Below are 72,089 nucleotides of genomic sequence, written 5' to 3'. Positions count from 1 at the left end.
GCCTCAATGTGACCAAAATTGCCTTATTTCAGACATTTTCTCCTATTCAGAAGCTTCTATTTCTACCAATTTCAGGCATTAAAGTGACTCTAAACACACTTGTTTTTGTTCCAAAAGTGATAATTTACATGGAATAGTCATTTGCAGTCAAAAAATTAAACATTAAAAAATTTCCATTTCTGACCATCTGGAGAAATTTCGACAGGTCACGGATCATCGTTTTTCATCAGAAAATTGATTTTTTGTACTGTAGAAAAATTGATTCAAAATGTCATTTGGATTGTGTCTCATGTTGAATAACTACTTTTTAAAGCCTCAATGTGACCAAAATTACCATTATTACAGACTTTTTCTCCTATTCAGAAGCTTCTATTTCGACAATTTCAGGCTTTAAAGTGACTCTAAACACACTTGTTTTTGTTCCAAAAGTGATACTTTACATGGAATAGTCATTTGCAGTCAAAAAACTTAAACATAAAAAAATTTCCATTTCCGACCATCTGGAGAAATTTCGACAGGTCCCGGGTCATCGTTTTTCATCAGAAAATTGATTTTTTGGACTGTAGAAAAATTGATTCAAAATGTCATTTGGAATGTGCCTCATGTTGAAGAACTACTTTTTAAACCCCAATGTGACCAAAATTGCCATTATTACAGACTTTTTCTCCTATTCAGAAGCTTCTATTTCGACCAATTTAAGGCATTAAAGTGACTCTAAACACACTTGTTTTTGTTCCAAAAGTGATAATTTACGTGGAATAGTCATTTGCAGTCAAAAACTTAAACATAAAAAAATTTCCATTTCTGACCATCTGGAGAAATTTCGACAGGTCCCGGGTCATCGTTTTTCATCAGAAAATTGATTTTTTGAACTGTAGAAAAATTGATTCAAAATGTCATTTGGAATGTGCCTCATGTTGAAGAACTACTTTTTAAAGCCCCAATGTGACCAAAATTGCCATTATTACAGACTTTTTCTCCTATTCAGAAGCTTCTATTTCGACCAATTTAAGGCATTAAAGTGACTCTAAACACACTTGTTTTTGTTCCAAAAGTGATAATTTACATGGAATAGTCATTTGCAGTCAAAAACTTAAACATAAAAAAATTTCCATTTCTGACCATCTGGAGAAATTTCGACAGGTCCCGGGTCATCGTTTTTCATCAGAAAATTGATTTTTTGGACTGTAGAAAAATTGATTCAAAATGTCATTTGGATTGTGCCTCATGTTGAATAACTACTTTTTAAAGCCTCAATGTGACCAAAATTGCCTTATTACAGACATTTTCTCCTATTCAGAAGCTTCTATTTCGGCCTATTTTAGGCATTAAAGTGACTCTAAACACACTTGTTTTTGTTCCAAAAGTGATAATCTACATGGAATAGTCATTTGCAGTCAAAAAAATGAAACATTAAAAAGTTTCCATTTCGGACCGTCTGGAGAAATTTCGACAGGTCACGGGTCATCGTTTTTCATCAGAAAATTGTTTTTTTGGACTGTAGAAAAATTGATTCAAAATGTCATTTGGAATGTGCCTCATGTTGAAGAACTACTTTTTAAAGCCTCAATGTGACCAAAATTGCCATTATTACAGACTTTTTCTCCTATTCAGAAGCTTCTATTTCGACCAATTTAAGGCATTACAGTGACTCTAAACACACTTGTTTTTGTTCCAAAAGTGATAATTTACATGGAATAGTCATTTACAGTCAAAAAACTAAACATAAAAAAATTTCCATTTCTGACCATCTGGAGGATTTTCGACAGGTCCCGGGTCATCGTTTTTCATCAGAAAATTGATTTTTTGGACTGTAGAAAAATTAATTCAAAATGTCATTTGGATTGTGCCTCATGTTGAATAACTACTTTTTAAAGCCTCAATGGGACCAAAATTGCCTTATTACAGACTTTTTCTCCTATTCAGAAGCTTCTATTTCGACCAATTTAAGGCATTACAGTGACTTTAAACACACTTGTTTTTGTTCCAAAAGTGATAATTTACATGGAACAGTCATTTCAGTCAAAAAATTAAACATAAAAAAATTTCCATTTCTGACCATCTGGAGAAATTTCGACAGGTCACGGGTCATCGTTTTCATCAGAAAATTGATTTTATGGACTGTAGAAAAATTGATTCAAAATGTCATTTGGAATGTGCCTCATGTTGAAGAACTACTTTTTAAAGCCCCAATGTGACCAAAATTGCCATTATTACAGACTTTTTCTCCTATTCAGAAGCTTCTATTTCGACCAATTTCAGGCATTAAAGTGACTCTAAACACACTTGTTTTTGTTCCAAAAGTGATACTTTACATGGAATAGTCATTTGCAGTCAAAAAATTAAACATTAAAAAATTTCCATTTCTGACCATCTGGAGTAATTTCGACAGGTCACGGGTCATCGTTTTTCATCAGAAAATTGATTTTTGGGACTGTAGAAAAATTGATTCAAAATGTCATTTGGAATGTGCCTCATGTTGAAGAACTACTTTTTAAAGCCCCAAAGTGACCAAAATTGCCATTATTACAGACTTTTTCTCCTATTCAGAAGCTTCTATTTCGACCAATTTAAGGCATTAAAGTGACTCTAAACACACTTGTTTTTGTTCCAAAAGTGATACTTTACATGGAATAGTCATTTGCAGTCAAAAAATTAAACATAAAAATTTTTCCATTTCTGACCATCTGGAGAAATTTCGACAGGTCCCGGGTCATCGTTTTTCATCAGAAAATTGATTTTTTGGACTGTAGAAAAATTGATTCAAAATGTCATTTGGATTGTGCCTCATGTTGAATAACTACTTTTTAAAGCCTCAATGTGACCAAAATTGCCTTATTTCAGACATTTTCTCCTATTCAGAAGCTTCGATTTCTACCAATTTCAGGCATTAAAGTGACTCTAAACACACTTGTTTTTGTTCCAAAAGTGATAATTTACATGGAATAGTCATGTGCAGTCAAAAAATTAAACATTAAAAAATGTCCATTTCTGACCATCTGGAGAAATTTCGACAGGTCACGGGTCATCGTTTTTCATCAGAAAATTGATTTTTTGGACTGTAGAAAAATTGATTCAAAATGTCATTTGGATTGTGTCTCATGTTGAATAACTACTTTTTAAAGCCTCAATGTGACCAAAATTACCATTATTACAGACTTTTTCTCCTATTCAGAAGCTTCTATTTCGACAATTTCAGGCTTTAAAGTGACTCTAAACACACTTGTTTTTGTTCCAAAAGTGATAATTTGCATGGAATAGTCATTTGCAGTAAAAAAATTAAACATTAAAAAATGTCCATTTCTGACCATCTGGAGAAATTTCGACAGGTCCCGGGTCATCGTTTTTCATCAGAAAATTGATTTTTTGGACTGTAGAAAAATTGATTCAAAATGTCATTTGGAATGTGCCTCATGTTGTAGCACTACTTTTTAAAGCCCCAACGTGACCAAAATTGCCATTATTACAGACTTTTTCTCCTATTCAGAAACTTCTATTTCGACCAATTTAAGGCATTAAAGTGACTCTAAACACACTTGTTTTTGTTCCAAAAGTGATACTTTACATGGAATAGTCATTTGCAGTCAAAAAACTTAAACATAAAAAAATTTCCATTTCTGACCATCTGGAGAAATTTCGACAGGTCCCGGGTCATCGTTTTTCATCAGAAAATTGATTTTTTGGACTGTAGAAAAATTGATTCAAAATGTCATTTGGAATGTGCCTCATGTTGAAGAACTACTTTTTAAACCCCAATGTGACCAAAATTGCCATTATTACAGACTTTTTCTCCTATTCAGAAGCTTCTATTTCGACCAATTTAAGGCATTAAAGTGACTCTAAACACACTTGTTTTTGTTCCAAAAGTGATAATTTACATGGAATAGTCATTTGCAGTCAAAAACTTAAACATAAAAAAATTTCCATTTCTGACCATCTGGAGAAATTTCGACAGGTCCCGGGTCATCGTTTTTCATCAGAAAATTGATTTTTTGGACTGTAGAAAAATTGATTCAAAATGTCATTTGGAATGTGCCTCATGTTGAAGAACTACTTTTTAAAGCCCCAATGTGACCAAAATTGCCATTATTACAGACTTTTTCTCCTATTCAGAAGCTTCTATTTCGACCAATTTAAGGCATTAAAGTGACTCTAAACACACTTGTTTTTGTTCCAAAAGTGATAATTTACATGGAATAGTCATTTGCAGTCAAAAACTTAAACATAAAAAAATTTCCATTTCTGACCATCTGGAGAAATTTCGACAGGTCCCGGGTCATCGTTTTTCATCAGAAAATTGATTTTTTGGACTGTAGAAAAATTGATTCAAAATGTCATTTGGATTGTGCCTCATGTTGAATAACTACTTTTTAAAGCCTCAATGTGACCAAAATTGCCTTATTACAGACATTTTCTCCTATTCAGAAGCTTCTATTTCGGCCTATTTTAGGCATTAAAGTGACTCTAAACACACTTGTTTTTGTTCCAAAAGTGATAATCTACATGGAATAGTCATTTGCAGTCAAAAAAATGAAACATTAAAAAGTTTCCATTTCGGACCGTCTGGAGAAATTTCGACAGGTCACGGGTCATCGTTTTTCATCAGAAAATTGTTTTTTTGGACTGTAGAAAAATTGATTCAAAATGTCATTTGGAATGTGCCTCATGTTGAAGAACTACTTTTTAAAGCCTCAATGTGACCAAAATTGCCTTATTTCAGACATTTTCTCCTATTCAGAAGCTTCTATTTCTACCAATTTCAGGCATTAAAGTGACTCTAAACACACTTGTTTTTGTTCCAAAAGTGATAATTTACATGGAATAGTCATTTGCAGTCAAAAAATTAAACATTAAAAAATTTCCATTTCTGACCATCTGGAGAAATTTCGACAGGTCACGGATCATCGTTTTTCATCAGAAAATTGATTTTTTGTACTGTAGAAAAATTGATTCAAAATGTCATTTGGATTGTGTCTCATGTTGAATAACTACTTTTTAAAGCCTCAATGTGACCAAAATTACCATTATTACAGACTTTTTCTCCTATTCAGAAGCTTCTATTTCGACAATTTCAGGCTTTAAAGTGACTCTAAACACACTTGTTTTTGTTCCAAAAGTGATACTTTACATGGAATAGTCATTTGCAGTCAAAAAACTTAAACATAAAAAAATTTCCATTTCTGACCATCTGGAGAAATTTCGACAGGTCCCGGGTCATCGTTTTTCATCAGAAAATTGATTTTTTGGACTGTAGAAAAATTGATTCAAAATGTCATTTGGAATGTGCCTCATGTTGAAGAACTACTTTTTAAACCCCAATGTGACCAAAATTGCCATTATTACAGACTTTTTCTCCTATTCAGAAGCTTCTATTTCGACCAATTTCAGGCATTAAAGTGACTCTAAACACACTTGTTTTTATTCCAAAAGTGATACTTTACATGGAATAGTCATTTGCAGTCAAAAAATTAAACATTAAAAAATTTCCATTTCTGACCATCTGGAGTAATTTCGACAGGTCACGGGTCATCGTTTTTCATCAGAAAATTGATTTTTGGGACTGTAGAAAAATTGATTCAAAATGTCATTTGGAATGTGCCTCATGTTGAAGAACTACTTTTTAAAGCCCCAATGTGACCAAAATTGCCATTATTACAGACTTTTTCTCCTATTCAGAAGCTTCTATTTCGACCAATTTAAGGCATTAAAGTGACTCTAAACACACTTGTTTTTGTTCCAAAAGTGATACTTTACATGGAATAGTCATTTGCAGTCAAAAAATTAAACATAAAAAAATTTCCATTTCTGACCATCTGGAGAAATTTCGACAGGTCCCGGGTCATCGTTTTTCATCAGAAAATTGATTTTTTGGACTGTAGAAAAATTGATTCAAAATGTCATTTGGATTGTGCCTCATGTTGAATAACTACTTTTTAAAGCCTCAATGTGACCAAAATTGCCTTATTTCAGACATTTTCTCCTATTCAGAAGCTTCTATTTCTACCAATTTCAGGCATTAAAGTGACTCTAAACACACTTGTTTTTGTTCCAAAAGTGATAATTTACATGGAATAGTCATTTGCAGTCAAAAAATTAAACATTAAAAAATTTCCATTTCTGACCATCTGGAGAAATTTCGACAGGTCACGGATCATCGTTTTTCATCAGAAAATTGATTTTTTGTACTGTAGAAAAATTGATTCAAAATGTCATTTGGATTGTGTCTCATGTTGAATAACTACTTTTTAAAGCCTCAATGTGACCAAAATTACCATTATTACAGACTTTTTCTCCTATTCAGAAGCTTCTATTTCGACAATTTCAGGCTTTAAAGTGACTCTAAACACACTTGTTTTTGTTCCAAAAGTGATACTTTACATGGAATAGTCATTTGCAGTCAAAAAACTTAAACATAAAAAAATTTCCATTTCTGACCATCTGGAGAAATTTCGACAGGTCCCGGGTCATCGTTTTTCATCAGAAAATTGATTTTTTGGACTGTAGAAAAATTGATTCAAAATGTCATTTGGAATGTGCCTCATGTTGAAGAACTACTTTTTAAACCCCAATGTGACCAAAATTGCCATTATTACAGACTTTTTCTCCTATTCAGAAGCTTCTATTTCGACCAATTTAAGGCATTAAAGTGACTCTAAACACACTTGTTTTTGTTCCAAAAGTGATAATTTACGTGGAATAGTCATTTGCAGTCAAAAACTTAAACATAAAAAAATTTCCATTTCTGACCATCTGGAGAAATTTCGACAGGTCCCGGGTCATCGTTTTTCATCAGAAAATTGATTTTTTGAACTGTAGAAAAATTGATTCAAAATGTCATTTGGAATGTGCCTCATGTTGAAGAACTACTTTTTAAAGCCCCAATGTGACCAAAATTGCCATTATTACAGACTTTTTCTCCTATTCAGAAGCTTCTATTTCGACCAATTTAAGGCATTAAAGTGACTCTAAACACACTTGTTTTTGTTCCAAAAGTGATAATTTACATGGAATAGTCATTTGCAGTCAAAAACTTAAACATAAAAAAATTTCCATTTCTGACCATCTGGAGAAATTTCGACAGGTCCCGGGTCATCGTTTTTCATCAGAAAATTGATTTTTTGGACTGTAGAAAAATTGATTCAAAATGTCATTTGGATTGTGCCTCATGTTGAATAACTACTTTTTAAAGCCTCAATGTGACCAAAATTGCCTTATTACAGACATTTTCTCCTATTCAGAAGCTTCTATTTCGGCCTATTTTAGGCATTAAAGTGACTCTAAACACACTTGTTTTTGTTCCAAAAGTGATAATCTACATGGAATAGTCATTTGCAGTCAAAAAAATGAAACATTAAAAAGTTTCCATTTCGGACCGTCTGGAGAAATTTCGACAGGTCACGGGTCATCGTTTTTCATCAGAAAATTGTTTTTTTGGACTGTAGAAAAATTGATTCAAAATGTCATTTGGAATGTGCCTCATGTTGAAGAACTACTTTTTAAAGCCTCAATGTGACCAAAATTGCCATTATTACAGACTTTTTCTCCTATTCAGAAGCTTCTATTTCGACCAATTTAAGGCATTACAGTGACTCTAAACACACTTGTTTTTGTTCCAAAAGTGATAATTTACATGGAATAGTCATTTACAGTCAAAAAACTAAACATAAAAAAATTTCCATTTCTGACCATCTGGAGGATTTTCGACAGGTCCCGGGTCATCGTTTTTCATCAGAAAATTGATTTTTTGGACTGTAGAAAAATTAATTCAAAATGTCATTTGGATTGTGCCTCATGTTGAATAACTACTTTTTAAAGCCTCAATGGGACCAAAATTGCCTTATTACAGACTTTTTCTCCTATTCAGAAGCTTCTATTTCGACCAATTTAAGGCATTACAGTGACTTTAAACACACTTGTTTTTGTTCCAAAAGTGATAATTTACATGGAACAGTCATTTCAGTCAAAAAATTAAACATAAAAAAATTTCCATTTCTGACCATCTGGAGAAATTTCGACAGGTCACGGGTCATCGTTTTCATCAGAAAATTGATTTTATGGACTGTAGAAAAATTGATTCAAAATGTCATTTGGAATGTGCCTCATGTTGAAGAACTACTTTTTAAAGCCCCAATGTGACCAAAATTGCCATTATTACAGACTTTTTCTCCTATTCAGAAGCTTCTATTTCGACCAATTTCAGGCATTAAAGTGACTCTAAACACACTTGTTTTTGTTCCAAAAGTGATACTTTACATGGAATAGTCATTTGCAGTCAAAAAATTAAACATTAAAAAATTTCCATTTCTGACCATCTGGAGTAATTTCGACAGGTCACGGGTCATCGTTTTTCATCAGAAAATTGATTTTTGGGACTGTAGAAAAATTGATTCAAAATGTCATTTGGAATGTGCCTCATGTTGAAGAACTACTTTTTAAAGCCCCAAAGTGACCAAAATTGCCATTATTACAGACTTTTTCTCCTATTCAGAAGCTTCTATTTCGACCAATTTAAGGCATTAAAGTGACTCTAAACACACTTGTTTTTGTTCCAAAAGTGATACTTTACATGGAATAGTCATTTGCAGTCAAAAAATTAAACATAAAAATTTTTCCATTTCTGACCATCTGGAGAAATTTCGACAGGTCCCGGGTCATCGTTTTTCATCAGAAAATTGATTTTTTGGACTGTAGAAAAATTGATTCAAAATGTCATTTGGATTGTGCCTCATGTTGAATAACTACTTTTTAAAGCCTCAATGTGACCAAAATTGCCTTATTTCAGACATTTTCTCCTATTCAGAAGCTTCGATTTCTACCAATTTCAGGCATTAAAGTGACTCTAAACACACTTGTTTTTGTTCCAAAAGTGATAATTTACATGGAATAGTCATGTGCAGTCAAAAAATTAAACATTAAAAAATGTCCATTTCTGACCATCTGGAGAAATTTCGACAGGTCACGGGTCATCGTTTTTCATCAGAAAATTGATTTTTTGGACTGTAGAAAAATTGATTCAAAATGTCATTTGGATTGTGTCTCATGTTGAATAACTACTTTTTAAAGCCTCAATGTGACCAAAATTACCATTATTACAGACTTTTTCTCCTATTCAGAAGCTTCTATTTCGACAATTTCAGGCTTTAAAGTGACTCTAAACACACTTGTTTTTGTTCCAAAAGTGATAATTTGCATGGAATAGTCATTTGCAGTAAAAAAATTAAACATTAAAAAATGTCCATTTCTGACCATCTGGAGAAATTTCGACAGGTCCCGGGTCATCGTTTTTCATCAGAAAATTGATTTTTTGGACTGTAGAAAAATTGATTCAAAATGTCATTTGGAATGTGCCTCATGTTGTAGCACTACTTTTTAAAGCCCCAACGTGACCAAAATTGCCATTATTACAGACTTTTTCTCCTATTCAGAAACTTCTATTTCGACCAATTTAAGGCATTAAAGTGACTCTAAACACACTTGTTTTTGTTCCAAAAGTGATACTTTACATGGAATAGTCATTTGCAGTCAAAAAACTTAAACATAAAAAAATTTCCATTTCTGACCATCTGGAGAAATTTCGACAGGTCCCGGGTCATCGTTTTTCATCAGAAAATTGATTTTTTGGACTGTAGAAAAATTGATTCAAAATGTCATTTGGAATGTGCCTCATGTTGAAGAACTACTTTTTAAACCCCAATGTGACCAAAATTGCCATTATTACAGACTTTTTCTCCTATTCAGAAGCTTCTATTTCGACCAATTTAAGGCATTAAAGTGACTCTAAACACACTTGTTTTTGTTCCAAAAGTGATAATTTACATGGAATAGTCATTTGCAGTCAAAAACTTAAACATAAAAAAATTTCCATTTCTGACCATCTGGAGAAATTTCGACAGGTCCCGGGTCATCGTTTTTCATCAGAAAATTGATTTTTTGGACTGTAGAAAAATTGATTCAAAATGTCATTTGGAATGTGCCTCATGTTGAAGAACTACTTTTTAAAGCCCCAATGTGACCAAAATTGCCATTATTACAGACTTTTTCTCCTATTCAGAAGCTTCTATTTCGACCAATTTAAGGCATTAAAGTGACTCTAAACACACTTGTTTTTGTTCCAAAAGTGATAATTTACATGGAATAGTCATTTGCAGTCAAAAACTTAAACATAAAAAAATTTCCATTTCTGACCATCTGGAGAAATTTCGACAGGTCCCGGGTCATCGTTTTTCATCAGAAAATTGATTTTTTGGACTGTAGAAAAATTGATTCAAAATGTCATTTGGATTGTGCCTCATGTTGAATAACTACTTTTTAAAGCCTCAATGTGACCAAAATTGCCTTATTACAGACATTTTCTCCTATTCAGAAGCTTCTATTTCGGCCTATTTTAGGCATTAAAGTGACTCTAAACACACTTGTTTTTGTTCCAAAAGTGATAATCTACATGGAATAGTCATTTGCAGTCAAAAAAATGAAACATTAAAAAGTTTCCATTTCGGACCGTCTGGAGAAATTTCGACAGGTCACGGGTCATCGTTTTTCATCAGAAAATTGTTTTTTTGGACTGTAGAAAAATTGATTCAAAATGTCATTTGGAATGTGCCTCATGTTGAAGAACTACTTTTTAAAGCCTCAATGTGACCAAAATTGCCTTATTTCAGACATTTTCTCCTATTCAGAAGCTTCTATTTCTACCAATTTCAGGCATTAAAGTGACTCTAAACACACTTGTTTTTGTTCCAAAAGTGATAATTTACATGGAATAGTCATTTGCAGTCAAAAAATTAAACATTAAAAAATTTCCATTTCTGACCATCTGGAGAAATTTCGACAGGTCACGGATCATCGTTTTTCATCAGAAAATTGATTTTTTGTACTGTAGAAAAATTGATTCAAAATGTCATTTGGATTGTGTCTCATGTTGAATAACTACTTTTTAAAGCCTCAATGTGACCAAAATTACCATTATTACAGACTTTTTCTCCTATTCAGAAGCTTCTATTTCGACAATTTCAGGCTTTAAAGTGACTCTAAACACACTTGTTTTTGTTCCAAAAGTGATACTTTACATGGAATAGTCATTTGCAGTCAAAAAACTTAAACATAAAAAAATTTCCATTTCTGACCATCTGGAGAAATTTCGACAGGTCCCGGGTCATCGTTTTTCATCAGAAAATTGATTTTTTGGACTGTAGAAAAATTGATTCAAAATGTCATTTGGAATGTGCCTCATGTTGAAGAACTACTTTTTAAACCCCAATGTGACCAAAATTGCCATTATTACAGACTTTTTCTCCTATTCAGAAGCTTCTATTTCGACCAATTTAAGGCATTAAAGTGACTCTAAACACACTTGTTTTTGTTCCAAAAGTGATAATTTACATGGAATAGTCATTTGCAGTCAAAAACTTAAACATAAAAAAATTTCCATTTCTGACCATCTGGAGAAATTTCGACAGGTCCCGGGTCATCGTTTTTCATCAGAAAATTGATTTTTTGGACTGTAGAAAAATTGATTCAAAATGTCATTTGGAATGTGCCTCATGTTGAAGAACTACTTTTTAAAGCCCCAATGTGACCAAAATTGCCATTATTACAGACTTTTTCTCCTATTCAGAAGCTTCTATTTCGACCAATTTAAGGCATTAAAGTGACTCTAAACACACTTGTTTTTGTTCCAAAAGTGATAATTTACATGGAATAGTCATTTGCAGTCAAAAACTTAAACATAAAAAAATTTCCATTTCTGACCATCTGGAGAAATTTCGACAGGTCCCGGGTCATCGTTTTTCATCAGAAAATTGATTTTTTGGACTGTAGAAAAATTGATTCAAAATGTCATTTGGATTGTGCCTCATGTTGAATAACTACTTTTTAAAGCCTCAATGTGACCAAAATTGCCTTATTACAGACATTTTCTCCTATTCAGAAGCTTCTATTTCGGCCTATTTTAGGCATTAAAGTGACTCTAAACACACTTGTTTTTGTTCCAAAAGTGATAATCTACATGGAATAGTCATTTGCAGTCAAAAAAATGAAACATTAAAAAGTTTCCATTTCGGACCGTCTGGAGAAATTTCGACAGGTCACGGGTCATCGTTTTTCATCAGAAAATTGTTTTTTTGGACTGTAGAAAAATTGATTCAAAATGTCATTTGGAATGTGCCTCATGTTGAAGAACTACTTTTTAAAGCCTCAATGTGACCAAAATTGCCATTATTACAGACTTTTTCTCCTATTCAGAAGCTTCTATTTCGACCAATTTAAGGCATTACAGTGACTCTAAACACACTTGTTTTTGTTCCAAAAGTGATAATTTACATGGAATAGTCATTTACAGTCAAAAAACTAAACATAAAAAAATTTCCATTTCTGACCATCTGGAGGATTTTCGACAGGTCCCGGGTCATCGTTTTTCATCAGAAAATTGATTTTTTGGACTGTAGAAAAATTAATTCAAAATGTCATTTGGATTGTGCCTCATGTTGAATAACTACTTTTTAAAGCCTCAATGGGACCAAAATTGCCTTATTACAGACTTTTTCTCCTATTCAGAAGCTTCTATTTCGACCAATTTAAGGCATTACAGTGACTTTAAACACACTTGTTTTTGTTCCAAAAGTGATAATTTACATGGAACAGTCATTTGCAGTCAAAAAATTAAACATAAAAAAATTTCCATTTCTGACCATCTGGAGAAATTTCGACAGGTCACGGGTCATCGTTTTTCATCAGAAAATTGATTTTATGGACTGTAGAAAAATTGATTCAAAATGTCATTTGGAATGTGCCTCATGTTGAAGAACTACTTTTTAAAGCCCCAATGTGACCAAAATTGCCATTATTACAGACTTTTTCTCCTATTCAGAAGCTTCTATTTCGACCAATTTCAGGCATTAAAGTGACTCTAAACACACTTGTTTTTGTTCCAAAAGTGATACTTTACATGGAATAGTCATTTGCAGTCAAAAAATTAAACATTAAAAAATTTCCATTTCTGACCATCTGGAGTAATTTCGACAGGTCACGGGTCATCGTTTTTCATCAGAAAATTGATTTTTGGGACTGTAGAAAAATTGATTCAAAATGTCATTTGGAATGTGCCTCATGTTGAAGAACTACTTTTTAAAGCCCCAATGTGACCAAAATTGCCATTATTACAGACTTTTTCTCCTATTCAGAAGCTTCTATTTCGACCAATTTAAGGCATTAAAGTGACTCTAAACACACTTGTTTTTGTTCCAAAAGTGATACTTTACATGGAATAGTCATTTGCAGTCAAAAAATTAAACATAAAAATTTTTCCATTTCTGACCATCTGGAGAAATTTCGACAGGTCCCGGGTCATCGTTTTTCATCAGAAAATTGATTTTTTGGACTGTAGAAAAATTGATTCAAAATGTCATTTGGATTGTGCCTCATGTTGAATAACTACTTTTTAAAGCCTCAATGTGACCAAAATTGCCTTATTTCAGACATTTTCTCCTATTCAGAAGCTTCGATTTCTACCAATTTCAGGCATTAAAGTGACTCTAAACACACTTGTTTTTGTTCCAAAAGTGATAATTTACATGGAATAGTCATGTGCAGTCAAAAAATTAAACATTAAAAAATGTCCATTTCTGACCATCTGGAGAAATTTCGACAGGTCATGGGTCATCGTTTTTCATCAGAAAATTGATTTTTTGGACTGTAGAAAAATTGATTCAAAATGTCATTTGGATTGTGTCTCATGTTGAATAACTACTTTTTAAAGCCTCAATGTGACCAAAATTACCATTATTACAGACTTTTTCTCCTATTCAGAAGCTTCTATTTCGACAATTTCAGGCTTTAAAGTGACTCTAAACACACTTGTTTTTGTTCCAAAAGTGATAATTTGCATGGAATAGTCATTTGCAGTAAAAAAATTAAACATTAAAAAATGTCCATTTCTGACCATCTGGAGAAATTTCGACAGGTCCCGGGTCATCGTTTTTCATCAGAAAATTGATTTTTTGGACTGTAGAAAAATTGATTCAAAATGTCATTTGGAATGTGCCTCATGTTGTAGCACTACTTTTTAAAGCCCCAACGTGACCAAAATTGCCATTATTACAGACTTTTTCTCCTATTCAGAAACTTCTATTTCGACCAATTTAAGGCATTAAAGTGACTCTAAACACACTTGTTTTTGTTCCAAAAGTGATACTTTACATGGAATAGTCATTTGCAGTCAAAAAACTTAAACATAAAAAAATTTCCATTTCTGACCATCTGGAGAAAATTCGACAGGTCCCGGGTCATCGTTTTTCATCAGAAAATTGATTTTTTGGACTGTAGAAAAATTGATTCAAAATGTCATTTGGAATGTGCCTCATGTTGAAGAACTACTTTTTAAACCCCAATGTGACCAAAATTGCCATTATTACAGACTTTTTCTCCTATTCAGAAGCTTCTATTTCGACCAATTTAAGGCATTAAAGTGACTCTAAACACACTTGTTTTTGTTCCAAAAGTGATAATTTACATGGAATAGTCATTTGCAGTCAAAAACTTAAACATAAAAAAATTTCCATTTCTGACCATCTGGAGAAATTTCGACAGGTCCCGGGTCATCGTTTTTCATCAGAAAATTGATTTTTTGGACTGTAGAAAAATTGATTCAAAATGTCATTTGGAATGTGCCTCATGTTGAAGAACTACTTTTTAAAGCCCCAATGTGACCAAAATTGCCATTATTACAGACTTTTTCTCCTATTCAGAAGCTTCTATTTCGACCAATTTAAGGCATTAAAGTGACTCTAAACACACTTGTTTTTGTTCCAAAAGTGATAATTTACATGGAATAGTCATTTGCAGTCAAAAACTTAAACATAAAAAAATTTCCATTTCTGACCATCTGGAGAAATTTCGACAGGTCCCGGGTCATCGTTTTTCATCAGAAAATTGATTTTTGGGACTGTAGAAAAATTGATTCAAAATGTCATTTGGATTGTGCCTCATGTTGAATAACTACCTTTTAAAGCCTCAATGTGACCAAAATTGCCTTATTACAGACATTTTCTCCTATTCAGAAGCTTCTATTTCGGCCTATTTTAGGCATTAAAGTGACTCTAAACACACTTGTTTTTGTTCCAAAAGTGATAATCTACATGGAATAGTCATTTGCAGTCAAAAAAATGAAACATTAAAAAGTTTCCATTTCGGACCGTCTGGAGAAATTTCGACAGGTCACGGGTCATCGTTTTTCATCAGAAAATTGTTTTTTTGGACTGTAGAAAAATTGATTCAAAATGTCATTTGGAATGTGCCTCATGTTGAAGAACTACTTTTTAAAGCCTCAATGTGACCAAAATTGCCATTATTACAGACTTTTTCTCCTATTCAGAAGCTTCTATTTCGACCAATTTAAGGCATTACAGTGACTCTAAACACCCTTGTTTTTGTTCCAAAAGTGATAATTTACATGGAATAGTCATTTACAGTCAAAAAACTAAACATAAAAAAATTTCCATTTCTGACCATCTGGAGGATTTTCGACAGGTCCCGGGTCATCGTTTTTCATCAGAAAATTGATTTTTTGGACTGTAGAAAAATTAATTCAAAATGTCATTTGGATTGTGCCTCATGTTGAATAACTACTTTTTAAAGCCTCAATGTGACCAAAATTGCCTTATTACAGACTTTTTCTCCTATTCAGAAGCTTCTATTTCGACCAATTTAAGGCATTACAGTGACTTTAAACACACTTGTTTTTGTTCCAAAAGTGATAATTTACATGGAACAGTCATTTGCAGTCAAAAAATTAAACATAAAAAAATTTCCATTTCTGACCATCTGGAGAAATTTCGACAGGTCACGGGTCATCGTTTTTCATCAGAAAATTGATTTTATGGACTGTAGAAAAATTGATTCAAAATGTCATTTGGAATTTGCCTCATGTTGAAGAACTACTTTTTAAAGCCCCAATGTGACCAAAATTGCCATTATTACAGACTTTTTCTCCTATTCAGAAGCTTCTATTTCGACCAATTTCAGGCATTAAAGTGACTCTAAACACACTTGTTTTTGTTCCAAAAGTGATACTTTACATGGAATAGTCATTTGCAGTCAAAAAATTAAACATTAAAAAATTTCCATTTCTGACCATCTGGAGTAATTTCGACAGGTCACGGGTCATCGTTTTTCATCAGAAAATTGATTTTTGGGACTGTAGAAAAATTGATTCAAAATGTCATTTGGAATGTGCCTCATGTTGAAGAACTACTTTTTAAAGCCCCAATGTGACCAAAATTGCCATTATTACAGACTTTTTCTCCTATTCAGAAGCTTCTATTTCGACCAATTTAAGGCATTAAAGTGACTCTAAACACACTTGTTTTTGTTCCAAAAGTGATACTTTACATGGAATAGTCATTTGCAGTCAAAAAATTAAACATTAAAAAATTTCCATTTCTGACCATCTGGAGTAATTTCGACAGGTCACGGGTCATCGTTTTTCATCAGAAAATTGATTTTTGGGACTGTAGAAAAATTGATTCAAAATGTCATTTGGAATGTGCCTCATGTTGAAGAACTACTTTTTAAAGCCCCAATGTGACCAAAATTGCCATTATTACAGACTTTTTCTCCTATTCAGAAGCTTCTATTTCGACCAATTTAAGGCATTAAAGTGACTCTAAACACACTTGTTTTTGTTCCAAAAGTGATACTTTACATGGAATAGTCATTTGCAGTCAAAAAATTAAACATAAAAAAATTTCCATTTCTGACCATCTGGAGAAATTTCGACAGGTCCCGGGTCATCGTTTTTCATCAGAAAATGGATTTTTGGACTGTAGAAAAATTGATTCAAAATGTCATTTGGAGTGTGCCTCGTGTTGAATAACTCTTTTTAAAGCCTCAATGTGACCAAAATTGCCTTATTACAGACATTTTCTCCTATTCAGAAGCTTCTATTTCGGCCTATTTCAGGCATTAAAGTGACTCTAAACACACTTGTTTTTGTTCCAAAAGTAATAATTTAAATGGAATAGTCATTTGCAGTCAATAAATTAAACATTACAAAATTTCCATTTCTGACCATCTGGAGAAATTTCGACAGGTCACGGGTCATCGTTTTTCATCAGAAAATTGATTTTTTGGACTGTAGAAAAATTGATTCAAAATGTCATTTGGAATGTGCCTCATGTTGAAGAACTATTTTTTAAAGCCTCAATGTGACCAAAATTGCCATTATTACAGACTTTTTCTCCTATTCAGAAGCTTCTATTTCGACCAATTTAAGGCATTACAGTGACTCTAAACACACTTGTTTTTGTTGCAAAAGTGATAATTTACATGGAATAGTCATTTGCAGTCAAAAAATTAAACATAAAAATGTTTCCATTTCTGACCATCTGGAGAAATTTCGACAGGTCCCATCAGAAAATTGATTTTTTGGACTGTAGAAAAATTGATTCAAAATGTCATTTGGAATGTGCCTCATGTTGAAGAACTACTTTTTAAAGCCCCAATGTGACCAAAATTGCCATTATTACAGACTTTTTCTCCTATTCAGAAGCTTCTATTTCGACAATTTCAGGCTTTAAAGTGACTCTAAACACACTTGTTTTTGTTCCAAAAGTGATAATTTGCATGGAATAGTCATTTGCAGTCAAAAAACTTAAACATTAAAAAATGTCCATTTCTGACCATCTGGAGAAATTTCGACAGGTCACGGGTCATCGTTTTTCATCAGAAAACTGATTTTTTGGACTGTAGAAAAATTGATTCAAAATGTCATTTGGAATGTGCCTCATGTTGAAGAACTACTTTTTAAAGCCTCAATGTGACCAAAATTGCCATTATTACAGACTTTTTCTCCTATTCAGAAGCTTCTATTTCGACCAATTTAAGGCATTACAGTGACTCTAAACACACTTGTTTTTGTTCCAAAAGTGATAATTTACATGGAATAGTCATTTACAGTCAAAAAATTAAACATAAAAAAATTTCCATTTCTGACCATCTGGAGGATTTTCGACAGGTCCCGGGTCATCGTTTTTCATCAGAAAATAGATTTTTTGGACTGTAGAAAAATTAATTCAAAATGTCATTTGGATTGTGCCTCATGTTGAATAACTACTTTTTAAAGCCTCAATGTGACCAAAATTGCCTTATTACAGACTTTTTCTCCTATTCAGAAGCTTCTATTTCGACCAATTTAAGGCATTACAGTGACTTTAAACACACTTGTTTTTGTTCCAAAAGTGATAATTTACATGGAACAGTCATTTGCAGTCAAAAAATTAAACATAAAAAAATTTCCATTTCTGACCATCTGGAGAAATTTCGACAAGTCACGGGTCATCGTTTTTCATCAGAAAATTGATTTTATGGACTGTAGAAAAATTGATTCAAAATGTCATTTGGAATGTGCCTCATGTTGAAGAACCACTTTTTAAAGCCCCAATGTGACCAAAATTTCCATTATTACAGACTTTTTCTCCTATTCAGAAGCTTCTATTTCGACCAATTTCAGGCATTAAAGTGACTCTAAACACACTTGTTTTTGTTCCAAAAGTGATACTTTACATGGAATAGTCATTTGCAGTCAAAAAATTAAACATTAAAAAATTTCCATTTCTGACCATCTGGAGTAATTTCGACAGGTCACGGGTCATCGTTTTTCATCAGAAAATTGATTTTTGGGACTGTAGAAAAATTGATTCAAAATGTCATTTGGAATGTGCCTCATGTTGAAGAACTACTTTTTAAAGCCCCAATGTGACCAAAATTGCAATTATTACAGACTTTTTCTCCTATTCAGAAGCTTCTATTTCGACCAATTTAAGGCATTAAAGTGACTCTAAACACACTTGTTTATGTTCCAAAAGTGATAATTTACATGGAATAGTCATTTGCAGTCAAAAAATTAAACATAAAAAAATTTCCATTTCTGACCATCTGGAGAAATTTCGACAGGTCCCGGGTCATCGTTTTTCATCAGAAAATTGATTTTTTGGACTGTAGAAAAATTGATTCAAAATGTCATTTGGATTGTGCCTCATGTTGAATAACTACTTTTTAAAGCCTCAATGTGACCAAAATTGCCTTATTTCAGACATTTTCTCCTATTCAGAATCTTCTATTTCTACCAATTTCAGGCATTAAAGTGACTCTAAACACACTTGTTTTTGTTCCAAAAGTGATAATTTACATGGAATAGTCATTTGCAGTCAAAAAATTAAACATTAAAAAATTTCAATTTCTGACCATCTGGAGAAATTTCGACAAGTCACGGGTCATCGTTTTTCATCAGAAAATTGATTTTTTGGACTGTAGAAAAATTGATTCAAAATGTCATTTGGATTGTGTCTCATGTAGATTAACTACTTTTTAAAGCCTCAATGTGACCAAAATTACCATTATTACAGACTTTTTCTCCTATTCAGAAGCTTCTATTTCGACAATTTCAGGCTTTAAAGTGACTCTAAACACACTTGTTTTTGTTCCAAAAGTGATAATTTGCATGGAATAGTCATTTGCAGTCAAAAAATTAAACAATAAAAAATGTCCATTTCTGACCATCTGGAGAAATTTCGACAGGTCCCGGGTCATCGTTTTTCATCAGAAAATTGATTTTTTGGACTGTAGAAAAATTGATTCAAAATGTCATTTGGAATGTGCCTCATGTTGAAGAACTACTTTTAAAAGCCTCAATGTGACCAAAATTGCCATTATTACAGACTTTTTCTCCTATTCAGAAGCTTCTATTTCGACCAATTTCAGGCATTAAAGTGACTCTAAACACACTTGTTTTTGTTCCAAAAGTGATACTTTACATGGAATAGTCATTTGCAGTCAAAAAATTAAACATTAAAAAATTTCCATTTCTGACCATCTGGAGTAATTTCGACAGGTCACGGGTCATCGTTTTTCATCAGAAAATTGATTTTTGGGACTGTAGAAAAATTGATTCAAAATGTCATTTGGATTGTGCCTCATGTTGAATAACTACTTTTTAAAGCCTCAATGTGACCAAAATTGCCTTATTTCAGACATTTTCTCCTATTCAGAAGCTTCTATTTCTACCAATTTCAGGCATTAAAGTGACTCTAAACACACTTGTTTTTGTTCCAAAAGTGATAATTTACATGGAATAGTCATTTGCAGTCAAAAAATTCAACATTAAAAAATTTCCATTTCTGACCATCTGGCGAAATTTCGACAGGTCCCGGGTCATCATTTTTCATCAGAAAATTGATTTTTTGGACTGTAGAAAAATTGATTCAAAATGTCATTTGGAATGTGCCTCATGTTGAAGAACTACTTTTTAAAGCCCCAATGTGACCAAAATGGCCATTATTACAGACTTTTTCTCCTATTCAGAAGCTTCTATTTCGACCAATTTCAGGCATTAAAGTGACTCTAAACACACTTGTTTTTGTTCCAAAAGTGATACTTTACATGGAATAGTCATTTGCAGTCAAAAAATTAAACATAAAAAAATTTCCATTTCTGACCATCTGGAGAAATTTCGACAGGTCCCGGGTCATCGTTTTTCATCAGAAAATGGATTTTTGGACTGTAGAAAAATTGATTCAAAATGTCATTTGGAGTGTGCCTCATGTTGAATAACTCTTTTTAAAGCCTCAATGTGACCAAAATTGCCTTATTACAGACATTTTCTCCTATTCAGAAGCTTCTATTTCGGCCTATTTCAGGCATTAAAGTGACTCTAAACACACTTGTTTTTGTTCCAAAAGTGATAATTTAAATGGAATAGTCATTTGCAGTCAATAAATTAAACATTACAAAATTTCCATTTCTGACCATCTGGAGAAATTTCGACAGGTCACGGGTCATCGTTTTTCATCAGAAAATTGATTTTTTGGACTGTAGAAAAATTGATTCAAAATGTCATTTGGAATGTGCCTCATGTTGAAGAACTATTTTTTAAAGCCTCAATGTGACCAAAATTGCCATTATTACAGACTTTTTCTCCTATTCAGAAGCTTCTATTTCGACCAATTTAAGGCATTACAGTGACTCTAAACACACTTGTTTTTGTTGCAAAAGTGATAATTTACATGGAATAGTCATTTGCAGTCAAAAAATTAAACATAAAATTTTTTCCATTTCTGCCCATCTGGAGAAATTTCGACAGGTCCCATCAGAAAATTGATTTTTTGGACTGTAGAAAAATTGATTCAAAATGTCATTTGGAATGTGCCTCATGTTGAAGAACTACTTTTTAAAGCCCCAATGTGACCAAAATTGCCATTATTACAGACTTTTTCTCCTATTCAGAAGCTTCTATTTCGACAATTTCAGGCTTTAAAGTGACTCTAAACACACTTGTTTTTGTTCCAAAAGTGATAATTTGCATGGAATAGTCATTTGCAGTCAAAAAATTAAACATTAAAAAATGTCCATTTCTGACCATCTGGAGAAATTTCGACAGGTCACGGGTCATCGTTTTTCATCAGAAAATTGATTTTTTGGACTGTAGAAAAATTGATTCAAAATGTCATTTGGAATGTGCCTCATGTTGAAGAACTAATTTTTAAAGCCTCAATGTGACCAAAATTGCCATTATTACAGACTTTTTCTCCTATTCAGAAGCTTCTATTTCGACCAATTTAAGGCATTACAGTGACTCTAAACACACTTGTTTTTGTTCCAAAAGTGATAATTTACATGGAATAGTCATTTACAGTCAAAAAATTAAACATAAAAAAATTTCCATTTCTGACCATCTGGAGGATTTTCGACAGGTCCCGGGTCATTGTTTTTCATCAGAAAATTGATTTTTTGGACTGTAGAAAAATTAATTCAAAATGTCATTTGGATTGTGCCTCATGTTGAATAACTACTTTTTAAAGCCTCAATGTGACCAAAATTGCCTTATTACAGACTTTTTCTCCTATTCAGAAGCTTCTATTTCGACCAATTTAAGGCATTACAGTGACTTTAAACACACTTGTTTTTGTTCCAAAAGTGATAATTTACATGGAACAGTCATTTGCAGTCAAAAAATTAAACATAAAAAAATTTCCATTTCTGACCATCTGGAGAAATTTCGACAGGTCACGGGTCATCGTTTTTCATCAGAAAATTGATTTTATGGACTGTAGAAAAATTGATTCAAAATGTCATTTGGAATGTGCCTCATGTTGAAGAACTACTTTTTAAAGCCCCAATGTGACCAAAATTTCCATTATTACAGACTTTTTCTCCTATTCAGAAGCTTCTATTTCGACCAATTTCAGGCATTAAAGTGACTCTAAACACACTTGTTTTTGTTCCAAAAGTGATACTTTACATGGAATAGTCATTTGCAGTCAAAAAATTAAACATTAAAAAATTTCCATTTCTGACCATCTGGAGTAATTGCGACAGGTCACGGGTCATCGTTTTTCATCAGAAAATTGATTTTTGGGACTGTAGAAAAATTGATTCAAAATGTCATTTGGAATGTGCCTCATGTTGAAGAACTACTTTTTAAAGCCCCAATGTGACCAAAATTGCAATTATTACAGACTTTTTCTCCTATTCAGAAGCTTCTATTTCGACCAATTTAAGGCATTAAAGTGACTCTAAACACACTTGTTTTTGTTCCAAAAGTGATAATTTACATGGAATAGTCATTTGCAGTCAAAAAATTAAACATAAAAAAATTTCCATTTCTGACCATCTGGAGAAATTTCGACAGGTCCCGGGTCATCGTTTTTCATCAGAAAATTGATTTTTTTGGACTGTAGAAAAATTGATTCAAAATGTCATTTGGATTGTGCCTCATGTTGAATAACTACTTTTTAAAGCCTCAATGTGACCAAAATTGCATAATTTCAGACATTTTCTCCTATTCAGAATCTTCTATTTCTACCAATTTCAGGCATTAAAGTGACTCTAAACACACTTGTTTTTGTTCCAAAAGTGATAATTTACATGGAATAGTCATTTGCAGTCAAAAAATAAAACATTAAAAAATTTCAATTTCTGACCATCTGGAGAAATTTCGACAAGTCACGGGTCATCGTTTTTCATCAGAAAATTGATTTTTTGGACTGTAGAAAAATTGATTCAAAATGTCATTTGGATTGTGTCTCATGTTGAATAACTACTTTTTAAAGCCTCAATGTGACCAAAATTACCATTATTACAGACTTTTTCTCCTATTCAGAAGCTTCTATTTCGACAATTTCAGGCTTTAAAGTGACTCTAAACACACTTGTTTTTGTTCCAAAAGTGATAATTTGCATGGAATAGTCATTTGCAGTCAAAAAATTAAACATTAAAAAATGTCCATTTCTGACCATCTGGAGAAATTTCGACAGGTCCCGGGTCATCGTTTTTCATCAGAAAATTGATTTTTTGGACTGTAGAAAAATTGATTCAAAATGTCATTTGGAATGTGCCTCATATTGTAGCACTACATTTTAAAGCCCCAACGTGACCAAAATTTAGGCCTGGGCAAAAATTTCGTTCCGTTCGCGGAAATTGCGATATTTTGACATTTTTGCGTTCCGCGGAGAGCGCGAAGATGTCAAAAATTCCGGTTTCCGCAGCTTGGCGATAATTTGTTTCTTGCTCGCGCTGTAAAATGATACATTCTCGCGCGCGCGCGATCGCCTTACCTGATTCCCTGCGTTCGCCGACAAGTTTTCTTGATCCGGTCGCGTTCTCCATGAGATGTTGTATTGTTTTTAGCCATTTGCGCTGTCTCGCGACAGTTCGCGCCCGCAGTGACGTCATGCGTCGCGCGATCACGTCTTTCTTCTCGCGATCATGCACCGCGAGAACAACTCAAAACAAGATGGCCGCGCCCGCAAGCAGCCACATGGGTAAGTTGGCGACCCGCAACCATGCAGAAAATCGCGCGAACATGCCGGAAAAAACCTTCCGCATCTTCGCGATATTTCTGCTTGTTTGCGATAATTTTAAACATTCTCGCGATAATTTGCGAAGGTTAATTCCGCAAATTCCGCCCACCCCTACCAAAATTGCCATTATTACAGACTTTTTCTCCTATTCAGAAACTTCTATTTCGACCAATTTAAGGCATTAAAGTGACTCTAAACACACTTGTTTTTGTTCCAAAAGTGATACTTTACATGGAATAGTCATTTGCAGTCAAAAAACTTAAACATAAAAAAATTTCCATTTCTGACCATCTGGAGAAATTTCGACAGGTCCCGGGTCATCGTTTTTCATCAGAAAATTGATTTTTTGGACTGTAGAAAAATTGATTCAAAATGTCATTTGGAATGTGCCTCATGTTGAAGAACTACTTTTTAAAGCCCCAATGTGACCAAAATTGCCATTATTACAGACTTTTTCTCCTATTCAGAAGCTTCTATTTCGACCAATTTCAGGCATTAAAGTGACTCTAAACACACTTGTTTTTGTTCCAAAAGTGATACTTTACATGGAATAGTCATTTGCAGTCAAAAAATTAAACATAAAAAAATTTCCATTTCTGACCATCTGGAGAAATTTCGACAGGTCCCGGGTCATCGTTTTTCATCAGAAAATGGATTTTTGGACTGTAGAAAAATTGATTCAAAATGTCATTTGGAGTGTGCCTCATGTTGAATAACTCTTTTTAAAGCCTCAATGTGACCAAAATTTCCTTATTACAGACATTTTCTCCTATTCAGAAGCTTCTATTTCGGCCTATTTCAGGCATTAAAGTGACTCTAAACACACTTGTTTTTGTTCCAAAAGTGATAATTTAAATGGAATAGTCATTTGCAGTCAATAAATTAAACATTACAAAATTTCCATTTCTGACCATCTGGAGAAATTTCGACAGGTCACGGGTCATCGTTTTTCATCAGAAAATTGATTTTTTGGACTGTAGAAAAATTGATTCAAAATGTCATTTGGAATGTGCCTCATGTTGAAGAACTATTTTTTATAGCCTCAATGTGACCAAAATTGCCATTATTACAGACTTTTTCTCCTATTCAGAAGCTTCTATTTTGACCAATTTAAGGCATTAAAGTGACACTAAACACACTTGTTTTTGTTCCAAAAGTGATACTTTACATGGAATAGACATTTGCAGTCAAAAAATTAAACATAAAAAAATTTCCATTTCTGACCATCTGGAGAAATTTCGACAGGTCCCGGGTCATCGTTGTTCATCAGAAAATTGATTTTTTGGACTGTAGAAAAATTGATTCAAAATGTCATTTGGATTGTGCCTCATGTTGAATAACTACTTTTTAAAGCCTCAATGTGACCAAAATTGCCTTATTACAGACATTTTCTCCTATTCAGAAGCTTCTATTTCGGCCTATTTCAGGCATTAAAGTGACTCTAAACACACTTGTTTTTGTTCCAAAAGTGAAAATTTACATGGAATAGTCATTTGCAGTCAAAAAATTACACATTAAAAAATGTCCATTTCTGACCATCTGGAGAAATTTCGACAGGTCACGGGTCATCGTTTTTCATCAGAAAATTGATTTTTTGGACTGTAGAAAAATTGATTCAAAATGTCATTTGGAATGTGCCTCATGTTGAAGAACTACTTTTTAAAGCCCCAATGTGACCAAAATTGCCATTATTACAGACTTTTTCTCCTATTCAGAAGCTTCTATTTCGACCAATTTCAGGCATTAAAGTGACTCTAAACACACTTGTTTTTATTCCAAAAGTGATACTTTACATGGAATAGTCATTTGCAGTCAAAAAATTAAACATAAAAAAATTTCCATTTCTGACCATCTGGAGAAATTTCGACAGGTCCCATCAGAAAATTGATTTTTTGGACTGTAGAAAAATTGATTCAAAATGTCATTTGGAATGTGCCTCATGTTGAAGAACTACTTTTTAAAGCCCCAATGTGACCAAAATTGCCATTATTACAGACTTTTTCTCCTATTCAGAAGCTTCTATTTCGACAATTTCAGGCTTTAAAGTGACTCTAAACACACTTGTTTTTGTTCCAAAAGTGATAATTTACATGGAATAGTCATTTACAGTCAAAAAACTAAACATAAAAAAAATTCCATTTCTGACCATCTGGAGGATTTTCGACAGGTCCCGGGTCATCGTTTTTCATCAGAAAATTGATTTTTGGGACTGTAGAAAAATTGATTCAAAATGTCATTTGGAATGTGCCTCATGTTGAAGAACTACTTTTTAAAGCCCCAATGTGACCAAAATTGCCATTATTACAGACTTTTTCTCCTATTCAGAAGCTTCTTTTTCGACCAATTTAAGGCATTAAAGTGACTCTAAACACACTTGTTTTTGTTCCAAAAGTGATAATTTACATGGAATAGTCATTTGCAGTCAAAAAATTAAACATTAAAAAATTTCCATTTCTGACCATCTGGAGAAATTTCGACAGGTCACGGGTCATCGTTTTTCATCAGAAAATTGATTTTTTGGACTGTAGAAAAATTGATTCAAAATGTCATTTGGATTGTGTCTCATGTTGAATAACTACTTTTTAAAGCCTCAATGTGACCAAAATTACCATTATTACAGACTTTTTCTCCTATTCAGAAGCTTCTATTTCGACAATTTCAGGCTTTAAAGTGACTCTAAACACACTTGTTTTTGTTCCAAAAGTGATAATTTGCATGGAATAGTCATTTGCAGTCAAAAAATTAAACATTAAAAAATGTCCATTTCTGACCATCTGGCGAAATTTCGACAGGTCCCGGGTCATCGTTTTTCATCAGAAAATTGATTTTTTGGACTGTAGAAAAATTGATTCAAAATGTCATTTGGAATGTGCCTCATGTTGAAGAACTACTTTTTAAAGCCCCAATGTGACCAAAATTGCCATTATTACAGACTTTTTCTCCTATTCAGAAGCTTCTATTTCGACCAATTTCAGGCATTAAAGTGACTCTAAACACACTTGTTTTTGTTCCAAAAGTGATACTTTACATGGAATAGTCATTTGCAGTCAAAAAATTAAACATAAAAATTTTTCCATTTCTGACCATCTGGAGAAATTTCGACAGGTCCCGGGTCATCGTTTTTCATCAGAAAATGGATTTTTGGACTGTAGAAAAATTGATTCAAAATGTCATTTGGAGTGTGCCTCGTGTTGAATAACTCTTTTTAAAGCCTCAATGTGACCAAAATTGCCTTATTACAGACATTTTCTCCTATTCAGAAGCTTCTATTTCGGCCTATTTCAGGCATTAAAGTGACTCTAAACACACTTGTTTTTGTTCCAAAAGTAATAATTTAAATGGAATAGTCATTTGCAGTCAATAAATTAAACATTACAAAATTTCCATTTCTGACCATCTGGAGAAATTTCGACAGGTCACGGGTCATCGTTTTTCATCAGAAAATTGATTTTTTGGACTGTAGAAAAATTGATTCAAAATGTCATTTGGAATGTGCCTCATGTTGAAGAACTATTTTTTAAAGCCTCAATGTGACCAAAATTGCCATTATTACAGACTTTTTCTCCTATTCAGAAGCTTCTATTTCGACCAATTTAAGGCATTACAGTGACTCTAAACACACTTGTTTTTGTTGCAAAAGTGATAATTTACATGGAATAGTCATTTGCAGTCAAAAAATTAAACATAAAAATGTTTCCATTTCTGACCATCTGGAGAAATTTCGACAGGTCCCATCAGAAAATTGATTTTTTGGACTGTAGAAAAATTGATTCAAAATGTCATTTGGAATGTGCCTCATGTTGAAGAACTACTTTTTAAAGCCCCAATGTGACCAAAATTGCCATTATTACAGACTTTTTCTCCTATTCAGAAGCTTCTATTTCGACAATTTCAGGCTTTAAAGTGACTCTAAACACACTTGTTTTTGTTCCAAAAGTGATAATTTGCATGGAATAGTCATTTGCAGTCAAAAAACTTAAACATTAAAAAATGTCCATTTCTGACCATCTGGAGAAATTTCGACAGGTCACGGGTCATCGTTTTTCATCAGAAAATTGATTTTTTGGACTGTAGAAAAATTGATTCAAAATGTCATTTGGAATGTGCCTCATGTTGAAGAACTACTTTTTAAAGCCTCAATGTGACCAAAATTGCCATTATTACAGACTTTTTCTCCTATTCAGAAGCTTCTATTTCGACCAATTTAAGGCATTACAGTGACTCTAAACACACTTGTTTTTGTTCCAAAAGTGATAATTTACATGGAATAGTCATTTACAGTCAAAAAATTAAACATAAAAAAATTTCCATTTCTGACCATCTGGAGGATTTTCGACAGGTCCCGGGTCATCGTTTTTCATCAGAAAATTGATTTTTTGGACTGTAGAAAAATTAATTCAAAATGTCATTTGGATTGTGCCTCATGTTGAATAACTACTTTTTAAAGCCTCAATGTGACCAAAATTGCCTTATTACAGACTTTTTCTCCTATTCAGAAGCTTCTATTTCGACCAATTTAAGGCATTACAGTGACTTTAAACACACTTGTTTTTGTTCCAAAAGTGATAATTTACATGGAACAGTCATTTGCAGTCAAAAAATTAAACATAAAAAAATTTCCATTTCTGACCATCTGGAGAAATTTCGACAAGTCACGGGTCATCGTTTTTCATCAGAAAATTGATTTTATGGACTGTAGAAAAATTGATTCAAAATGTCATTTGGAATGTGCCTCATGTTGAAGAACCACTTTTTAAAGCCCCAATGTGACCAAAATTTCCATTATTACAGACTTTTTCTCCTATTCAGAAGCTTCTATTTCGACCAATTTCAGGCATTAAAGTGACTCTAAACACACTTGTTTTTGTTCCAAAAGTGATACTTTACATGGAATAGTCATTTGCAGTCAAAAAATTAAACATTAAAAAATTTCCATTTCTGACCATCTGGAGTAATTTCGACAGTTCACGGGTCATCGTTTTTCATCAGAAAATTGATTTTTGGGACTGTAGAAAAATTGATTCAAAATGTCATTTGGAATGTGCCTCATGTTGAATAACTACTTTTTAAAGCCTCAATGTGACCAAAATTGCCTTATTTCAGACATTTTCTCCTATTCAGAATCTTCTATTTCTACCAATTTCAGGCATTAAAGTGACTCTAAACACACTTGTTTTTGTTCCAAAAGTGATAATTTACATGGAATAGTCATTTGCAGTCAAAAAATTAAACATTAAAAAATTTCAATTTCTGACCATCTGGAGAAATTTCGACAAGTCACGGGTCATCGTTTTTCATCAGAAAATTGATTTTTTGGACTGTAGAAAAATTGATTCAAAATGTCATTTGGATTGTGTCTCATGTAGAATAACTACTTTTTAAAGCCTCAATGTGACCAAAATTACCATTATTACAGACTTTTTCTCCTATTCAGAAGCTTCTATTTCGACAATTTCAGGCTTTAAAGTGACTCTAAACACACTTGTTTTTGTTCCAAAAGTGATAATTTGCATGGAATAGTCATTTGCAGTCAAAAAATTAAACATTAAAAAATGTCCATTTCTGACCATCTGGAGAAATTTCGACAGGTCCCGGGTCATCGTTTTTCATCAGAAAATTGATTTTTTGGACTGTAGAAAAATTGATTCAAAATGTCATTTGGAATGTGCCTCATGTTGAAGAACTACTTTTTAAAGCCTCAATGTGACCAAAATTGCCATTATTACAGACTTTTTCTCCTATTCAGAAGCTTCTATTTCGACCAATTTCAGGCATTAAAGTGACTCTAAACACACTTGTTTTTGTTCCAAAAGTGATACTTTACATGGAATAGTCATTTGCAGTCAAAAAATTAAACATTAAAAAATTTCAATTTCTGACCATCTGGAGAAATTTCGACAAGTCACGGGTCATCGTTTTTCATCAGAAAATTGATTTTTTGGACTGTAGAAAAATTGATTCAAAATGTCATTTGGATTGTGTCTCATGTAGAATAACTACTTTTTAAAGCCTCAATGTGACCAAAATTACCATTATTACAGACTTTTTCTCCTATTCAGAAGCTTCTATTTCGACAATTTCAGGCTTTAAAGTGACTCTAAACACACTTGTTTTTGTTCCAAAAGTGATAATTTGCATGGAATAGTCATTTGCAGTCAAAAAATTAAACATTAAAAAATGTCCATTTCTGACCATCTGGAGAAATTTCGACAGGTCCCGGGTCATCGTTTTTCATCAGAAAATTGATTTTTTGGACTGTAGAAAAATTGATTCAAAATGTCATTTGGATTGTGCCTCATGTTGAAGAACTACTTTTTAAAGCCTCAATGTGACCAAAATTGCCATTATTACAGACTTTTTCTCCTATTCAGAAGCTTCTATTTCGACCAACTTCAGGCATTAAAGTGACTCTAAACACACTTGTTTTTGTTCCAAAAGTGATACTTTACATGGAATAGTCATTTGCAGTCAAAAAATTAAACATTAAAAAATTTCCATTTCTGACCATCTGGAGTAATTTCGACAGGTCACGGGTCATCGTTTTTCATCAGAAAATTGATTTTTGGGACTGTAGAAAAATTGATTCAAAATGTCATTTGGATTGTGCCTCATGTTGAATAACTACTTTTTAAAGCCTCAATGTGACCAAAATTGCCTTATTTCAGACATTTTCTCCTATTCAGAAGCTTCTATTTCTACCAATTTCAGGCATTAAAGTGACTCTAAACACACTTGTTTTTGTTCCAAAAGTGATAATTTACATGGAATAGTCATTTGCAGTCAAAAAATTCAACATTAAAAAATTTCCATTTCTGACCATCTGGAGAAATTTCGACAGGTCACGGGTCATCGTTTTTCATCAGAAAATTGATTTTTTGGACTGTAGAAAAATTGATTCAAAATGTCATTTGGATTGTGTCTCATGTTGAATAACTACTTTTTAAAGCCTCAATGTGACCAAAATTACCATTATTACAGACTTTTTCTCCTATTCAGAAGCTTCTATTTCGACCAATTTCAGGCATTAAAGTGACTCTAAACACACTTGTTTTTGTTCCAAAAGTGATACTTTACATGGAATAGTCATTTGCAGTCAAAAAATTAAACATAAAAAAATTTCCATTTCTGACCATCTGGAGAAATTTCGACAGGTCCCGGGTCATCGTTTTTCATCAGAAAATGGATTTTTGGACTGTAGAAAAATTGATTCAAAATGTCATTTGGAGTGTGCCTCATGTTGAATAACTCTTTTTAAAGCCTCAATGTGACCAAAATTGCCTTATTACAGACATTTTCTCCTATTCAGAAGCTTCTATTTCGGCCTATTTCAGGCATTAAAGTGACTCTAAACACACTTGTTTTTGTTCCAAAAGTGATAATTTAAATGGAATAGTCATTTGCAGTCAATAAATTAAACATTACAAAATTTCCATTTCTGACCATCTGGAGAAATTTCGACAGGTCACGGGTCATCGTTTTTCATCAGAAAATTGATTTTTGGGACTGTAGAAAAATTGATTCAAAATGTCATTTGGAATGTGCCTCATGTTGAAGAACTACTTTTTAAAGCCCCAATGTGACCAAAATTGCAATTATTACAGACTTTTTCTCCTATTCAGAAGCTTCTATTTCGACCAATTTAAGGCATTAAAGTGACTCTAAACACACTTGTTTATGTTCCAAAAGTGATAATTTACATGGAATAGTCATTTGCAGTCAAAAAATTAAACATAAAAAAATTTCCATTTCTGACCATCTGGAGAAATTTCGACAGGTCCCGGGTCATCGTTTTTCATCAGAAAATTGATTTTTTGGACTGTAGAAAAATTGATTCAAAATGTCATTTGGATTGTGCCTCATGTTGAATAACTACTTTTTAAAGCCTCAATGTGACCAAAATTGCCTTATTTCAGACATTTTGTCCTATTCAGAATCTTCTATTTCTACCAATTTCAGGCATTAAAGTGACTCTAAACACACTTGTTTTTGTTCCAAAAGTGATAATTTACATGGAATAGTCATTTGCAGTCAAAAAATTAAACATTAAAAAATTTCAATTTCTGACCATCTGGAGAAATTTCGACAAGTCACGGGTCATCGTTTTTCATCAGAAAATTGATTTTTTGGACTGTAGAAAAATTGATTCAAAATGTCATTTGGATTGTGTCTCATGTAGAATAACTACTTTTTAAAGCCTCAATGTGACCAAAATTACCATTATTACAGACTTTTTCTCCTATTCAGAAGCTTCTATTTCGACAATTTCAGGCTTTAAAGTGACTCTAAACACACTTGTTTTTGTTCCAAAAGTGATAATTTGCATGGAATAGTCATTTGCAGTCAAAAAATTAAACATTAAAAAATGTCCATTTCTGACCATCTGGAGAAATTTCGACAGGTCCCGGGTCATCGTTTTTCATCAGAAAATTGATTTTTTGGACTGTAGAAAAATTGATTCAAAATGTCATTTGGAATGTGCCTCATGTTGAAGAACTACTTTTTAAAGCCTCAATGTGACCAAAATTGCCATTATTACAGACTTTTTCTCCTATTCAGAAGCTTCTATTTCGACCAATTTCAGGCATTAAAGTGACTCTAAACACACTTGTTTTTGTTCCAAAAGTGATACTTTACATGGAATAGTCATTTGCAGTCAAAAAATTAAACATTAAAAAATTTCCATTTCTGACCATCTGGAGTAATTTCGACAGGTCACGGGTCATCGTTTTTCATCAGAAAATTGATTTTTGGGACTGTAGAAAAATTGATTCAAAATGTCATTTGGATTGTGCCTCATGTTGAATAACTACTTTTTAAAGCCTCAATGTGACCAAAATTGCCTTATTTCAGACATTTTCTCCTATTCAGAAGCTTCTATTTCTACCAATTTCAGGCATTAAAGTGACTCTAAACACACTTGTTTTTGTTCCAAAAGTGATAATTTACATGGAATAGTCATTTGCAGTCAAAAAATTCAACATTAAAAAATTTCCATTTCTGACCATCTGGAGAAATTTCGACAGGTCACGGGTCATCGTTTTTCATCAGAAAATTGATTTTTTGGACTGTAGAAAAATTGATTCAAAATGTCATTTGGATTGTGTCTCATGTTGAATAACTACTTTTTAAAGCCTCAATGTGACCAAAATTACCATTATTACAGACTTTTTCTCCTATTCAGAAGCTTCTATTTCGACAATTTCAGGCTTTAAAGTGACTCTAAACACACTTGTTTTTGTTCCAAAAGTGATAATTTGCATGGAATAGTCATTTGCAGTCAAAAAATTAAACATTAAAAAATGTCCATTTCTGACCATCTGGCGAAATTTCGACAGGTCCCGGGTCATCGTTTTTCATCAGAAAATTGATTTTTTGGACTGTAGAAAAATTGATTCAAAATGTCATTTGGAATGTGCCTCATGTTGAAGAACTACTTTTTAAAGCCTCAATGTGACCAAAATTGCCTTATTTCAGACATTTTGTCCTATTCAGAATCTTCTATTTCTACCAATTTCAGGCATTAAAGTGACTCTAAACACACTTGTTTTTGTTCCAAAAGTGATAATTTACATGGAATAGTCATTTGCAGTCAAAAAATTAAACATTAAAAAATTTCAATTTCTGACCATCTGGAGAAATTTCGACAAGTCACGGGTCATCGTTTTTCATCAGAAAATTGATTTTTTGGACTGTAGAAAAATTGATTCAAAATGTCATTTGGATTGTGTCTCATGTAGAATAACTACTTTTTAAAGCCTCAATGTGACCAAAATTACCATTATTACAGACTTTTTCTCCTATTCAGAAGCTTCTATTTCGACAATTTCAGGCTTTAAAGTGACTCTAAACACACTTGTTTTTGTTCCAAAAGTGATAATTTGCATGGAATAGTCATTTGCAGTCAAAAAATTAAACATTAAAAAATGTCCATTTCTGACCATCTGGAGAAATTTCGACAGGTCCCGGGTCATCGTTTTTCATCAGAAAATTGATTTTTTGGACTGTAGAAAAATTGATTCAAAATGTCATTTGGAATGTGCCTCATGTTGAAGAACTACTTTTTAAAGCCTCAATGTGACCAAAATTGCCATTATTACAGACTTTTTCTCCTATTCAGAAGCTTCTATTTCGACCAATTTCAGGCATTAAAGTGACTCTAAACACACTTGTTTTTGTTCCAAAAGTGATACTTTACATGGAATAGTCATTTGCAGTCAAAAAATTAAACATTAAAAAATTTCCATTTCTGACCATCTGGAGTAATTTCGACAGGTCACGGGTCATCGTTTTTCATCAGAAAATTGATTTTTGGGACTGTAGAAAAATTGATTCAAAATGTCATTTGGATTGTGCCTCATGTTGAATAACTACTTTTTAAAGCCTCAATGTGACCAAAATTGCCTTATTTCAGACATTTTCTCCTATTCAGAAGCTTCTATTTCTACCAATTTCAGGCATTAAAGTGACTCTAAACACACTTGTTTTTGTTCCAAAAGTGATAATTTACATGGAATAGTCATTTGCAGTCAAAAAATTCAACATTAAAAAATTTCCATTTCTGACCATCTGGAGAAATTTCGACAGGTCACGGGTCATCGTTTTTCATCAGAAAATTGATTTTTTGGACTGTAGAAAAATTGATTCAAAATGTCATTTGGATTGTGTCTCATGTTGAATAACTACTTTTTAAAGCCTCAATGTGACCAAAATTACCATTATTACAGACTTTTTCTCCTATTCAGAAGCTTCTATTTCGACAATTTCAGGCTTTAAAGTGACTCTAAACACACTTGTTTTTGTTCCAAAAGTGATAATTTGCATGGAATAGTCATTTGCAGTCAAAAAATTAAACATTAAAAAATGTCCATTTCTGACCATCTGGCGAAATTTCGACAGGTCCCGGGTCATCGTTTTTCATCAGAAAATTGATTTTTTGGACTGTAGAAAAATTGATTCAAAATGTCATTTGGAATGTGCCTCATGTTGAAGAACTACTTTTTAAAGCCCCAATGTGACCAAAATGGCCATTATTACAGACTTTTTCTCCTATTCAGAAGCTTCTATTTCGACCAATTTCAGGCATTAAAGTGACTCTAAACACACTTGTTTTTGTTCCAAAAGTGATACTTTACATGGAATAGTCATTTGCAGTCAAAAAATTAAACATAAAAAAATTTCCATTTCTGACCATCTGGAGAAATTTCGACAGGTCCCGGGTCATCGTTTTTCATGAGAAAATGGATTTTTGGACTGTAGAAAAATTGATTCAAAATGTCATTTGGAGTGTGCCTCATGTTGAATAACTCTTTTTAAAGCCTCAATGTGACCAAAATTGCCTTATTACAGACATTTTCTCCTATTCAGAAGCTTCTATTTCGGCCTATTTCAGGCATTAAAGTGACTCTAAACACACTTGTTTTTGTTCCAAAAGTGATAATTTAAATGGAATAGTCATTTGCAGTCAATAAATTAAACATTACAAAATTTCCATTTCTGACCATCTGGAGAAATTTCGACAGGTCACGGGTCATCGTTTTTCATCAGAAAATTGATTTTTTGGACTGTAGAAAAATTGATTCAAAATGTCATTTGGAATGTGCCTCATGTTGAAGAACTATTTTTTAAAGCCTCAATGTGACCAAAATTGCCATTATTACAGACTTTTTCTCCTATTCAGAAGCTTCTATTTCGACCAATTTAAGGCATTACAGTGACTCTAAACACACTTGTTTTTGTTGCAAAAGTGATAATTTACATGGAATAGTCATTTGCAGTCAAAAAATTAAACATAAAATTTTTTCCATTTCTGACCATCTGGAGAAATTTCGACAGGTCCCATCAGAAAATTGATTTTTTGGACTGTAGAAAAATTGATTCAAAATGTCATTTGGAATGTGCCTCATGTTGAAGAACTACTTTTTAAAGCCCCAATGTGACCAAAATTGCCATTATTACAGACTTTTTCTCCTATTCAGAAGCTTCTATTTCGACAATTTCAGGCTTTAAAGTGACTCTAAACACACTTGTTTTTGTTCCAAAAGTGATAATTTGCATGGAATAGTCATTTGCAGTAAAAAAATTAAACATTAAAAAATGTCCATTTCTGACCATCTGGAGAAATTTCGACAGGTCACGGGTCATCGTTTTTCATCAGAAAATTGATTTTTTGGACTGTAGAAAAATTGATTCAAAATGTCATTTGGAATGTGCCTCATGTTGAAGAACTACTTTTTAAAGCCTCAATGTGACCAAAATTGCCTTATTACAGACTTTTTCTCCTATTCAGAAGCTTCTATTTCGACCAATTTAAGGCATTACAGTGACTTTAAACACACTTGTTTTTGTTCCAAAAGTGATAATTTACATGGAACAGTCATTTGCAGTCAAAAAATTAAACATAAAAAAATTTCCATTTCTGACCATCTGGAGAAATTTCGACAGGTCACGGGTCATCGTTTTTCATCAGAAAATTGATTTTATGGACTGTAGAAAAATTGATTCAAAATGTCATTTGGAATGTGCCTCATGTTGAAGAACTACTTTTTAAAGCCCCAATGTGACCAAAATTTCCATTATTACAGACTTTTTCTCCTATTCAGAAGCTTCTATTTCGACCAATTTCAGGCATTAAAGTGACTCTAAACACACTTGTTTTTGTTCCAAAAGTGATACTTTACATGGAATAGTCATTTGCAGTCAAAAAATTAAACATTAAAAAATTTCCATTTCTGACCATCTGGAGTAATTGCGACAGGTCACGGGTCATCGTTTTTCATCAGAAAATTGATTTTTGGGACTGTAGAAAAATTGATTCAAAATGTCATTTGGAATGTGCCTCATGTTGAAGAACTACTTTTTAAAGCCCCAATGTGACCAAAATTGCAATTATTACAGACTTTTTCTCCTATTCAGAAGCTTCTATTTCGACCAATTTAAGGCATTAAAGTGACTCTAAACACACTTGTTTTTGTTCCAAAAGTGATAATTTACATGGAATAGTCATTTGCAGTCAAAAAATTAAACATAAAAAAATTTCCATTTCTGACCATCTGGAGAAATTTCGACAGGTCCCGGGTCATCGTTTTTCATCAGAAAATTGATTTTTTGGACTGTAGAAAAATTGATTCAAAATGTCATTTGGATTGTGCCTCATGTTGAATAACTACTTTTTAAAGCCTCAATGTGACCAAAATTTCCTTATTTCAGACATTTTCTCCTATTCAGAATCTTCTATTTCTACCAATTTCAGGCATTAAAGTGACTCTAAACACACTTGTTTTTGTTCCAAAAGTGATAATTTACATGGAATAGTCATTTGCAGTCAAAAAATAAAACATTAAAAAATTTCAATTTCTGACCATCTGGAGAAATTTCGACAAGTCACGGGTCATCGTTTTTCATCAGAAAATTGATTTTTTGGACTGTAGAAAAATTGATTCAAAATGTCATTTGGATTGTGTCTCATGTTGAATAACTACTTTTTAAAGCCTCAATGTGACCAAAATTACCATTATTACAGACTTTTTCTCCTATTCAGAAGCTTCTATTTCGACAATTTCAGGCTTTAAAGTGACTCTAAACACACTTGTTTTTGTTCCAAAAGTGATAATTTGCATGGAATAGTCATTTGCAGTCAAAAAAATTAAACATTAAAAAATGTCCATTTCTGACCATCTGGAGAAATTTCGACAGGTCCCGGGTCATCGTTTTTCATCAGAAAATTGATTTTTTGGACTGTAGAAAAATTGATTCAAAATGTCATTTGGAATGTGCCTCATATTGTAGCACTACATTTTAAAGCCCCAACGTGACCAAAATTGCCATTATTACAGACTTTTTCTCCTATTCAGAAACTTCTATTTCGACCAATTTAAGGCATTAAAGTGACTCTAAACACACTTGTTTTTGTTCCAAAAGTGATACTTTACATGGAATAGTCATTTGCAGTCAAAAAACTTAAACATAAAAAAATTTCCATTTCTGACCATCTGGAGAAATTTCGACAGGTCCCGGGTCATCGTTTTTCATCAGAAAATTGATTTTTTGGACTGTAGAAAAATTGATTCAAAATGTCATTTGGAATGTGCCTCATGTTGAAGAACTACTTTTTAAAGCCCCAATGTGACCAAAATTGCCATTATTACAGACTTTTTCTCCTATTCAGAAGCTTCTATTTCGACCAATTTCAGGCATTAAAGTGACTCTAAACACACTTGTTTTTGTTCCAAAAGTGATACTTTACATGGAATAGTCATTTGCAGTCAAAAAATTAAACATAAAAAAATTTCCATTTCTGACCATCTGGAGAAATTTCGACAGGTCCCGGGTCATCGTTTTTCATCAGAAAATGGATTTTTGGACTGTAGAAAAATTGATTCAAAATGTCATTTGGAGTGTGCCTCATGTTGAATAACTCTTTTTAAAGCCTCAATGTGACCAAAATTGCCTTATTACAGACATTTTCTCCTATTCAGAAGCTTCTATTTCGGCCTATTTCAGGCATTAAAGTGACTCTAAACACACTTGTTTTTGTTCCAAAAGTGATAATTTAAATGGAATAGTCATTTGCAGTCAATAAATTAAACATTACAAAATTTCCATTTCTGACCATCTGGAGAAATTTCGACAGGTCACGGGTCATCGTTTTTCATCAGAAAATTGATTTTTTGGACTGTAGAAAAATTGATTCAAAATGTCATTTGGAATGTGCCTCATGTTGAAGAACTATTTTTTAAAGCCTCAATGTGACCAAAATTGCCATTATTACAGACTTTTTCTCCTATTCAGAAGCTTCTATTTTGACCAATTTAAGGCATTAAAGTGACACTAAACACACTTGTTTTTGTTCCAAAAGTGATACTTTACATGGAATAGACATTTGCAGTCAAAAAATTAAACATAAAAAAATTTCCATTTCTGACCATCTGGAGAAATTTCGACAGGTCCCGGGTCATCGTTGTTCATCAGAAAATTGATTTTTTGGACTGTAGAAAAATTGATTCAAAATGTCATTTGGATTGTGCCTCATGTTGAATAACTACTTTTTAAAGCCTCAATGTGACCAAAATTGCCTTATTACAGACATTTTCTCCTATTCAGAAGCTTCTATTTCGGCCTATTTCAGGCATTAAAGTGACTCTAAACACACTTGTTTTTGTTCCAAAAGTGAAAATTTACATGGAATAGTCATTTGCAGTCAAAAAATTACACATTAAAAAATGTCCATTTCTGACCATCTGGAGAAATTTCGACAGGTCACGGGTCATCGTTTTTCATCAGAAAATTGATTTTTTGGACTGTAGAAAAATTGATTCAAAATGTCATTTGGAATGTGCCTCATGTTGAAGAACTACTTTTTAAAGCCCCAATGTGACCAAAATTGCCATTATTACAGACTTTTTCTCCTATTCAGAAGCTTCTATTTCGACCAATTTCAGGCATTAAAGTGACTCTAAACACACTTGTTTTTATTCCAAAAGTGATACTTTACATGGAATAGTCATTTGCAGTCAAAAAATTAAACATAAAAAAATTTCCATTTCTGACCATCTGGAGAAATTTCGACAGGTCCCATCAGAAAATTGATTTTTTGGACTGTAGAAAAATTGATTCAAAATGTCATTTGGAATGTGCCTCATGTTGAAGAACTACTTTTTAAAGCCCCAATGTGACCAAAATTGCCATTATTACAGACTTTTTCTCCTATTCAGAAGCTTCTATTTCGACAATTTCAGGCTTTAAAGTGACTCTAAACACACTTGTTTTTGTTCCAAAAGTGATAATTTACATGGAATAGTCATTTACAGTCAAAAAACTAAACATAAAAAAAATTCCATTTCTGACCATCTGGAGGATTTTCGACAGGTCCCGGGTCATCGTTTTTCATCAGAAAATTGATTTTTTGGACTGTAGAAAAATTAATTCAAAATGTCATTTGGATTGTGCCTCATGTTGAATAACTACTTTTTAAAGCCTCAATGTGACCAAAATTGCCTTATTACAGACTTTTTCTCCTATTCAGAAGCTTCTATTTCGACCAATTTAAGGCATTACAGTGACTTTAAACACACTTGTTTTTGTTCCAAAAGTGATAATTTACATGGAACAGTCATTTGCAGTCAAAAAATTAAACATAAAAAAATTTCCATTTCTGACCATCTGGAGAAATTTCGACAGGTCACGGGTCATCGTTTTTCATCAGAAAATTGATTTTATGGACTGTAGAAAAATTGATTCAAAATGTCATTTGGAATGTGCCTCATGTTGAAGAACTACTTTTTAAAGCCCCAATGTGACCAAAATTGCCATTATTACAGACTTTTTCTCCTATTCAGAAGCTTCTATTTCGACCAATTTCAGGCATTAAAGTGACTCTAAACACACTTGTTTTTGTTCCAAAAGTGATACTTTACATGGAATAGTCATTTGTAGTCAAAAAATTAAACATTAAAAAATTTCCATTTCTGACCATCTGGAGTAATTTCGACAGGTCACGGGTCATCGTTTTTCATCAGAAAATTGATTTTTGGGACTGTAGAAAAATTGATTCAAAATGTCATTTGGAATGTGCCTCATGTTGAAGAACTACTTTTTAAAGCCCCAATGTGACCAAAATTGCCATTATTACAGACTTTTTCTCCTATTCAGAAGCTTCTATTTCGACCAATTTAAGGCATTAAAGTGACTCTAAACACACTTGTTTTTGTTCCAAAAGTGATACTTTACATGGAATAGTCATTTGCAGTCAAAAAATTAAACATAAAAAAATTTCCATTTCTGACCATCTGGAGAAATTTCGACAGGTCCCGGGTCATCGTTTTTCATCAGAAAATTGATTTTTTGGACTGTAGAAAAATTGATTCAAAATGTCATTTGGATTGTGCCTCATGTTGAATAACTACTATTTAAAGCCTCAATGTGACCAAAATTGCCTTATTTCAGACATTTTCTCCTATTCAGAAGCTTCTATTTCTACCAATTTCAGGCATTAAAGTGACTCTAAACACACTTGTTTTTGTTCCAAAAGTGATAATTTACATGGAATAGTCATTTGCAGTCAAAAAATTAAACATTAAAAAATTTCCATTTCTGACCATCTGGAGAAATTTCGACAGGTCACGGATCATCGTTTTTCATCAGAAAATTGATTTTTTGGACTGTAGAAAAATTGATTCAAAATGTCATTTGGATTGTGTCTCATGTTGAATAACTACTTTTTAAAGCCTCAATGTGACCAAAATTACCATTATTACAGACTTTTTCTCCTATTCAGAAGCTTCTATTTCGACAATTTCAGGCTTTAAAGTGACTCTAAACACACTTGTTTTTGTTCCAAAAGTGATACTTTACATGGAATAGTCATTTGCAGTCAAAAAACTTAAACATAAAAAAATTTGCATTTCTGACCATCTGGAGAAATTTCGACAGGTCCCGGGTCATCGTTTTTCATCAGAAAATTGATTTTTTGGACTGTAGAAAAATTGATTCAAAATGTCATTTGGAATGTGCCTCATGTTGAAGAACTACTTTTTAAACCCCAATGTGACCAAAATTGCCATTATTACAGACTTTTTCTCCTATTCAGAAGCTTCTATTTCGACCAATTTAAGGCATTAAAGTGACTCTAAACACACTTGTTTTTGTTCCAAAAGTGATAATTTACATGGAATAGTCATTTGCAGTCAAAAACTTAAACATAAAAAAAATTTCCATTTCTGACCATCTGGAGAAATTTCGACAGGTCCCGGGTCATCGTTTTTCATCAGAAAATTGATTTTTTGGACTGTAGAAAAATTGATTCAAAATGTCATTTGGAATGTGCCTCATGTTGAAGAACTACTTTTTAAAGCCCCAATGTGACCAAAATTGCCATTATTACAGACTTTTTCTCCTATTCAGAAGCTTCTATTTCGACCAATTTAAGGCATTAAAGTGACTCTAAACACACTTGTTTTTGTTCCAAAAGTGATAATTTACATGGAATAGTCATTTGCAGTCAAAAACTTAAACATAAAAAAATTTCCATTTCTGACCATCTGGAGAAATTTCGACAGGTCCCGGGTCATCGTTTTTCATCAGAAAATTGATTTTTTGGACTGTAGAAAAATTGATTCAAAATGTCATTTGGATTGTGCCTCATGTTGAATAACTACTTTTTAAAGCCTCAATGTGACCAAAATTGCCTTATTACAGACATTTTCTCCTATTCAGAAGCTTCTATTTCGGCCTATTTTAGGCATTAAAGTGACTCTAAACACACTTGTTTTTGTTCCAAAAGTGATAATCTACATGGAATAGTCATTTGCAGTCAAAAAAATGAAACATTAAAAAGTTTCCATTTCGGACCGTCTGGAGAAATTTCGACAGGTCACGGGTCATCGTTTTTCATCAGAAAATTGTTTTTTTGGACTGTAGAAAAATTGATTCAAAATGTCATTTGGAATGTGCCTCATGTTGAAGAACTACTTTTTAAAGCCTCAATGTGACCAAAATTGCCATTATTACAGACTTTTTCTCCTATTCAGAAACTTCTATTTCGACCAATTTAAGGCATTACAGTGACTCTAAACACACTTGTTTTTGTTCCAAAAGTGATAATTTACATGGAATAGTCATTTACAGTCAAAAAACTAAACATAAAAAAATTTCCATTTCTGACCATCTGGAGGATTTTCGACAGGTCCCGGGTCATCGTTTTTCATCAGAAAATTGATTTTTTGGACTGTAGAAAAATTGATTCAAAATGTCATTTGGATTGTGCCTCATGTTGAATAACTCTTTTTAAAGCCTCAATGTGACCAAAATTGCCTTATTACAGACATTTTCTCCTATTCAGAAGCTTCTATTTCGGCCTATTTCAGGCATTAAAGTGACTCTAAACACACTTGTTTTTGTTCCAAAAGTGATAATTTAAATGGAATAGTCATTTGCAGTCAATAAATTAAACATTACAAAATTTCCATTTCTGACCATCTGGAGAAATTTCGACAGGTCACGGGTCATCGTTTTTCATCAGAAAATTGATTTTTTGGACTGTAGAAAAATTGATTCAAAATGTCATTTGGAATGTGCCTCATGTTGAAGAACTATTTTTTAAAGCCTCAATGTGACCAAAATTGCCATTATTACAGACTTTTTCTCCTATTCAGAAGCTTCTATTTCGACCAATTTAAGGCATTAAAGTGACACTAAACACACTTGTTTTTGTTCCAAAAGTGATACTTTACATGGAATAGACATTTGCAGTCAAAAAATTAAACATAAAAAAATTTCCATTTCTGACCATCTGGAGAAATTTCGACAGGTCCCGGGTCATCGTTGTTCATCAGAAAATTGATTTTTTGGACTGTAGAAAAATTGATTCAAAATGTCATTTGGATTGTGCCTCATGTTGAATAACTACTTTTTAAAGCCTCAATGTGACCAAAATTGCCTTATTACAGACATTTTCTCCTATTCAGAAGCTTCTATTTCGGCCTATTTCAGGCATTAAAGTGACTCTAAACACACTTGTTTTTGTTCCAAAAGTGAAAATTTACATGGAATAGTCATTTGCAGTCAAAAAATTACACAATAAAAAATGTCCATTTCTGACCATCTGGAGAAATTTCGACAGGTCACGGGTCATCGTTTTTCATCAGAAAATTGATTTTTTGGACTGTAGAAAAATTGATTCAAAATGTCATTTGGAATGTGCCTCATGTTGAAGAACTACTTTTTAAAGCCCCAATGTGACCAAAATTGCCATTATTACAGACTTTTTCTCCTATTCAGAAGCTTCTATTTCGACCAATTTCAGGCATTAAAGTGACTCTAAACACACTTGTTTTTATTCCAAAAGTGATACTTTACATGGAATAGTCATTTGCAGTCAAAAAATTAAACATAAAAAAATTTCCATTTCTGACCATCTGGAGAAATTTCGACAGGTCCCATCAGAAAATTGATTTTTTGGACTGTAGAAAAATTGATTCAAAATGTCATTTGGAATGTGCCTCATGTTGAAGAACTACTTTTTAAAGCCCCAATGTGACCAAAATTGCCATTATTACAGACTTTTTCTCCTATTCAGAAGCTTCTATTTCGACAATTTCAGGCTTTAAAGTGACTCTAAACACACTTGTTTTTGTTCCAAAAGTGATAATTTACATGGAATAGTCATTTACAGTCAAAAAACTAAACATAAAAAAAATTCCATTTCTGACCATCTGGAGGATTTTCGACAGGTCCCGGGTCATCGTTTTTCATCAGAAAATTGATTTTTTGGACTGTAGAAAAATTAATTCAAAATGTCATTTGGATTGTGCCTCATGTTGAATAACTACTTTTTAAAGCCTCAATGTGACCAAAATTGCCTTATTACAGACTTTTTCTCCTATTCAGAAGCTTCTATTTCGACCAATTTAAGGCATTACAGTGACTTTAAACACACTTGTTTTTGTTCCAAAAGTGATAATTTACATGGAACAGTCATTTGCAGTCAAAAAATTAAACATAAAAAAATTTCCATTTCTGACCATCTGGAGAAATTTCGACAGGTCACGGGTCATCGTTTTTCATCAGAAAATTGATTTTTGGGACTGTAGAAAAATTGATTCAAAATGTCATTTGGAATGTGCCTCATGTTGAAGAACTACTTTTTAAAGCCCCAATGTGACCAAAATTGCCATTATTACAGACTTTTTCTCCTATTCAGAAGCTTCTATTTCGACCAATTTAAGGCATTAAAGTGACTCTAAACACACTTGTTTTTGTTCCAAAAGTGATACTTTACATGGAATAGTCATTTGCAGTCAAAAAATTAAACATAAAAAAATTTCCATTTCTGACCATCTGGAGAAATTTCGACAGGTCCCGGGTCATCGTTTTTCATCAGAAAATTGATTTTTTGGACTGTAGAAAAATTGATTCAAAATGTCATTTGGATTGTGCCTCATGTTGAATAACTACTTTTTAAAGCCTCAATGTGACCAAAATTGCCTTATTTCAGACATTTTCTCCTATTCAGAAGCTTCTATTTCTACCAATTTCAGGCATTAAAGTGACTCTAAACACACTTGTTTTTGTTCCAAAAGTGATAATTTACATGGAATAGTCATTTGCAGTCAAAAAATTAAACATTAAAAAATTTCCATTTCTGACCATCTGGAGAAATTTCGACAGGTCACGGATCATCGTTTTTCATCAGAAAATTGATTTTTTGTACTGTAGAAAAATTGATTCAAAATGTCATTTGGATTGTGTCTCATGTTGAATAACTACTTTTTAAAGCCTCAATGTGACCAAAATTACCATTATTACAGACTTTTTCTCCTATTCAGAATCTTCTATTTCGACCAATTTAAGGCATTAAAGTGACTCTAAACACACTTGTTTTTGTTCCAAAAGTGATAATTTACATGGAATAGTCATTTGCAGTCAAAAACTTAAACATAAAAAAATTTCCATTTCTGACCATCTGGAGAAATTTCGACAGGTCCCGGGTCATCGTTTTTCATCAGAAAATTGATTTTTTGGACTGTAGAAAAATTGATTCAAAATGTCATTTGGATTGTGCCTCATGTTGAATAACTACTTTTTAAAGCCTCAATGTGACCAAAATTGCCTTATTACAGACATTTTCTCCTATTCAGAAGCTTCTATTTCGGCCTATTTTAGGCATTAAAGTGACTCTAAACACACTTGTTTTTGTTCCAAAAGTGATAATCTACATGGAATAGTCATTTGCAGTCAAAAAAATGAAACATTAAAAAGTTTCCATTTCGGACCGTCTGGAGAAATTTCGACAGGTCACGGGTCATCGTTTTTCATCAGAAAATTGATTTTTTGGACTGTAGAAAAATTGATTCAAAATGTCATTTGGAATGTGCCTCATGTTGAAGAACTATTTTTTAAAGCCTCAATGTGACCAAAATTGCCATTATTACAGACTTTTTCTCCTATTCAGAAGCTTCTATTTCGACCAATTTAAGGCATTAAAGTGACACTAAACACACTTGTTTTTGTTCCAAAAGTGATACTTTACATGGAATAGACATTTGCAGTCAAAAAATTAAACATAAAAAAATTTCCATTTCTGACCATCTGGAGAAATTTCGACAGGTCCCGGGTCATCGTTGTTCATCAGAAAATTGATTTTTTGGACTGTAGAAAAATTGATTCAAAATGTCATTTGGATTGTGCCTCATGTTGAATAACTACTTTTTAAAGCCTCAATGTGACCAAAATTGCCTTATTACAGACATTTTCTCCTATTCAGAAGCTTCTATTTCGGCCTATTTCAGGCATTAAAGTGACTCTAAACACACTTGTTTTTGTTCCAAAAGTGAAAATTTACATGGAATAGTCATTTGCAGTCAAAAAATTACACATTAAAAAATGTCCATTTCTGACCATCTGGAGAAATTTCGACAGGTCACGGGTCATCGTTTTTCATCAGAAAATTGATTTTTTGGACTGTAGAAAAATTGATTCAAAATGTCATTTGGAATGTGCCTCATGTTGAAGAACTACTTTTTAAAGCCCCAATGTGACCAAAATTGCCATTATTACAGACTTTTTCTCCTATTCAGAAGCTTCTATTTCGACAATTTCAGGCTTTAAAGTGACTCTAAACACACTTGTTTTTGTTCCAAAAGTGATAATTTACATGGAATAGTCATTTACAGTCAAAAAACTAAACATAAAAAAAATTCCATTTCTGACCATCTGGAGGATTTTCGACAGGTCCCGGGTCATCGTTTTTCATCAGAAAATTGATTTTTTGGACTGTAGAAAAATTAATTCAAAATGTCATTTGGATTGTGCCTCATGTTGAATAACTACTTTTTAAAGCCTCAATGTGACCAAAATTGCCTTATTACAGACTTTTTCTCCTATTCAGAAGCTTCTATTTCGACCAATTTAAGGCATTACAGTGACTTTAAACACACTTGTTTTTGTTCCAAAAGTGATAATTTACATGGAACAGTCATTTGCAGTCAAAAAATTAAACATAAAAAAATTTCCATTTCTGACCATCTGGAGAAATTTCGACAGGTCACGGGTCATCGTTTTTCATCAGAAAATTGATTTTATGGACTGTAGAAAAATTGATTCAAAATGTCATTTGGAATGTGCCTCATGTTGAAGAACTACTTTTTAAAGCCCCAATGTGACCAAAATTGCCATTATTACAGACTTTTTCTCCTATTCAGAAGCTTCTATTTCGACCAATTTCAGGCATTAAAGTGACTCTAAACACACTTGTTTTTGTTCCAAAAGTGATACTTTACATGGAATAGTCATTTGCAGTCAAAAAATTAAACATTAAAAAATTTCCATTTCTGACCATCTGGAGTAATTTCGACAGGTCACGGGTCATCGTTTTTCATCAGAAAATTGATTTTTGGGACTGTAGAAAAATTGATTCAAAATGTCATTTGGAATGTGCCTCATGTTGAAGAACTACTTTTTAAAGCCCCAATGTGACCAAAATTGCCATTATTACAGACTTTTTCTCCTATTCAGAAGCTTCTATTTCGACCAATTTAAGGCATTAAAGTGACTCTAAACACACTTGTTTTTGTTCCAAAAGTGATACTTTACATGGAATAGTCATTTGCAGTCAAAAAATTAAACATAAAAAAATTTCCATTTCTGACCATCTGGAGAAATTTCGACAGGTCCCGGGTCATCGTTTTTCATCAGAAAATTGATTTTTTGGACTGTAGAAAAATTGATTCAAAATGTCATTTGGATTGTGCCTCATGTTGAATAACTACTTTTTAAAGCCTCAATGTGACCAAAATTGCCTTATTTCAGACATTTTCTCCTATTCAGAAGCTTCTATTTCTACCAATTTCAGGCATTAAAGTGACTCTAAACACACTTGTTTTTGTTCCAAAAGTGATAATTTACATGGAATAGTCATTTGCAGTCAAAAAATTAAACATTAAAAAATTTCCATTTCTGACCATCTGGAGAAATTTCGACAGGTCACGGATCATCGTTTTTCATCAGAAAATTGATTTTTTGTACTGTAGAAAAATTGATTCAAAATGTCATTTGGATTGTGTCTCATGTTGAATAACTACTTTTTAAAGCCTCAATGTGACCAAAATTACCATTATTACAGACTTTTTCTCCTATTCAGAAGCTTCTATTTCGACCAATTTAAGGCATTAAAGTGACTCTAAACACACTTGTTTTTGTTCCAAAAGTGATAATTTACATGGAATAGTCATTTGCAGTCAAAAACTTAAACATAAAAAAATTTCCATTTCTGACCATCTGGAGAAATTTCGACAGGTCCCGGGTCATCGTTTTTCATCAGAAAATTGATTTTTTGGACTGTAGAAAAATTGATTCAAAATGTCATTTGGATTGTGCCTCATGTTGAATAACTACTTTTTAAAGCCTCAATGTGACCAAAATTGCCATTATTACAGACTTTTTCTCCTATTCAGAAGCTTCTATTTCGACCAATTTAAGGCATTAAAGTGACACTAAACACACTTGTTTTTGTTCCAAAAGTGATACTTTACATGGAATAGACATTTGCAGTCAAAAAATTAAACATAAAAAAATTTCCATTTCTGACCATCTGGAGAAATTTCGACAGGTCCCGGGTCATCGTTGTTCATCAGAAAATTGATTTTTTGGACTGTAGAAAAATTGATTCAAAATGTCATTTGGATTGTGCCTCATGTTGAATAACTACTTTTTAAAGCCTCAATGTGACCAAAATTGCCTTATTACAGACATTTTCTCCTATTCAGAAGCTTCTATTTCGGCCTATTTCAGGCATTAAAGTGACTCTAAACACACTTGTTTTTGTTCCAAAAGTGAAAATTTACATGGAATAGTCATTTGCAGTCAAAAAATTACACATTAAAAAATGTCCATTTCTGACCATCTGGAGAAATTTCGACAGGTCACGGGTCATCGTTTTTCATCAGAAAATTGATTTTTTGGACTGTAGAAAAATTGATTCAAAATGTCATTTGGAATGTGCCTCATGTTGAAGAACTACTTTTTAAAGCCCCAATGTGACCAAAATTGCCATTATTACAGACTTTTTCTCCTATTCAGAAGCTTCTATTTCGACCAATTTCAGGCATTAAAGTGACTCTAAACACACTTGTTTTTATTCCAAAAGTGATACTTTACATGGAATAGTCATTTGCAGTCAAAAAATTAAACATAAAAAAATTTCCATTTCTGACCATCTGGAGAAATTTCGACAGGTCCCATCAGAAAATTGATTTTTTGGACTGTAGAAAAATTGATTCAAAATGTCATTTGGAATGTGCCTCATGTTGAAGAACTACTTTTTAAAGCCCCAATGTGACCAAAATTGCCATTATTACAGACTTTTTCTCCTATTCAGAAGCTTCTATTTCGACAATTTCAGGCTTTAAAGTGACTCTAAACACACTTGTTTTTGTTCCAAAAGTGATAATTTACATGGAATAGTCATTTACAGTCAAAAAACTAAACATAAAAAAAATTCCATTTCTGACCATCTGGAGGATTTTCGACAGGTCCCGGGTCATCGTTTTTCATCAGAAAATTGATTTTTTGGACTGTAGAAAAATTAATTCAAAATGTCATTTGGATTGTGCCTCATGTTGAATAACTACTTTTTAAAGCCTCAATGTGACCAAAATTGCCTTATTACAGACTTTTTCTCCTATTCAGAAGCTTCTATTTCGACCAATTTAAGGCATTACAGTGACTTTAAACACACTTGTTTTTGTTCCAAAAGTGATAATTTACATGGAACAGTCATTTGCAGTCAAAAAATTAAACATAAAAAAATTTCCATTTCTGACCATCTGGAGAAATTTCGACAGGTCACGGGTCATCGTTTTTCATCAGAAAATTGATTTTATGGACTGTAGAAAAATTGATTCAAAATGTCATTTGGAATGTGCCTCATGTTGAAGAACTACTTTTTAAAGCCCCAATGTGACCAAAATTGCCATTATTACAGACTTTTTCTCCTATTCAGAAGCTTCTATTTCGACCAATTTCAGGCATTAAAGTGACTCTAAACACACTTGTTTTTGTTCCAAAAGTGATACTTTACATGGAATAGTCATTTGCAGTCAAAAAATTAAACATTAAAAAATTTCCATTTCTGACCATCTGGAGTAATTTCGACAGGTCACGGGTCATCGTTTTTCATCAGAAAATTGATTTTTGGGACTGTAGAAAAATTGATTCAAAATGTCATTTGGAATGTGCCTCATGTTGAAGAACTACTTTTTAAAGCCCCAATGTGACCAAAATTGCCATTATTACAGACTTTTTCTCCTATTCAGAAGCTTCTATTTCGACCAATTTAAGGCATTAAAGTGACTCTAAACACACTTGTTTTTGTTCCAAAAGTGATACTTTACATGGAATAGTCATTTGCAGTCAAAAAATTAAACATAAAAAAATTTCCATTTCTGACCATCTGGAGAAATTTCGACAGGTCCCGGGTCATCGTTTTTCATCAGAAAATTGATTTTTTGGACTGTAGAAAAATTGATTCAAAATGTCATTTGGATTGTGCCTCATGTTGAATAACTACTTTTTAAAGCCTCAATGTGACCAAAATTGCCTTATTTCAGACATTTTCTCCTATTCAGAAGCTTCTATTTCTACCAATTTCAGGCATTAAAGTGACTCTAAACACACTTGTTTTTGTTCCAAAAGTGATAATTTACATGGAATAGTCATTTGCAGTCAAAAAATTAAACATTAAAAAATTTCCATTTCTGACCATCTGGAGAAATTTCGACAGGTCACGGATCATCGTTTTTCATCAGAAAATTGATTTTTTGTACTGTAGAAAAATTGATTCAAAATGTCATTTGGATTGTGTCTCATGTTGAATAACTACTTTTTAAAGCCTCAATGTGACCAAAATTACCATTATTACAGACTTTTTCTCCTATTCAGAAGCTTCTATTTCGACCAATTTAAGGCATTAAAGTGACTCTAAACACACTTGTTTTTGTTCCAAAAGTGATAATTTACATGGAATAGTCATTTGCAGTCAAAAACTTAAACATAAAAAAATTTCCATTTCTGACCATCTGGAGAAATTTCGACAGGTCCCGGGTCATCGTTTTTCATCAGAAAATTGATTTTTTGGACTGTAGAAAAATTGATTCAAAATGTCATTTGGATTGTGCCTCATGTTGAATAACTACTTTTTAAAGCCTCAATGTGACCAAAATTGCCTTATTACAGACATTTTCTCCTATTCAGAAGCTTCTATTTCGGCCTATTTTAGGCATTAAAGTGACTCTAAACACACTTGTTTTTGTTCCAAAAGTGATAATCTACATGGAATAGTCATTTGCAGTCAAAAAAATGAAACATTAAAAAGTTTCCATTTCGGACCGTCTGGAGAAATTTCGACAGGTCACGGGTCATCGTTTTTCATCAGAAAATTGATTTTTTGGACTGTAGAAAAATTGATTCAAAATGTCATTTGGAATGTGCCTCATGTTGAAGAACTATTTTTTAAAGCCTCAATGTGACCAAAATTGCCATTATTACAGACTTTTTCTCCTATTCAGAAGCTTCTATTTCGACCAATTTAAGGCATTAAAGTGACACTAAACACACTTGTTTTTGTTCCAAAAGTGATACTTTACATGGAATAGACATTTGCAGTCAAAAAATTAAACATAAAAAAATTTCCATTTCTGACCATCTGGAGAAATTTCGACAGGTCCCGGGTCATCGTTGTTCATCAGAAAATTGATTTTTTGGACTGTAGAAAAATTGATTCAAAATGTCATTTGGATTGTGCCTCATGTTGAATAACTACTTTTTAAAGCCTCAATGTGACCAAAATTGCCTTATTACAGACATTTTCTCCTATTCAGAAGCTTCTATTTCGGCCTATTTCAGGCATTAAAGTGACTCTAAACACACTTGTTTTTGTTCCAAAAGTGAAAATTTACATGGAATAGTCATTTGCAGTCAAAAAATTACACATTAAAAAATGTCCATTTCTGACCATCTGGAGAAATTTCGACAGGTCACGGGTCATCGTTTTTCATCAGAAAATTGATTTTTTGGACTGTAGAAAAATTGATTCAAAATGTCATTTGGAATGTGCCTCATGTTGAAGAACTACTTTTTAAAGCCCCAATGTGACCAAAATTGCCATTATTACAGACTTTTTCTCCTATTCAGAAGCTTCTATTTCGACAATTTCAGGCTTTAAAGTGACTCTAAACACACTTGTTTTTGTTCCAAAAGTGATAATTTACATGGAATAGTCATTTACAGTCAAAAAACTAAACATAAAAAAAATTCCATTTCTGACCATCTGGAGGATTTTCGACAGGTCCCGGGTCATCGTTTTTCATCAGAAAATTGATTTTTTGGACTGTAGAAAAATTAATTCAAAATGTCATTTGGATTGTGCCTCATGTTGAATAACTACTTTTTAAAGCCTCAATGTGACCAAAATTGCCTTATTACAGACTTTTTCTCCTATTCAGAAGCTTCTATTTCGACCAATTTAAGGCATTACAGTGACTTTAAACACACTTGTTTTTGTTCCAAAAGTGATAATTTACATGGAACAGTCATTTGCAGTCAAAAAATTAAACATAAAAAAATTTCCATTTCTGACCATCTGGAGAAATTTCGACAGGTCACGGGTCATCGTTTTTCATCAGAAAATTGATTTTATGGACTGTAGAAAAATTGATTCAAAATGTCATTTGGAATGTGCCTCATGTTGAAGAACTACTTTTTAAAGCCCCAATGTGACCAAAATTGCCATTATTACAGACTTTTTCTCCTATTCAGAAGCTTCTATTTCGACCAATTTCAGGCATTAAAGTGACTCTAAACACACTTGTTTTTGTTCCAAAAGTGATACTTTACATGGAATAGTCATTTGCAGTCAAAAAATTAAACATTAAAAAATTTCCATTTCTGACCATCTGGAGTAATTTCGACAGGTCACGGGTCATCGTTTTTCATCAGAAAATTGATTTTTGGGACTGTAGAAAAATTGATTCAAAATGTCATTTGGAATGTGCCTCATGTTGAAGAACTACTTTTTAAAGCCCCAATGTGACCAAAATTGCCATTATTACAGACTTTTTCTCCTATTCAGAAGCTTCTATTTCGACCAATTTAAGGCATTAAAGTGACTCTAAACACACTTGTTTTTGTTCCAAAAGTGATACTTTACATGGAATAGTCATTTGCAGTCAAAAAATTAAACATAAAAAAATTTCCATTTCTGACCATCTGGAGAAATTTTGACAGGTCCCGGGTCATCGTTTTTCATCAGAAAATTGATTTTTTGGACTGTAGAAAAATTGATTCAAAATGTCATTTGGATTGTGCCTCATGTTGAATAACTACTTTTTAAAGCCTCAATGTGACCAAAATTGCCTTATTTCAGACATTTTCTCCTATTCAGAAGCTTCTATTTCTACCAATTTCAGGCATTAAAGTGACTCTAAACACACTTGTTTTTGTTCCAAAAGTGATAATTTACATGGAATAGTCATTTGCAGTCAAAAAATTAAACATTAAAAAATTTCCATTTCTGACCATCTGGAGAAATTTCGACAGGTCACGGATCATCGTTTTTCATCAGAAAATTGATTTTTTGTACTGTAGAAAAATTGATTCAAAATGTCATTTGGATTGTGTCTCATGTTGAATAACTACTTTTTAAAGCCTCAATGTGACCAAAATTACCATTATTACAGACTTTTTCTCCTATTCAGAAGCTTCTATTTCGACCAATTTAAGGCATTAAAGTGACTCTAAACACACTTGTTTTTGTTCCAAAAGTGATAATTTACATGGAATAGTCATTTGCAGTCAAAAACTTAAACATAAAAAAATTTCCATTTCTGACCATCTGGAGAAATTTCGACAGGTCCCGGGTCATCGTTTTTCATCAGAAAATTGATTTTTTGGACTGTAGAAAAATTGATTCAAAATGTCATTTGGATTGTGCCTCATGTTGAATAACTACTTTTTAAAGCCTCAATGTGACCAAAATTGCCATTATTACAGACTTTTTCTCCTATTCAGAAGCTTCTATTTCGACCAATTTAAGGCATTACAGTGACTCTAAACACACTTGTTTTTGTTCCAAAAGTGATAATTTACATGGAATAGTCATTTACAGTCAAAAAACTAAACATAAAAAAATTTCCATTTCTGACCATCTGGAGGATTTTCGACAGGTCCCGGGTCATCGTTTTTCATCAGAAAATTGATTTTTTGGACTGTAGAAAAATTAATTCAAAATGTCATTTGGATTGTGCCTCATGTTGAATAACTACTTTTTAAAGCCTCAATGGGACCAAAATTGCCTTATTACAGACTTTTTCTCCTATTCAGAAGCTTCTATTTCGACCAATTTAAGGCATTACAGTGACTTTAAACACACTTGTTTTTGTTCCAAAAGTGATAATTTACATGGAACAGTCATTTGCAGTCAAAAAATTAAACATAAAAAAATTTCCATTTCTGACCATCTGGAGAAATTTCGACAGGTCACGGGTCATCGTTTTTCATCAGAAAATTGATTTTATGGACTGTAGAAAAATTGATTCAAAATGTCATTTGGAATGTGCCTCATGTTGAAGAACTACTTTTTAAAGCCCCAATGTGACCAAAATTGCCATTATTACAGACTTTTTCTCCTATTCAGAAGCTTCTATTTCGACCAATTTCAGGCATTAAAGTGACTCTAAACACACTTGTTTTTGTTCCAAAAGTGATACTTTACATGGAATAGTCATTTGCAGTCAAAAAATTAAACATTAAAAAATTTCCATTTCTGACCATCTGGAGTAATTTCGACAGGTCACGGGTCATCGTTTTTCATCAGAAAATTGATTTTTGGGACTGTAGAAAAATTGATTCAAAATGTCATTTGGAATGTGCCTCATGTTGAAGAACTACTTTTTAAAGCCCCAATGTGACCAAAATTGCCATTATTACAGACTTTTTCTCCTATTCAGAAGCTTCTATTTCGACCAATTTAAGGCATTAAAGTGACTCTAAACACACTTGTTTTTGTTCCAAAAGTGATACTTTACATGGAATAGTCATTTGCAGTCAAAAAATTAAACATAAAAAATTTTCCATTTCTGACCATCTGGAGAAATTTCGACAGGTCCCGGGTCATCGTTTTTCATCAGAAAATTGATTTTTTGGACTGTAGAAAAATTGATTCAAAATGTCATTTGGATTGTGCCTCATGTTGAATAACTACTTTTTAAAGCCTCAATGTGACCAAAATTGCCTTATTTCAGACATTTTCTCCTATTCAGAAGCTTCGATTTCTACCAATTTCAGGCATTAAAGTGACTCTAAACACACTTGTTTTTGTTCCAAAAGTGATAATTTACATGGAATAGTCATGTGCAGTCAAAAAATTAAACATTAAAAAATGTCCATTTCTGACCATCTGGAGAAATTTCGACAGGTCACGGGTCATCGTTTTTCATCAGAAAATTGATTTTTTGGACTGTAGAAAAATTGATTCAAAATGTCATTTGGATTGTGTCTCATGTTGAATAACTACTTTTTAAAGCCTCAATGTGACCAAAATTACCATTATTACAGACTTTTTCTCCTATTCAGAAGCTTCTATTTCGACAATTTCAGGCTTTAAAGTGACTCTAAACACACTTGTTTTTGTTCCAAAAGTGATAATTTGCATGGAATAGTCATTTGCAGTAAAAAAATTAAACATTAAAAAATGTCCATTTCTGACCATCTGGAGAAATTTCGACAGGTCCCGGGTCATCGTTTTTCATCAGAAAATTGATTTTTTGGACTGTAGAAAAATTGATTCAAAATGTCATTTGGAATGTGCCTCATGTTGTAGCACTACTTTTTAAAGCCCCAACGTGACCAAAATTGCCATTATTACAGACTTTTTCTCCTATTCAGAAACTTCTATTTCGACCAATTTAAGGCATTAAAGTGACTCTAAACACACTTGTTTTTGTTCCAAAAGTGATACTTTACATGGAATAGTCATTTGCAGTCAAAAAACTTAAACATAAAAAAATTTCCATTTCTGACCATCTGGAGAAATTTCGACAGGTCCCGGGTCATCGTTTTTCATCAGAAAATTGATTTTTTGGACTGTAGAAAAATTGATTCAAAATGTCATTTGGAATGTGCCTCATGTTGAAGAACTACTTTTTAAACCCCAATGTGACCAAAATTGCCATTATTACAGACTTTTTCTCCTATTCAGAAGCTTCTATTTCGACCAATTTAAGGCATTAAAGTGACTCTAAACACACTTGTTTTTGTTCCAAAAGTGATAATTTACATGGAATAGTCATTTGCAGTCAAAAACTTAAACATAAAAAAATTTCCATTTCTGACCATCTGGAGAAATTTCGACAGGTCCCGGGTCATCGTTTTTCATCAGAAAATTGATTTTTTGGACTGTAGAAAAATTGATTCAAAATGTCATTTGGAATGTGCCTCATGTTGAAGAACTACTTTTTAAAGCCCCAATGTGACCAAAATTGCCATTATTACAGACTTTTTCTCCTATTCAGAAGCTTCTATTTCGACCAATTTAAGGCATTAAAGTGACTCTAAACACACTTGTTTTTGTTCCAAAAGTGATAATTTACATGGAATAGTCATTTGCAGTCAAAAACTTAAACATAAAAAAATTTCCATTTCTGACCATCTGGAGGATTTTCGACAGGTCCCGGGTCATCGTTTTTCATCAGAAAATTGATTTTTTGGACTGTAGAAAAATTAATTCAAAATGTCATTTGGATTGTGCCTCATGTTGAATAACTACTTTTTAAAGCCTCAATGTGACCAAAATTGCCTTATTACAGACTTTTTCTCCTATTCAGAAGCTTCTATTTCGACCAATTTAAGGCATTACAGTGACTTTAAACACACTTGTTTTTGTTCCAAAAGTGATAATTTACATGGAACAGTCATTTGCAGTCAAAAAATTAAACATAAAAAAATTTCCATTTCTGACCATCTGGAGAAATTTCGACAGGTCACGGGTCATCGTTTTTCATCAGAAAATTGATTTTATGGACTGTAGAAAAATTGATTCAAAATGTCATTTGGAATGTGCCTCATGTTGAAGAACTACTTTTTAAAGCCCCAATGTGACCAAAATTGCCATTATTACAGACTTTTTCTCCTATTCAGAAGCTTCTATTTCGACCAATTTCAGGCATTAAAGTGACTCTAAACACACTTGTTTTTGTTCCAAAAGTGATACTTTACATGGAATAGTCATTTGCAGTCAAAAAATTAAACATTAAAAAATTTCCATTTCTGACCATCTGGAGTAATTTCGACAGGTCACGGGTCATCGTTTTTCATCAGAAAATTGATTTTTGGGACTGTAGAAAAATTGATTCAAAATGTCATTTGGAATGTGCCTCATGTTGAAGAACTACTTTTTAAAGCCCCAATGTGACCAAAATTGCCATTATTACAGACTTTTTCTCCTATTCAGAAGCTTCTATTTCGACCAATTTAAGGCATTAAAGTGACTCTAAACACACTTGTTTTTGTTCCAAAAGTGATACTTTACATGGAATAGTCATTTGCAGTCAAAAAATTAAACATAAAAATTTTTCCATTTCTGACCATCTGGAGAAATTTCGACAGGTCCCGGGTCATCGTTTTTCATCAGAAAATTGATTTTTTGGACTGTAGAAAAATTGATTCAAAATGTCATTTGGATTGTGCCTCATGTTGAATAACTACTTTTTAAAGCCTCAATGTGACCAAAATTGCCTTATTTCAGACATTTTCTCCTATTCAGAAGCTTCTATTTCTACCAATTTCAGGCATTAAAGTGACTCTAAACACACTTGTTTTTGTTCCAAAAGTGATAATTTACATGGAATAGTCATTTGCAGTCAAAAAATTAAACATTACAAAATTTCCATTTCTGACCATCTGGAGAAATTTCGACAGGTCACGGGTCATCGTTTTTCATCAGAAAATTGATTTTTTGGACTGTAGAAAAATTGATTCAAAATGTCATTTGGATTGTGTCTCATGTTGAATAACTACTTTTTAAAGCCTCAATGTGACCAAAATTACCATTATTACAGACTTTTTCTCCTATTCAGAAGCTTCTATTTCGACAATTTCAGGCTTTAAAGTGACTCTAAACACACTTGTTTTTGTTCCAAAAGTGATAATTTGCATGGAATAGTCATTTGCAGTAAAAAAATTAAACATTAAAAAATGTCCATTTCTGACCATCTGGAGAAATTTCGACAGGTCCCGGGTCATCGTTTTTCATCAGAAAATTGATTTTTTGGACTGTAGAAAAATTGATTCAAAATGTCATTTGGAATGTGCCTCATGTTGTAGCACTACTTTTTAAAGCCCCAACGTGACCAAAATTGCCATTATTACAGACTTTTTCTCCTATTCAGAAACTTCTATTTCGACCAATTTAAGGCATTAAAGTGACTCTAAACACACTTGTTTTTGTTCCAAAAGTGATACTTTACATGGAATAGTCATTTGCAGTCAAAAAACTTAAACATAAAAAAATTTCCATTTCTGACCATCTGGAGAAATTTCGACAGGTCCCGGGTCATCGTTTTTCATCAGAAAATTGATTTTTTGGACTGTAGAAAAATTGATTCAAAATGTCATTTGGAATGTGCCTCATGTTGAAGAACTACTTTTTAAACCCCAATGTGACCAAAATTGCCATTATTACAGACTTTTTCTCCTATTCAGAAGCTTCTATTTCGACCAATTTAAGGCATTAAAGTGACTCTAAACACACTTGTTTTTGTTCCAAAAGTGATAATTTACATGGAATAGTCATTTGCAGTCAAAAACTTAAACATAAAAAAATTTCCATTTCTGACCATCTGGAGAAATTTCGACAGGTCCCGGGTCATCGTTTTTCATCAGAAAATTGATTTTTTGGACTGTAGAAAAATTGATTCAAAATGTCATTTGGAATGTGCCTCATGTTGAAGAACTACTTTTTAAAGCCCCAATGTGACCAAAATTGCCATTATTACAGACTTTTTCTCCTATTCAGAAGCTTCTATTTCGACCAATTTAAGGCATTAAAGTGACTCTAAACACACTTGTTTTTGTTCCAAAAGTGATAATTTACATGGAATAGTCATTTGCAGTCAAAAACTTAAACATAAAAAAATTTCCATTTCTGACCATCTGGAGAAATTTCGACAGGTCCCGGGTCATCGTTTTTCATCAGAAAATTGATTTTTTGGACTGTAGAAAAATTGATTCAAAATGTCATTTGGATTGTGCCTCATGTTGAATAACTACTTTTTAAAGCCTCAATGTGACCAAAATTGCCTTATTACAGACATTTTCTCCTATTCAGAAGCTTCTATTTCGGCCTATTTTAGGCATTAAAGTGACTCTAAACACACTTGTTTTTGTTCCAAAAGTGATAATCTACATGGAATAGTCATTTGCAGTCAAAAAAATGAAACATTAAAAAGTTTCCATTTCGGACCGTCTGGAGAAATTTCGACAGGTCACGGGTCATCGTTTTTCATCAGAAAATTGTTTTTTTGGACTGTAGAAAAATTGATTCAAAATGACATTTGGAATGTGCCTCATGTTGAAGAACTACTTTTTAAAGCCCCAATGTGACCAAAATTGCCATTATTACAGACTTTTTCTCCTATTCAGAAGCTTCTATTTCGACCAATTTCAGGCATTAAAGTGACTCTAAACACCCTTGTTTTTGTTCCAAAAGTGATACTTTACATGGAATAGTCATTTGCAGTCAAAAAATTAAACATAAAAAAATTTCCATTTCTGACCATCTGGAGAAATTTCGACAGGTCCCGGGTCATCGTTTTTCATCAGAAAATGGATTTTTGGACTGTAGAAAAATTGATTCAAAATGTCATTTGGAGTGTGCCTCATGTTGAATAACTCTTTTTAAAGCCTCAATGTGACCAAAATTGCCTTATTACAGACATTTTCTCCTATTCAGAAGCTTCTATTTCGGCCTATTTCAGGCATTAAAGTGACTCTAAACACACTTGTTTTTGTTCCAAAAGTGATAATTTAAATGGAATAGTCATTTGCAGTCAATAAATTAAACATTACAAAATTTCAATTTCTGACCATCTGGAGAAATTTCGACAGGTCACGGGTCATCGTTTTTCATCAGAAAATTGATTTTTTGGACTGTAGAAAAATTGATTCAAAATGTCATTTGGAATGTGCCTCATGTTGAAGAACTATTTTTTAAAGCCTCAATGTGACCAAAATTGCCATTATTACAGACTTTTTCTCCTATTCAGAAGCTTCTATTTCGACCAATTTAAGGCATTACAGTGACTCTAAACACACTTGTTTTTGTTGCAAAAGTGATAATTTACATGGAATAGTCATTTGCAGTCAAAAAATTAAACATAAAAAAATTTCCATTTCTGACCATCTGGAGAAATTTCGACAGGTCCCGGGTCATCGTTTTTCATCAGAAAATTGATTTTTTGAACTGTAGAAAAATTGATTCAAAATGTCATTTGGATTGTGCCTCATGTTGAAGAACTACTTTTTAAAGCCCCAATGTGACCAAAATTGCCATTATTACAGACTTTTTCTCCTATTCAGAAGCTTCTATTTCGACCAATTTAAGGCATTAAAGTGACACTAAACACACTTGTTTTTGTTCCAAAAGTGATACTTTACATGGAATAGTCATTTGCAGTCAAAAAATTAAACATAAAAAAATTTCCATTTCTGACCATCTGGAGAAATTTCGACAGGTCCCATCAGAAAATTGATTTTTTGGACTGTAGAAAAATTGATTCAAAATGTCATTTGGAATGTGCCTCATGTTGAAGAACTACTTTTTAAAGCCCCAATGTGACCAAAATTGCCATTATTACAGACTTTTTCTCCTATTCAGAAGCTTCTATTTCGACAATTTCAGGCTTTAAAGTGACTCTAAACACACTTGTTTTTGTTCCAAAAGTGATAATTTGCATGGAATAGTCATTTGCAGTCAAAAAATTAAACATTAAAAAATGTCCATTTCTGACCATCTGGAGAAATTTCGACAGGTCACGGGTCATCGTTTTTCATCAGAAAATTGATTTTTTGGACTGTAGAAAAATTGATTCAAAATGTCATTTGGAATGTGCCTCATGTTGAAGAACTACTTTTTAAAGCCTCAATGTGACCAAAATTGCCATTATTACAGACTTTTTCTCCTATTCAGAAGCTTCTATTTCGACCAATTTAAGGCATTACAGTGACTCTAAACACACTTGTTTTTGTTCCAAAAGTGATAATTTACATGGAATAGTCATTTACAGTCAAAAAATTAAACATAAAAATTTTTCCATTTCTGACCATCTGGAGGATTTTCGACAGGTCCCGGGTCATCGTTTTTCATCAGAAAATTGATTTTTTGGACTGTAGAAAAATTGATTCAAAATGTCATTTGGAATGTGCCTCATGTTGAAGAACTACTTTTTAAAGCCCCACTGTGACCAAAATTGCCATTATTACAGACTTTTTCTCCTTTTCAGAAGCTTCTATTTCGACCAATTTCAGGCATTAAAGTGACTCTAAACACACTTGTTTTTGTTCCAAAAGTGATAATTTACATGGAACAGTCATTTGCAGTCAAAAAATTAAACATAAAAAAATTTCCATTTCTGACCATCTGGAGAAATTTCGACAGGTCACGGGTCATCGTTTTTCATCAGAAAATTGATTTTTTGGACTGTAGAAAAATTGATTCAAAATGTCATTTGGATTGTGTCTCATGTTGAATAACTACTTTTTAAAGCCTCAATGTGACCAAAATTACCATTATTACAGACTTTTTCTCCTATTCAGAAGCTTCTATTTCGACAATTTCAGGCTTTAAAGTGACTCTAAACACACTTGTTTTTGTTCCAAAAGTGATAATTTGCATGGAATAGTCATTTGCAGTCAAAAAATTAAACATAAAAAAATTTCCATTTCTGACCATCTGGAGAAATTTCGACAGGTCCCGGGTCATCGTTTTTCATCAGAAAATTGATTTTTTGGACTGTAGAAAAATTGATTCAAAATGTCATTTGGAATGTGCCTCATGTTGAAGAACTACTTTTTAAAGCCCCAATGTGACCAAAATTGTCATTATTACAGACTTTTTCTCCTATTCAGAAGCTTCTATTTCGACCAATTTAAGGCATTAAAGTGACTCTAAACACACTTGTTTTTGTTCCAAAAGTGATAATTTACATGGAATAGTCATTTGCAGTCAAAAACTTAAACATAAAAAAATTTCCATTTCTGACCATCTTGAGAAATTTCGACAGGTCCCGGGTCATCGTTTTTCATCAGAAAACTGATTTTTTGGACTGTAGAAAAATTGATTCAAAATGTCATTTGGATTGTGCCTCATGTTGAATAACTACTTTTTAAAGCCTCAATGTGACCAAAATTGCCATTATTACAGACTTTTTCTCCTATTCAGAAGCTTCTATTTCGACCAATTTCAGGCATTACAGTGACTCTAAACACACTTGTTTTTGTTCCAAAAGTGATAATTTACATGGAATAGTCATTTGCAGTCAAAAACTTAAACATAAAAAAATTTCCATTTCTGACCATCTGGAGAAATTTCGACAGGTCCCGGGTCATCGTTTTTCATCAGAAAATTGATTTTTTGGACTGTAGAAAAATTGATTCAAAATGTCATTTGGATTGTGCCTCATGTTGAATAACTACCTTTTAAAGCCTCAATGTGACCAAAATTGCCTTATTACAGACATTTTCTCCTATTCAGAAGCTTCTATTTCGGCCTATTTTAGGCATTAAAGTGACTCTAAACACACTTGTTTTTGTTCCAAAAGTGATAATCTACATGGAATAGTCATTTGCAGTCAAAAAAATGAAACATTAAAAAGTTTCCATTTCGGACCGTCTGGAGAAATTTCGACAGGTCACGGGTCATCGTTTTTCATCAGAAAATTGTTTTTTTGGACTGTAGAAAAATTGATTCAAAATGTCATTTGGAATGTGCCTCATGTTGAAGAACTACTTTTTAAAGCCTCAATGTGACCAAAATTGCCATTATTACAGACTTTTTCTCCTATTCAGAAGCTTCTATTTCGACCAATTTAAGGCATTACAGTGACTCTAAACACCCTTGTTTTTGTTCCAAAAGTGATAATTTACATGGAATAGTCATTTACAGTCAAAAAATTAAACATAAAAAAATTTCCATTTCTGACCATCTGGAGGATTTTCGACAGGTCCCGGGTCATTGTTTTTCATCAGAAAATTAATTTTTGGGACTGTAGAAAAATTGATTCAAAATGTCATTTGGAATGTGCCTCATGTTGAAGAACTACTTTTTAAAGCCCCAATGTGACCAAAATTGCCATTATTACAGACTTTTTCTCCTATTCAGAAGCTTCTATTTCGACCAATTTCAGGCATTAAAGTGACTCTAAACACACTTGTTTTTATTCCAAAAGTGATACTTTACATGGAATAGTCATTTGCAGTCAAAAAATTAAACATAAAAAAATTTCCATTTCTGTCCATCTGGAGAAATTTCGACAGGTCCCATCAGAAAATTGATTTTTTGGACTGTAGAAAAGTTGATTCAAAATGTCATTTGGAATGTGCCTCATGTTGAAGAACTACTTTTTAAAGCCTCAATGTGACCGAAATTGCCATTATTACAGACTTTTTCTCCTATTCAGAAGCTTCTATTTCGACCAATTTAAGGCATTACAGTGACTCTAAACACACTTGTTTTTGTTCCAAAAGTGATAATTTACATGGAATAGTCATTTACAGTCAAAAAACTTAAACATAAACATTTTTCCATTTCTGACCATCTGGAGGATTTTCGACAGGTCCCGGGTCATCGTTTTTCATCAGAAAATTGATTTTTTGGACTGTAGAAAAATTAATTCAAAATGTCATTTGGATTGTGCCTCATGTTGAATAACTACTTTTTAAAGCCTCAATGTGACCAAAATTGCCTTATTACAGACTTTTTCTCCTATTCAGAAGCTTCTATTTCGACCAATTTAAGGCATTACAGTGACTTTAAACACACTTGTTTTTGTTCCAAAAGTGATAATTTACATGGAACAGTCATTTGCAGTCAAAAAATTAAACATAAAAAAATTTCCATTTCTGACCATCTGGAGAAATTTCGACAGGTCACGGGTCATCGTTTTTCATCAGAAAATTGATTTTATGGACTGTAGAAAAATTGATTCAAAATGTCATTTGGAATGTGCCTCATGTTGAAGAACTACTTTTTAAAGCCCCAATGTGACCAAAATTGCCATTATTACAGACTTTTTCTCCTATTCAGAAGATTCTATTTCGACCAATTTCAGGCATTAAAGTGACTCTAAACACACTTGTTTTTGTTCCAAAAGTGATACTTTACATGGAATAGTCATTTGCAGTCAAAAAATTAAACATTAAAAAATGTCCATTTCTGACCATCTGGAGAAATTTCGACAGGTCCCGGGTCATCGTTTTTCATCAGAAAATTGATTTTTTGGACTGTAGAAAAATTCATTCAAAATGTCATTTGGATTGTGCCTCATGTTGAATAACTACTTTTTAAAGCCTCAATGTGACCAAAATTGCCTTATTTCAGACATTTTGTCCTATTCAGAAGCTTCTATTTCTACCAATTTCAGGCATTAAAGTGACTCTAAACACACTTGTTTTTGTTCCAAAAGTGATAATTTACATGGAATAGTCATTTGCAGTCAAAAAATTAAACATTAAAAAATTTCCATTTCTGACCATCTGGAGAAATTTCGACAGGTCACGGGTCATCGTTTTTCATCAGAAAATTGATTTTTTGGACTGTAGAAAAATTGATTCAAAATGTCATTTGGATTGTGTCTCATGTTGAATAACTACTTTTTAAAGCCTCAATGTGACCAAAATTACCATTATTACAGACTTTTTCTCCTATTCAGAAGCTTCTATTTCGACCAATTTAAGGCATTACAGTGACTTTAAACACACTTGTTTTTGTTCCAAAAGTGATAATTTACATGGAACAGTCATTTGCAGTCAAAAAATTAAACATAAAAAAATTTCCATTTCTGACCATCTGGAGAAATTTCGACAGGTCACGGGTCATCGTTTTTCATCAGAAAATTGATTTTATGGACTGTAGAAAAATTGATTCAAAATGTCATTTGGAATGTGCCTCATGTTGAAGAACTACTTTTTAAAGCCCCAATGTGACCAAAATTGCCATTATTACAGACTTTTTCTCCTATTCAGAAGCTTCTATTTCGACCAATTTCAGGCATTAAAGTGACTCTAAACACACTTGTTTTTGTTCCAAAAGTGATACTTTACATGGAATAGTCATTTGCAGTCAAAAAATTAAACATTAAAAAATTTCCATTTCTGACCATCTGGAGTAATTTCGACAGGTCACGGGTCATCGTTTTTCATCAGAAAATTGATTTTTGGGACTGTAGAAAAATTGATTCAAAATGTCATTTGGATTGTGTCTCATGTTGAATAACTACTTTTTAAAGCCTCAATGTGACCAAAATTACCATTATTACAGACTTTTTCTCCTATTCAGAAGCTTCTATTTCGACAATTTCAGGCTTTAAAGTGACTCTAAACACACTTGTTTTTGTTCCAAAAGTGATAATTTGCATGGAATAGTCATTTGCAGTCAAAAAATTAAACATTAAAAAATGTCCATTTCTGACCATCTGGAGAAATTTCGACAGGTCCCGGGTCATCGTTTTTCATCAGAAAATTGATTTTTTGGACTGTAGAAAAATTGATTCAAAATGTCATTTGGAATGTGCCTCATGTTGAAGAACTACTTTTTAAAGCCCCAATGTGACCAAAATTGTCATTATTACAGACTTTTTCTCCTATTCAGAAGCTTCTATTTCGACCAATTTAAGGCATTAAAGTGACTCTAAACACACTTGTTTTTGTTCCAAAAGTGATAATTTACATGGAATAGTCATTTGCAGTCAAAAACTTAAACATAAAAAAATTTCCATTTCTGACCATCTTGAGAAATTTCGACAGGTCCCGGGTCATCGTTTTTCATCAGAAAACTGATTTTTTGGACTGTAGAAAAATTGATTCAAAATGTCATTTGGATTGTGCCTCATGTTGAATAACTACTTTTTAAAGCCTCAATGTGACCAAAATTGCCATTATTACAGACTTTTTCTCCTATTCAGAAGCTTCTATTTCGACCAATTTCAGGCATTACAGTGACTCTAAACACACTTGTTTTTGTTCCAAAAGTGATAATTTACATGGAATAGTCATTTGCAGTCAAAAACTTAAACATAAAAAAATTTCCATTTCTGACCATCTGGAGAAATTTCGACAGGTCCCGGGTCATCGTTTTTCATCAGAAAATTGATTTTTTGGACTGTAGAAAAATTGATTCAAAATGTCATTTGGATTGTGCCTCATGTTGAATAACTACCTTTTAAAGCCTCAATGTGACCAAAATTGCCTTATTACAGACATTTTCTCCTATTCAGAAGCTTCTATTTCGGCCTATTTTAGGCATTAAAGTGACTCTAAACACACTTGTTTTTGTTCCAAAAGTGATAATCTACATGGAATAGTCATTTGCAGTCAAAAAAATGAAACATTAAAAAGTTTCCATTTCGGACCGTCTGGAGAAATTTCGACAGGTCACGGGTCATCGTTTTTCATCAGAAAATTGTTTTTTTGGACTGTAGAAAAATTGATTCAAAATGTCATTTGGAATGTGCCTCATGTTGAAGAACTACTTTTTAAAGCCTCAATGTGACCAAAATTGCCATTATTACAGACTTTTTCTCCTATTCAGAAGCTTCTATTTCGACCAATTTAAGGCATTACAGTGACTCTAAACACCCTTGTTTTTGTTCCAAAAGTGATAATTTACATGGAATAGTCATTTACAGTCAAAAAATTAAACATAAAAAAATTTCCATTTCTGACCATCTGGAGGATTTTCGACAGGTCCCGGGTCATTGTTTTTCATCAGAAAATTAATTTTTGGGACTGTAGAAAAATTGATTCAAAATGTCATTTGGAATGTGCCTCATGTTGAAGAACTACTTTTTAAAGCCCCAATGTGACCAAAATTGCCATTATTACAGACTTTTTCTCCTATTCAGAAGCTTCTATTTCGACCAATTTCAGGCATTAAAGTGACTCTAAACACACTTGTTTTTATTCCAAAAGTGATACTTTACATGGAATAGTCATTTGCAGTCAAAAAATTAAACATAAAAAAATTTCCATTTCTGTCCATCTGGAGAAATTTCGACAGGTCCCATCAGAAAATTGATTTTTTGGACTGTAGAAAAGTTGATTCAAAATGTCATTTGGAATGTGCCTCATGTTGAAGAACTACTTTTTAAAGCCTCAATGTGACCGAAATTGCCATTATTACAGACTTTTTCTCCTATTCAGAAGCTTCTATTTCGACCAATTTAAGGCATTACAGTGACTCTAAACACACTTGTTTTTGTTCCAAAAGTGATAATTTACATGGAATAGTCATTTACAGTCAAAAAACTTAAACATAAACATTTTTCCATTTCTGACCATCTGGAGGATTTTCGACAGGTCCCGGGTCATCGTTTTTCATCAGAAAATTGATTTTTTGGACTGTAGAAAAATTAATTCAAAATGTCATTTGGATTGTGCCTCATGTTGAATAACTACTTTTTAAAGCCTCAATGTGACCAAAATTGCCTTATTACAGACTTTTTCTCCTATTCAGAAGCTTCTATTTCGACCAATTTAAGGCATTACAGTGACTTTAAACACACTTGTTTTTGTTCCAAAAGTGATAATTTACATGGAACAGTCATTTGCAGTCAAAAAATTAAACATAAAAAAATTTCCATTTCTGACCATCTGGAGAAATTTCGACAGGTCACGGGTCATCGTTTTTCATCAGAAAATTGATTTTATGGACTGTAGAAAAATTGATTCAAAATGTCATTTGGAATGTGCCTCATGTTGAAGAACTACTTTTTAAAGCCCCAATGTGACCAAAATTGCCATTATTACAGACTTTTTCTCCTATTCAGAAGATTCTATTTCGACCAATTTCAGGCATTAAAGTGACTCTAAACACACTTGTTTTTGTTCCAAAAGTGATACTTTACATGGAATAGTCATTTGCAGTCAAAAAATTAAACATTAAAAAATGTCCATTTCTGACCATCTGGAGAAATTTCGACAGGTCCCGGGTCATCGTTTTTCATCAGAAAATTGATTTTTTGGACTGTAGAAAAATTCATTCAAAATGTCATTTGGATTGTGCCTCATGTTGAATAACTACTTTTTAAAGCCTCAATGTGACCAAAATTGCCTTATTTCAGACATTTTGTCCTATTCAGAAGCTTCTATTTCTACCAATTTCAGGCATTAAAGTGACTCTAAACACACTTGTTTTTGTTCCAAAAGTGATAATTTACATGGAATAGTCATTTGCAGTCAAAAAATTAAACATTAAAAAATTTCCATTTCTGACCATCTGGAGAAATTTCGACAGGTCACGGGTCATCGTTTTTCATCAGAAAATTGATTTTTTGGACTGTAGAAAAATTGATTCAAAATGTCATTTGGATTGTGTCTCATGTTGAATAACTACTTTTTAAAGCCTCAATGTGACCAAAATTACCATTATTACAGACTTTTTCTCCTATTCAGAAGCTTCTTTTTCGACAATTTCAGGCTTTAAAGTGACTCTAAACACACTTGTTTTTGTTCCAAAAGTGATAATTTGCATGGAATAGTCATTTGCAGTCAAAAAATTAAACATTAAAAAATGTCCATTTCTGACCATCTGGAGAAATTTCGACAGGTCCCATCAGAAAATTGATTTTTTGGACTGTAGAAAAATTGATTCAAAATGTCATTTGGAATGTGCCTCATGTTGAAGAACTACTTTTTAAAGCCTCAATGTGACCGAAATTGCCATTATTACAGACTTTTTCTCCTATTCAGAAGCTTCTATTTCGACCAATTTAAGGCATTACAGTGACTCTAAACACACTTGTTTTTGTTCCAAAAGTGATAATTTACATGGAATAGTCATTTACAGTCAAAAAATTAAACATAAAAATGTTTCCATTTCTGACCATCTGGAGGATTTTCGACAGGTCCCGGGTCATCGTTTTTCATCAGAAAATTGATTTTTTGGACTGTAGAAAAATTAATTCAAAATGTCATTTGGATTGTGCCTCATGTTGAATAACTACTTTTTAAAGCCTCAATGTGACCAAAATTGCCTTATTACAGACTTTTTCTCCTATTCAGAAGCTTCTATTTCGACCAATTTCAGGCATTAAAGTGACTCTAAACACACTTGTTTTTGTTCCAAAAGTGATACTTTACATGGAATAGTCATTTGCAGTCAAAAAATTAAACATTAAAAAATTTCCATTTCTGACCATCTGGAGTAATTTCGACAGGTCACGGGTCATCGTTTTTCATCAGAAAATTGATTTTTGGGACTGTAGAAAAATTGATTCAAAATGTCATTTGGAATGTGCCTCATGTTGAAGAACTACTTTTTAAAGCCCCAATGTGACCAAAATTGCCATTATTACAGACTTTTTCTCCTATTCAGAAGCTTCTATTTCGACCAATTTAAGGCATTAAAGTGACTCTAAACACACTTGTTTTTGATCCAAAAGTGATACTTTACATGGAATAGTCATTTGCAGTCAAAAAATTAAACATTAAAAAATGTCCATTTCTGACCATCTGGAGAAATTTCGACAGGTCCCGGGTCATCGTTTTTCATCAGAAAATTGATTTTTTGGACTGTAGAAAAATTGATTCAAAATGTCATTTGGATTGTGCCTCATGTTGAATAACTACTTTTTAAAGCCTCAATGTGACCAAAATTGCCTTATTTCAGACATTTTCTCCTATTCAGAAGCTTCTATTTCTACCAATTTCAGGCATTAAAGTGACTCTAAACACACTTGTTTTTGTTCCAAAAGTGATAATTTACATGGAATAGTCATTTGCAGTCAAAAAATTAAACATTAAAAAATTTCCATTTCTGACCATCTGGAGAAATTTCGACAGGTCACGGGTCATCGTTTTTCATCAGAAAATTGATTTTTTGGACTGTAGAAAAATTGATTCAAAATGTCATTTGGATTGTGTCTCATGTTGAATAACTACTTTTTAAAGCCTCAATGTGACCAAAATTACCATTATTACAGACTTTTTCTCCTATTCAGAAGCTTCTATTTCGACAATTTCAGGCTTTAAAGTGACTCTAAACACACTTGTTTTTGTTCCAAAAGTGATAATTTGCATGGAATAGTCATTTGCAGTCAAAAAATTAAACATTAAAAAATGTCCATTTCTGACCATCTGGAGAAATTTCGACAGGTCCCGGGTCATCGTTTTTCATCAGAAAATTGATTTTTTGGACTGTAATACAATTGATTCAAAATTTCATTTGGAATGTGCCTCATGTTGTAGCACTACTTTTTAAAGCCCCAACGTGACCAAAATTGCCATTATTACAGACTTTTTCTCCTATTCAGAAACTTCTATTTCGACCAATTTAAGGCATTAAAGTGACTCTAAACACACTTGTTTTTGTTCCAAAAGTGATACTTTACATGGAATAGTCATTTGCAGTCAAAAAACTTAAACATAAAAAAAATTCCATTTCTGACCATCTGGAGAAATTTCGACAGGTCCCGGGTCATCGTTTTTCATCAGAAAATTGATTTTTTGGACTGTAGAAAAATTGATTCAAAATGTCATTTGGAATGTGCCTCATGTTGAAGAACTACTTTTTAAACCCCAATGTGACCAAAATTGCCATTATTACAGACTTTTTCTCCTATTCAGAAGCTTCTATTTCGACCAATTTAAGGCATTAAAGTGACTCTAAACACACTTGTTTTTGTTCCAAAAGTGATAATTTACATGGAATAGTCATTTGCAGTCAAAAACTTAAACATAAAAAAATTTCCATTTCTGACCATCTGGAGAAATTTCGACAGGTCCCGGGTCATCGTTTTTCATCAGAAAATTGATTTTTTGGACTGTAGAAAAATTGATTCAAAATGTCATTTGGAATGTGCCTCATGTTGAAGAACTACTTTTTAAAGCCCCAATGTGACCAAAATTGCCATTATTACAGACTTTTTCTCCTATTCAGAAGCTTCTATTTCGACCAATTTAAGGCATTAAAGTGACTCTAAACACACTTGTTTTTGTTCCAAAAGTGATAATTTACATGGAATAGTCATTTGCAGTCAAAAACTTAAACATAAAAAAATTTCCATTTCTGACCATCTGGAGAAATTTCGACAGGTCCCGGGTCATCGTTTTTCATCAGAAAATTGATTTTTTGGACTGTAGAAAAATTGATTCAAAATGTCATTTGGATTGTGCCTCATGTTGAATAACTACTTTTTAAAGCCTCAATGTGACCAAAATTGCCTTATTACAGACATTTTCTCCTATTCAGAAGCTTCTATTTCGGCCTATTTTAGGCATTAAAGTGACTCTAAACACACTTGTTTTTGTTCCAAAAGTGATAATCTACATGGAATAGTCATTTGCAGTCAAAAAAATGAAACATTAAAAAGTTTCCATTTCGGACCGTCTGGAGAAATTTCGACAGGTCACGGGTCATCGTTTTTCATCAGAAAATTGTTTTTTTGGACTGTAGAAAAATTGATTCAAAATGTCATTTGGAATGTGCCTCATGTTGAAGAACTACTTTTTAAAGCCCCAATGTGACCAAAATTGCCATTATTACAGACTTTTTCTCCTATTCAGAAGCTTCTATTTCGACCAATTTCAGGCATTAAAGTGACTCTAAACACACTTGTTTTTGTTCCAAAAGTGATACTTTACATGGAATAGTCATTTGCAGTCAAAAAATTAAACATAAAAAAATTTCCATTTCTGACCATCTGGAGAAATTTCGACAGGTCCCGGGTCATCGTTTTTCATCAGAAAATGGATTTTTGGACTGTAGAAAAATTGATTCAAAATGTCATTTGGAGTGTGCCTCATGTTGAATAACTCTTTTTAAAGCCTCAATGTGACCAAAATTGCCTTATTACAGATATTTTCTCCTATTCAGAAGCTTCTATTTCGGCCTATTTCAGGCATTAAAGTGACTCTAAACACACTTGTTTTTGTTCCAAAAGTGATAATTTAAATGGAATAGTCATTTGCAGTCAATAAATTAAA

Source organism: Triturus cristatus, chromosome 10 (assembly GCF_964204655.1).
Source record: "Triturus cristatus chromosome 10, aTriCri1.1, whole genome shotgun sequence".
Classification (NCBI taxonomy): Eukaryota; Metazoa; Chordata; class Amphibia; order Caudata; family Salamandridae; genus Triturus; species Triturus cristatus.
This window is presented reverse-complemented; position numbering follows the sequence as displayed.